This window comes from Mastigoproctus giganteus, chromosome 14, assembly GCF_048544385.1.
Source record: "Mastigoproctus giganteus isolate SK-2022 chromosome 14, ASM4854438v1, whole genome shotgun sequence".
NCBI lineage: Eukaryota > Metazoa > Arthropoda > Arachnida > Uropygi > Thelyphonidae > Mastigoproctus > Mastigoproctus giganteus.
Window position 1 is genome coordinate 94,051,325 of NC_143588.1, and position 68,844 is coordinate 94,120,168.

Consider the following 68,844-nt stretch of genomic DNA (forward strand, 5'->3'; position numbering starts at 1 on the left):
TTATATGACTATTAACTTTTCCTGCAGTCTGAGGCTTTTTAGCCCTAAATCCTACACATATTAAACTACACCCCACTTGCATCTCTCATAAAATGTGAACTTAATTCATACCTGGGTTGGGTTCTCGGCTGCTATACCATAAGGGTACCTATCTACTCACTCTATGAAGGTCCAAATAGCCCTAAAATGGCTATCTGGGTGGTGGTGCCCACTGAGAATAAGTAGCAATAGCTTTCTCTACTATGGAAGTGTTACTTATTTGAGGTGTAATGGGATAGGCAATTTGTGAAAGAATTCACAAAATGAGATGTTATGTAATGATGCTACTGTGCAACTTCAGTTGGCTTACTGTGTACAGAAGTGATGTGATTGCAGTAACTTATATGACGGCAAACTTTGCCTGCAGTCTGAGGCTTTTTATCCCTAAATTCTACATATTGAACAAAAACAAAATATACATTAAGAAGCTTTTGGAGTGATGTGCCCCTTTATCAGCATAAAAGTTAAGTTGATAAAGGGCACAGTGCTCTGAAAGCTTCTTATTGTATATTTTGTTATGTTTTAGTACTTTTTTTTTTTCTTCTCTCTATATATTTTCTTACTATTTTTAATAAGTGTCCATATATTGTATGTTACTTTTACTGTATATTCTTAATCAAGTTTTATTTTATGCATTAGCAAAGGCACATGATGCAAGAAAGCAAGCTTATATAGCATCAGCCAAAAGAAAAAAAAAACCCTTATTTCACCCATCCACTCGCTCCAAATGTTTGTCAAGTTCTGCCTTGAATCTATTTAAGCTATCAACTTCTACAACGCCAGATGGAAATTTGTTCCAGCAATCAACCACCCGCTGGCTAAAGGCAAAAACCTGATTTCTCACACTAGCAAGATTCTTCTTAAAATCATATTGAACAGAATCTCAAGAAAACTTGAAGAAGAAATGCCAGAAGAGCAAGCAGGTTTCAGAAGGAGTAGAGGAACTAGAGTTCAGACCTTAAGCCTATGACTGATTATTGAAAAATGCAAAGAATTCAATGTTCCAGTCATTTTTTGTTTTATAGATTATGCAGAAGCATTTGATTGTGTTCAACATGAGAAACGATGACTATTATGGGTTTCCCAATCCACATAGTTTAGCTGATTAAGCTACTGTACCAGGAACAGGAAGGAACTGTGAGAATGAACATGGGAAACACAGACTTTTTCACAGTAGGTAACGGTGTCAGGCAGGGCTGTATTTTGTCAGCTCACCTTTTTAATCTTTATGCCGAAGATATTATGAGTGAAGCTTTGGAAGATTTAGAGACTGGCATCAAAATTGAAGGACTGAAGATAAACAATCTTCATTATGCAGATGATACTGTGCTAATTTGTAATTCTAAGGATCATCTTAAAGAAACTCTGAGGAGAGTATGTGAAACAAGTAAGAAAAAAGGATTGTTTCTGAATGTGTGTAAAACTAAAATTATAGTGATTGGTGATAATCTCAATTCCAGTAAAGTGAAGGTTAATGGGCAAGATATCAAAGAAGTTGATGAATTTGATTACTTAGGGTCAAGAATAAATAAAAATAATGACTGCTCAAATGATGTAAAGAGACAACAGGCAATTGCTAAAACATTGGTCGCTGATCTGATAAAATTATGGAGAGATCATGATCTGCCCCTAAAGATGAAACTGAGAATCATTAATTTGTTAATTTTTCCAGTTGCCACTTATGGATGTGAAGGATGGAATCTGAAAAGAGTTGACAGGAAGAAAATTGAGGCATTTGAAATGTGGTGTTACAGGAGAATGCTGCGTATTTCTTACTTGGATCAAAGAACAAATTAGTGGGTATTGAATAAAATTGGCAGGCCTAAAATTCTTCATAGCATCAACAAAAGAAAACTCAAGTTTTTTGGTCATATAGTAAGAAGGGAAAACTTTCTGTTGAAGAATATAATGGAAGGAAAAACCGAGGGGAAGAGGTGCAGAGGAAGACCTGCAACTAGGTGGAAGGATGGGATCAGTGAACTTCTGGGCATGACACTGTGTGATGCTGCTTGTGTAACACATGATTGATGCAATTGGAGGAATTAGTTGGTGGCCACAACAGCTCCTTGGGAAACTATGTGACTGGAAGAAGAATTTGCCCTCTTTGAAATTTGGACAGGTCAGAATTTTCTTCATGCACCCTTTTATATCACCAGTCCCTTCTGTTTCTTGCAACAAAAAGAAGAAACAAAAAAAAAAAAAAATCATAAGTGCATGTTCATAAATATGTCATACAGCCATTACAAAAACTTCTACTTTCATTTCAGATGTTTCGATTATTTTGTCCACCTCCTCTAGTTTATATAGCACTGAAAAACCCATGGATTCCCTTGTGATATCTCCATGGGATTCCAAACATGTAGACTCCAGGTTGGGAACTACTATTCTATTATATTAAATGAATTAGATAAATGAATTAAAGAATATATTAAATGAAAAGTGGAGTAGAAAATGATTTTGAATTCAATGGTTTTAAGAAATGCTTAAAAATGAATCATTTCCAGATTTTATGTGAGCCAGTTCTTGAGATTGAAATGTGTTCTTTGCCATCTCCAACATTAAAAACAAGACAAGGTAATTCTACAGCATATAAAAAACTGTGGGCTATGATATCATCACCAAATATAAGAAAAATCTGGCCTTGTATTCAACAGTCAACTATGTTTGATTTCCTGCCTCCTTCATTAGCCAATGCACTTGGAAAACCAAGCAGGATAGTTACTGTAACATCTTTTCTTCTTGAAGACCAAACATTTACAGACAAAATGTATGAAGAAATTGAAACTAATATAAGGTAAGTTTTAAAATTTAATCTGTAATATCAATGCAATTAAGTAATTCAATTCAGCAGATTCTAATCATTTAATGAGGTCAAGAAATTAGTAATCAACACAGTGTTTCTGGTCATGAAAAATAATTTTCTCAACATCTTAATGAAATGAATCCAAAAATTTCATTTTTCCTGAATTAATTACACAAAAACTAGTTCACTGTTAATTAAATGTGTATTTGCAGTGCTTAGGTATTCAAAAAAATAAAATATAAAAATAAATAAATAAGGCTAGGCTTAATATATAATAAAGATATGAGGGTCACCCCATGTATTGTTTAAAAGTCACATGTGATATTAACCTATTAATTAAAGAAGAAAACACAGGTCCTGTGTAATTTAATAATTTTAGTTTTTATTGTGCTCACTAAATAAGTATACATTCCCGCTCACAACCACCCTTAAATTTAACATGCAGCTATGTTTCTGGACTATACACAAAATCTTATCTTCAAGTTGAGGTATGGGATTAGTTCATCTGAAGCAAATACTGCTCCCAACTGCAAAAAACTATGAATTTGTGTTGTATTTTTAGTCAATGGGAGCAGTATTTTCATCAGCTGAATGTAAATAGCATCTTAGCTTGAAAATAGGCTTTGATATGTATGAGAAGTCAGAAAATAAGTCATGAACAAACACAGCTCCAAAAATACTAAGTAAATGATTTTTTTGATATTTTGTAAAAGAATATTACAAAGTGGTATGAAGCACAATACTTTTGCACTATGCAAGTGTAAAATGCAGTTAATAGTTAGTCCAACAAAGAAGGCTGTGTTGTTTGTAGGGAAGGTAATGGTGAATGTTTCCAGGGCTGTCATGGTTTCTTCTTGTGCATTTTAAAAATATACTGTGAAGTATCTTTAAAATTTTTAAAGGAAACTCAGAAAGTATGTTTATTTTAAAAAGATACTGACTAAATTTCAAAAAGAATTTAGGAACTTAATTTTCTTAGAAAATGCCTTGGGCCATTGAGATGTGGAGTACTGTTGTTATATGACAATGCAAGGCTGCATACAGCACATGAAACTCAAGAGACCATTAATGATTTGGAATCGGAACTTCTTGATCATCCTCCCTACAGCCCTGACTTCATCTCTAGCAATTTACATTTATTTAGTATACCTACAAAACTTGGTGGAAGACGGAAGACATTTTTATGCTAATGCAGAGATTATAAATAATGTACAATCAATGGTTATGACAGCAATTGACATCTTTTAATGTATTGGTTATCCAGAATCCAGAATTTAATAAAGTGATGGGACAAGGCATTTATGTTGAAAAATAAATGCTATGTTGGGATCAGTTTCTTGCTTACTTTTTCCCCCCTTACTTTGTGACGCTTATTGACTCCCTCACAAGTACTAAAATTTTAGTTTCTGTGAAACAGGAGTGTATACCTCTTTAGTGGGCACAATAAACTTAAAATTATTAAACTATACGGGTTTCAGTGTCTTCCCTTTCTTTAATAAGATTCCAACTTTTTTTTTTTTTTGGAGCAATATTTTTTGTGACCAAAACTACTGCAGTAACAGTTAGCTAAAAGCTGAAAAAATACATATACAGCCTCCATTATGTTCTATACATATGCAGAAATGTGGAATCAGTGTCATTAAGCTATTGTTAAGGACGGTTTCCACTTATTCATACAGTCAGTAATGACCTTCTATCTTCAGGTTATAATCAGGTTCAAAACAGTTCATCCTTGAGAGGTCTGAAGAAATAAAAAAAAAAAAAAAGCACAAATATTGTATTCACAGATATCAGCTAATGCTAATATCTGTGAATGCAACCTGTGCTTGTATTAAACTTCACATTAATTGCTGGTTGCTGCTCTAAGTCTAGAGAAAATGGGCATAGCTTTCTTATTAACTGTTGACTTAAGTAGCCCCTGTTGGTTGCTGACCCCAATAGTGGCAAATGATGCAAAAAAGCAAGCTTATACAGCAAACTATCTGCTTCTACAACTGATGTAACTTTTTCCAGCAATCAACTACTCATTGGCTAAAGGCAAATTTCTGCATCTCTGTTCCACAACCATCCTTCAGATTGAATTTATGCCCCCATATGCATGGTCTGATCAAGAGGAAGAATTCCCATCAGCACTGAGTTTACTCAAACAATTTAAAGGTTTAAACATCTCAACTGGAGACTAGACACCTTTAAACATAGGTGTCTAGTCTGCAGTCTGCAGAACTGAAGCCTTCCTTAGTAAGAGCATCCCTTTGTTCCTCCTCTCTGTACCCATTCCAGAAGGTCTACACCCTTCCGAAAATGAGGCCTCCAGACCTGTATGCAATATTCAAGATGTGGCCTGACCATTACCTTATACAATCACCTCCTTATCCTTGCTAGCAAGGGTTTATTGACCAAATTATTTTGGTCTCTCCAGAACTAACTTTTGCCAACCCTTTCATTTTTTCTCAATTTAATAACACAGTATGAACTGTGGTTCACATTAAACCTAAGTGTTTAGCGATATTAGCTGTATGCTCACCAATTTCACTGCTTTGAATAATTTTTAATTTACTTTTTACATTTAACACTTTTCTGGATGTCTTCAACTTTGTTTTATCACTGTACTGATCACTTTTCTTCATATGCCCTATATTTATAAAAGGTATTTTCAAAAATACTATAAATCTATTGAAATTATTAAAAAATATAAGAGAATCCACAAAGCACATCCGAACATGTCATGTTGTAGACAAACTGAATTGAACTGACTTGGCACCTGTGCAATAATCTGCATTTAAATTTTTTGTCAGTTGGCAAAAAATTTGGTGTCTGAGGCAGAGGATCTGGAAAATTAATTGGAACCAAGAGTAAAATATCATTAGTTTGAAACCTCATAAATGAAGATCATGTAAATTGAGGCACCACTGTACATTTAAGGGATTTTCCCAACTTACAACCTCTTCATTTATTTGCAGCACCAATGTTTCCAAATAACATCTTGGCATACAACTTCTCTAAGTTTAAAAACAATTATGATATTTTAATGACAAATAATGATCTCTTAATGATAATGACTTAAAGATTCTGTCATCTTATTATGGAGAACTCCACTTTTCATTATGGTCACTTTAAAAGCAAAAATTCAGTACTTAATTTTTGCCGTATGGGTGTTATGTACAGCTGACTTACATTTGGATGGAAATTGCTTGATATAGTAATTCACCAAAATCACCAATGTAATCAACCTCCTTAAGTATAAAGGGCAGGCATTGAAGATAATTGAAAGTTAAAATTGTTCAAGCAGATGCAGTGCTTTGATTTTTTTTATAATTTACACTGCTTTAATTAAAAATATATTTTAAATTTTGTCTTTCATATTTGTTGTATAGTGTAGATTTAGCAACTGGAAGGCATTTATTAGGAACACTGTTAGAAGACATCAACTTTGTTAAATCGGATACTGATGAGGGTGAGCAAAATTCTGGTTTTGTTTTATAAAATTTGCTATGAATTAAGTTAAAATTATTTGAATTCCTTCAGGATCAAAAGTTATACGTTTTCTTAAAAAAACCATCTGGAGTAAATATATGATAATGTTATAATGGATATTGGTGATCAAGATTACCTCTAACTCATACTCAATAGAATCAAGATTTCTAACAACTTAAATTTAACTAACAAAGAACTATTAATCTTCAAAATTTTCATTATCATTATGAATGTTTTTCCACTTCATACGTTAAGATATGTCAGTATTTTAGCTTTAATATACAGTGTTTCAAAAATATGTGCAAAAAAATTCTGGGACATAGTTTAGGATCCAAAATAAGGGAAAAAAAAAATCATATAAATGTGTCCAATTATGAACAATTAAGAAGCTGTGGCTGTTTTGAAATTAAAAAATTCTATGGGATTTTGAATGGTAAAAAACAATAACACAATGAAAAAATAAATAAGAAGAATAAATTTTTTTTTTTTTTTTGTTGTTGGTGCATCAGCTTCTATGGCCATATTGCACCTCCCAAAGTTTTTGCATTTTTACTGTGATCCAAGCCCAAGGCGGGAATCGAACCCGCAACCTTTGGGTTGCCAGGCAGGCATTTTACCTACCTGGCTGGCCCAGTCGGCAGAAGAATAAATAGACACATACGCAGTAAAATGTAAAAGAATAAGCAAATGCATAGCTAGGTGTTTGTATGCTTATTCTTATATATTTTTATACCATTCAAAATGACCATGGTTCCCTAACTGTTCAGAATCAGATATGTTTATATAAACTTTTTTTTTTTTTTTTTTAATTTTTATTTTGGGCTCTAGAATATGGCTTAGAAATTTTTGCAGATACTTTTGAAATATTCTGTATATACTAGTAATGATTTCACTTGAGTAATGATATCCAGGATTTGTGTGTGTGTGTGTGTGTGTGTGTGTTGGGTGGGGTGGGGGGGAACTGTCATTCAAATTTCATTGAATTCAATATCCCCTTAGTAAATTGCTTCATATTTGTAATTTGCTGCATTAATGTTACATACCAGATTAAAAATCAACAGTGCAACCACCATATCAATAAAAATTGAATTCTTTGTCAATTTACCATAACTATCAGATGCAATTCTTATTTTGACAATAAGAAAATAAAACTTCAATTATGTATGTATATTCCTCCATCAAAGTTCCTGTTTTATATTTTAAGATATTTTAAAATTCTATTATGAGGCATATGCCAGCAATTCTCTTGTTAACAAAGAAAAGAAACTGCTCTGGGATTTGAAATTAGAACAGATTCCATTATCATATTGCCATTCCACACAAAACATGCAAGAAGCTTATTCTGATAATTTTTTGCTGCAATTTTGATAATTCTCCAGATATGAGTGGCAATATAGAAGAAGTGAAAATACAAGCGATTACTTTTGAAAAAACACTAAACACCAAAAGTGATTGATAAAAATATACTTCATAATTTATTTAGTTCACCATTATTTTATACATAACAAATAACATTAAAATATATAATAATGTCGTGCTATACTGAGTAAATAAACAGAGAAATATATAGTATGAACAAAATGTAAAACTTTAAAATGTCTGTTTACACATAAAAACATTAACCTTACAGGGCTGTATGCTCCTTTGTCAACTCTATTATGGGATTTAAAAAAAAAAAAAAAAAAGAACAACCCAAAAGTAATTTTGTTTTATTACTTTTTATCAGATGTTTCATTAACTTATGTGTTAACATTTTAGTGTAAATAGACAGTGTAAATGCAGTCAGGTTACCTGACTGCATTTACACTATCTGCTTTCATACCAGATGCAGATTTCTACTCTTCAGGTAAGCTCTTTTGTTAGCAAGACTTTTGCTTTTTCTGTATAATTTTAGCATCCTAATTATACCTGGGTGTTTTTGATGTATTTTTAACCACAATTCCAGCTGATATGGCTAATTCAGTTCCTTTGTTTTAACATTTCATTTTAAGGCAGAAATTTCCCTCATCTTTATTTTATGCCTGAGGACATTGATAGATACCCATTATTAATTGCAGACCTTTGTAATGCATCTTTGTAATAATTATATCTTCATAATTAATGCACTATACTGTTTCTGAATTAACAGGAAGCTAAATGATTTTGTGATAACTGAGAGGAAAGTGGAAGAGAAATTGTTGAGGCTTAACCTTAAAAAAGGTGCCTGGGTGGATGGGATCTATCTTATTATATTAAGGGAGGCAGCAGAGGGTTAAGCAAACCCTTAATCATAATAGTCATAATTATGTGTGCATCTTTGGATTCAGGGGAGGTCTCTATGGACAGGAGATGTGCAAATGTATTTCCAATTCACAAAGGGAGATCAAAAGGCGACATGTGTAATTACAGACCTGTTAGCTTAACTTCTTTTCCAGGGAAAATAATGGAGTTCCTGGTTAAAGAAGTAATGCAGGACCATCTAAACAGGAATTCAATTATACTGTAGTCACAGCATGAAATTGTTAAGGGGCAATCTTGTTTCACCAATCTGATTGGATACCAGGATGCAATAACAAAGAACTGGATACAACAAATAATTTTGATATCATGTACTTGAATTTCAGGAATGCATTTTGATACTGTTGCATATTAAACACTGCAGTACAGATTTGGGCTGCATGGCATTAAGGATAGCTACTGCTCTGGATAAAGGGATGAGTGAGTGGGAAAAGACAGAAAGTGGTTATTAATGTACACTGCACTTTGTGGACTAATGTTATTAGTGAAGTTCCCCAGGGTTCAGTGTTGGGTCTGCTGTTTTCTATATATTTATTAATGATATTGATGAATGTATATCAGGCTTAATGTCTACTAACTTTGCAGATGATATGAAACTAGCAGGGTGGTTAATAACAGTAATCAGGGTAAGCTACTACAACAAGGTCTAGAAAAATTAGGCAGATGGGCTGACAAATAGCAGTTGAAGTTTAACATTTAGAAATGCAAGGTACTGCACATGGGTAGCAGTAATCCCAGGTTAACATACCATCTGTATGGTTCTTTGTTCTTTGGTTTTTAGGAGCATTAGCAACTAAGGCCATATTGCTCCGGGATATGCGGTGGTCATTCCCTGACCTTTCCGCATCCTCTGTATTTGGTGGTGACAGGCTTGAACCTCGGTCTAATCAAGAAGCGTGTGCTAGGCACTGCTGCTCCTTCCCACCTGGCTACGGAGGCCCCTATCTGTATGGTACTATACTCAGTAGTGCAAAATGGAAAATACCTGGGGGTAATTGTGCAGTCAGATATGAAGTTCTCTGAGCAGTGTTGACAGGCTGCCAGAACACCTCATGGGATTTTGTTAATGATTTTGCTAACAGAGATAAGGAGGTGATTATCCCATTGTACAAAGCAGTGGTTAGGCTGCATCTTGAGTACTGCATACAGGTCTGGAGGCCTCGTTTTAGGAAGGATATAGATCTGCTGGAATGGGTGCAGAGAAGAGCAATGATATTGGTGAAAATAACAAAAGAATAGTCTTACCAAGAAAGCCTTCAGTTCTGTAAATTTCAAAGTCTTGAGACTAGGCATCTGTGAGGTGATCTGATTAAAGTGTTTAAGGCTTTGAATGGATTGAGCAAGTTCAATGCCAATGACATTCTTCCTCATGCTCAGACTACACATGAGTGAGCATAAGTTCAAATTAAGAAAGAATGGTTGCAAGGTAGATATGTGGAGGTTTGCCTTTGGCCATCAGGTGGTTGATTGTTGGAACCAACTTTCACCTGTTGTTGTGGAAGTGGGTAGTTTGAATAAATTCCAGGAAAAAGTAGAGAAATTATTGGAGGGAATGGACAGATGATTTTTTTTTTTTTTTTGGCTGATGCTTGATAAGCTTGCTTTCTTGCATCATATGCCACTACTAATAATAAATTCTTTTATGTATCTGACCTAGTAGCCTATGCAGCTATGTTTTGTCTCTGTTGTAAATATTTTTATTCATTATAGCTAGATTATCCTCAAATAGGCCTGATGACTCAATTGAATTTCAAAGCATTGCAATGAAACTCTGTGCAGTGCTTTTTTAAGTACTTGCTGTTATATGTTATGTGTAGTTTCTTTTAACCTTTTCAATAAACCAAGTTAATATTTGTACAAGTTGTAAAATTGTCTTTCTTTGCATTAACATCATTTGCCATTTTATTTTATATTTCTCTGTTCAGTTGGTGTAGCTATAGATTATATTCAAAATATTTATATTTCTTATAACATACGTGATGAGAACATGGAAGGATCATCAAAAAATAAATAACTAAAACAACTAATCAAAATAACTAAAAAGTTATCAAATAATAAGTAGTGGCATGGGGAATATTTATTTATTTATTTTTTTTGATAGTTATTGGCGCATCGGCTTCTGTGACCATAATGCACCTCCCAAGGTTTTTGCAGTACTTTGATCCAAGCCCGAGGTGGGATTTGAACCCACAACCTTTGGGTTGCCAGGTAGGCACTTTGCCCACCTGGCTAGCCCGGTTGGCATGGGGAATATGCCACTGTTTATTATTTGACTGCAATAACTTAAAGTTAAACTGAAAAACCTTTGTTCCTCCTTTCAGGCTACAATGATCTTAATGACTTTGCAAAACAATATCCAAATTTATTGGTTACTTATCCTTCAACATACTATGTAAAACTGATTGTGGGCAAAGCAATATGCACATAAATTGTCACTGACAACATTCACCAATAACCTTGGGCCTCTATACCAAACAGATCAAGCATCTTCAGTTTTCAATGCAGGAAACCAAAATGCTTGGATTCAAAAGAGCAGTCACTGGCAATCATATGGATATGTGATATAAAACACTGTCCTCTTGCATATATAAATAACATATGACATAAATTCAAGTTACGGGGGGAAATGTTTAGATTGGACTGCAGGAAGTTTTATTTTAGCCAGCGAGTTATAAATTACTGGAATAAGTTGCCTTCATGGGTGGTAGAGGCCGACAGTTTGGGGAAATTCAAAGGTTATCTGGATAGTACTTTCGGGTAAGGGAAGCACATAGGATGATAGGATTAATTTCCTTTTTATTTATTTTTAATTTCATTTTATTATTTTTATTTATTTATTTATTTATTTAATTTTTGTTTATATCATTGTTTTGTTCGGATTTTTTTTTTTGGCTGGTGCAGCATAAGCCATAGGCTTTCTTGCACCATACGGCCGTTACTAATACTAATACTAATATCCCATCAAAACTTAAAATAAAAATATGCACTACTTTGACTCAAAAATTGAGTTACTGCAATTTTCTTTTTGCTGGATATCACAAAGGCATCCACATACCTACAGAATTTCAACATTCTGGGTCAAGCAGAAGTATTAACTCAGATATACATTGCTCATCACTGAAATTGCCCCACTTAGAAATATTCAATAAGTTTTCCTGAAAATATGCTTGCTCAACTGTGATACATATGGAAAACAATTATCATGCCAGACTGAACAGTACAGTGGAATGTTCAATAATGTATCTGTTGCTGCTCTGATATAGGAACCTGAAGGTGTTCTAAAAGCATATGTAAATGTTAGCAGGCAAACAAAACGCTGAATGAACAAGTGTATAAGCATGTGCAATGCCTTTAACATGCATAAGGTGGCGTTATGTATTGGTATTGGACTTTAAAAGGAGCAGGATCATTGAATTGTCAGAAGCAGCATGGTCAATGTGGCAAACTGCCATTTGTATGGGCTGTGATGCCTGAATGGTTGGATGTTGTTGTTGGCATTAATGGAAGCAGAAATGTACTTAGATTATTCCTGTCATCAGGGCTCTTATGGCATCAGAAGATGTAGTATCAACAGGTCCAGCAACTAGTGACAGAAAACAGATTTTTCACAATCTACCAGATTTCCAACATCATAATGCCATCCCTATCTGTGTGTACCTGAGTCATGGAGAAATTAACAAATGACTGCAAGAAGTGGGGATTGCATTCTTCTTGTCCATCACCTTGTCTTCTTCTGATGCCATTCTATTGTTATCAGCATTTTCAGTAGTATAGGGAGAGGGCTGTTCGAGGACAAGAATGTGTATCTTGTCATCTTAATGACAAATTACATTTCTGCCTGGGATCCAATGATGGCCATGTGTGCATCTGGAGACAGGTAATCCAGAATGCATCAGAAATGGATCAAGATAAGACATTTTTTTTTGACAATAATTTGAGACCAGTGCTTCTCCCCTTTCTATGTTTAATTCCACATGCTATTTTACAGCAGGTCAGTGACCACCAACATATGGTTCCTATATCCCGATAGTGCCTATGAAAGGAGATTATGCTTCCTTGGCCTGCATGTTCATTGAATCTACTGCTAATCAAACACATATGACAGGATGTTTACTGATCTCCACCTTTCAGCTCCTACTGCTATTGCCCGACTCATTAACAAAAGTACAAGAAGCATTACTCAGTTTTCATCAAGATATCATTCGTCATCTTTAACTCCCTACTGTAACGTTTGGCTGTTCAAAGCATTTTCATAAGTAAATACAGCAGGCCCCCCGTTATAATGCAGTTCGCTATAACGCTGATTTGCTATAACACTTTTCTTATATTATAACCCGTATCTGACTATAACGCTGGCACAGATCACTATAACGCTCTTTTACAGATTGCATTTTTGGCATATTTAACGAAATCGTTAGCTTGAAAATGAATAGCAAAACCGCATTAAAACGTTTCCCACGCTCGGTGAAATTTTCTTGCATGCTAATTTAATTGCAGTACAGTCACTTGTTACATATTCCGAGATCAACATTTTAAAAAATGATCACGTATATTGCTTGTAATATTTGCGTTATATGCATTTATCCAAAGTCACATCACTCAGTACAGTATTAGACATCGTGCATAACGGACAGTTTACTTGAACATTGTATTGTAATTAATGCAACCAACGCAGTTCCATTTTCGAAGAATTAATAATGGCCAATAAGAATGAAAAAGCAACGTCTGAGCGCAGTACGAAGACTATAAATCTAAGAAAAAGACTGAATTTGAAAATTAAATTAGATGTTTTGAAGCGAATCGATTCTGGTCAAAGACAAGCAGATGTGTGCCATAATTTAAGACCTGCAAGTTTAACTGTAAGAACAATTATAAAAAAATAAAGAATTAATTTTAGCAGTGGGAAAGATAGCTGTTCCACTGCAAGCAACTAGGGCTAGGCCGGCTATTAGGATTGAAATAGAAAGATGTTAACTAATTTTATTGAAGATAATATCCAATGCAGAATTCAGTTAAGTTAAATATTATAAAAAAAAAGGAGAGAGAGAGAGAGAGATTAACCAATATGATGATCAAAAGAAAACTCACCTAAAAAAAGAAAAAAAAAAAAAAAAAAAAATGTGGAACCATTTAAAACTGGTAAGGGCTGGTTGAATAGATTTAAAATCTAGACAGAAGCCGCAAGTGCAGATCAAGGAGCCGAAACTTTCAAAAAAGAATTTAAAATTATTGAAGAGGGGTATTATATGTTATATTTCTCAACAAGTTTATAACATAGATGAAGCAGGACTTTTGTGGAAATGAATGCCTAAAAGAAATTTCATATTGAAAGAAGAAAAAACATGCCAGGTTTCAAAGCAGCGAAGGCTCGGGTGACTTTATTGTTGGGTGGTAATGCTGCGGGGAATTTAAAATTAATACCCCTTTTAGTTTACTTAGAAGAGGGCCAAAGTTCAACCCAAAATCGACACATTTTTCATGATTAAATTCATCAATTAAATTAAATCAATTTATATCAATTAAATTCATAATTTTAATTGGAATTTTAAGTTTAATTTTGATACATAAGTAGTTACCACATAATTATATAGATATGTAATGCAGAATATTTTATATGTACAAATATTTGAATATTAAATATTTTGACCGACATTTGTGCATCTTTTCACTACCGTTTATTATTGATTAGGCAATATCCTATGGCACCGACCGCAACTTACAAATACATATGTTACCTTATGGGAATGCGGAGCTCGCTTAGTGCAGATTCACTTAGCGCTCTGTTTTTCCGGAACAAATTATCAGCGTTAAGTGGGGGTCACTTGTACTGTTGAATTAATATACAAACTTAATCAATCTTTTCTACACTGATATTTGTCACTTCACTTATTATACATCTCCTTTTATGTGAAGCAATTTCATTGTTGAGCAACATTTGACCTTAATTGACATTCTAACTTTAGTGGAAAATTATTCCAGTTTTATTTTAATTAGACACCCAGTATCAAATCAGGTTTAATACTTTCATTGCTAAGTATATCATGTAGTGTACCTATGATAATGATACATTTGCAAACATATCAGCATTGTTTGGCTGTTGGAAAGGCTTATTGTGCACTTGAGGCAATATCAGAGAATTAAGAGCAGGGATATATTGAAAAGAAAGGAGTCCCAAGAAAATAAAGTATTTCTTAAATACTTTATTTTCTTGTTTGAAAATGTGACTAAATCTATTGGTATCCTCAGCAAATTCCTGAGAGATCTGTCACAGTACAATTTTGGTTCTTCTACTCACTCCTAATTAGTGGCAAGAAATCAGCAGCTGCCATTTGATGGTGTCAGCAGATCATTAGCAGAGTCATGGTGGAAAGAAACAGTTTCCTGAGAAAATAAAAGCATTTTTATTTGAATCTGAAGTGAGCTTAGTGAGGTGTCAGAGGAGGCCAAGGCACTCTGAGATTTTTCTTAGCACCTTTCTGGTTCCATGCAACTGCAGTTAGCAATAAAGTCAAGTGACTATTTGGTGGGTTTGGAAGTTTCTAAAATGGCGTTCATTGTATTTTAGTCTTCTAACTTCACTATAAAGAATTATAATAAAAAGAGTGAGTTCCATAGATATTATGAAACTTTATGTTATTTATAAATTACTTCATAGGTAATATTACAGTGAGAACTAGTAAAGATTAACACACATATGTGGTTCACTGCTGATTAATTTACCACTGGGCTCCCGATTAAAACCTTAGTATTTTTTTTTTTTAACTATGTAGTGTTTATGTTAATTTGCCAGTTATGATTGAAATTTTAATTTTTTTCTTAACAACCATTTTCTGTGGTATAGCCTTAAAAATCCTAGTAATAATCTAGAAGCTCCAGAAATATAAAATAATTAGCCAATCCCTGGTCAAGATGTTACATATATAAACTCATGTAGCCTGACACTAGCATTGAAAGATGTTTTTAATTTGTATCATTTGAATTTATTGTATAAATTCAAATGATAAAAAAATTATTATTACAGGTGATAAAACAATGGACCATGAGACTAAAAATGTAACATCAGGGTACCCTCATCCAGCTCCAGTAAATTTTTTCTTCCCTCAAGCTCATGGATGCTGGCATAAAGAGATGTTTCCGTATTGTCAACAGTCAACTAGACAAAATTTATCACCATCCTGGTTTCAAACAGATAACAGCTGGGCAGTACCACTGTGTGCCAAGAGCAGTCCTGTAGTTCAGAATTATGTTCCCCATCAACCACCACCACCACCTCCTCCTCCTCCTCCTCCTCCTCTGCCACCAGTGCCTCCTCCACCACTGCCACCATCATCCCTTATGAAGCCATCATCTCAGGGAGCATTTCAACAGGTAACAAATTTTTAAAATCTTAACAACAGTATTTAAGAAACTGCACATTTATTATGAAGAAACAAATTCACATAAAGCAGATTATTCAAATTTTTGTAATAAAAATATATTTTACAGTTCATCAAATGAAAAATACAATTAATTAATCTTGAGGACATTACATGGAAATATGAGGGTTATCCCAAAAGTAATGCACATTGCACACATGCTGCTAACTCCATATGCTTGCTGTGATTGTCATTTATCACGATAACTATTTGAAATTAAACATAACATTAGTGTGTTTGAAAATAGAGTTCCTCTATTGAATGTTTATGTAGAGGCTTTTAAAAATGGATAGCGATGTTGCTTCAGGTCAGATTACAGTTTCAGACCAAAGCTCTTTTATCAATGTTGAAACTCTGTGAAGGAACAGCAACAAAAATTTATGAAATTGTTGTGGGAAATGTTTGGTGAGTCAGCTGTGGACTCAACTTGGGTTTGCTACTTCATCAATCTCATATTTTGGAGGTACTTTGCCACTAGTTGCCTTGGTGTTGCACTAGTCTGAATAAAAAACATTACTTAAATGGAGAAGTATATTGCTTTTTATTAAAAGTGTATATCACTTTATCAGATTGCTTACAACTATGTAAAGAAAAGAGACTATGTTTTACATGTACAATGACTTTTTACAGCTTTCATAGATTGAGATTTTTGTCCTGAACTTAACTATGTCTATTTAACAAGTTAGGTAATGTACACATTATTATTATTATTATTATTATTATTATTATCAGCCATGTGGTGCAGGGAAGCCTGAGGCTTTTGCTGCACCAGCCAAATTTCAAGTACATTTGATTACAAAATAATGTACCTCAAGGGTTTACCAATTTTTACAGTAAACATGATGGATAGCTGTGAGAGATTTTTGTAATGATAGTTCATACGGGAAGATGGGTGCATAAGAGGAAATGGGTTTAACCTATCAAAATTTCATATAGCCATTCCTAATAATATTCAAAATAAGTTCTGAAACTTTGAAAAGAATTAGAGCTACTGTCTCAAACTTACACTGTTTCTGTATGTATGAACCTGGAGAGGGGAAGGGTGAATTCTATGGAATTGAAATTGAGGCAACAAAATTTCCAGAGACCAAAATTTAGTCATGAAAATAGTCATGAAAATTTAGTGTTTTACCTGATTTTTAGTTCTCAAGTAATGTTTGAACAACCAGAAACATACTTTCAACATGTATTTACAGATTTCTGTTTGGGAGAAGGAGGAGTATAGAATCAGAATTAATATCTCTTTATACATTAAAAAAGTTTTCCTCCTAGTGATATTTATTCAAACCAATGGGAGAAGACGGCAGGACAATTATGTCACCACAAATGTGCAGGCAAATAATTACATGGGTCACTTCCTGATTAGATTTCGATCAGTGCATTATAATGTTAGTATCTCTCTCTCTCTCTCTCTCTCTCAGGGTAACTTAGAATATTTTTTTTTTTTTTTTTTTTTTTTTTTTTGGCTAGTGCAGCAAAAGCTTCAAGCTTCCTTGCACCATATGGCTAATAATAATAATAATATCAGTATAATGTTATTATTATACAAATAATAACAAACTATACAAATATTTACAAAAAAACAACTATTTACAATCATACCTCTACTATACCCCAGGGGATCATATCTGGTGAGTATTATATCATATATGGGCTTGGCACACTCAGGGACCTGAGCTGGATATCATCATTCTTCTCTTTCTTGGTGATTCCCTTCTACTCTTTCTCTCTAGATAAACTCAGGATTTTTTTTTTTTCAGCTGGTGCAGCAAAAGCCTCAGGCTTTCTTGCACCATATAGCTAATGATAATAATAATATCTGGACAATGGGTCCCTTTGTCAGCTGATGTTAATATACAAAAAACATTACAAAGGAACATCAAATGATGCCAGGCGTAGTCATGTATTAGACCAGCGTTTCCCAAACTATGTTTTGCGGAACAATAGTGTTCCATGAGATGTGAACAAGTGTTCCATGAAAAACTGTAATTAATAATTAAAAAAATAATAAAATAAAATAAATTTTGCATATTTGTAGCATACACCACTTTTGTATCATTATAATTTTTTAACATTTTTTTTTCAGGTATTAATATACTGGCATACACTAATAATCAAATAGACTATGAAATGCTATTTTGGCAGGCTTTGCATAAAGAAGTATGCATTGCTAGAAAAAAGTAGCAATGTAGTGGTCTAATATGCCATTCATATGTGATTTAGCCTTTGGAGTACACAGGTTGAAGGAGAGGGAGGGAAGCAAACCGATATAACTAAACTCACTTCCTTGTATAAATTTTTTTGATAATTATCAGTATTTCGAAATATTATTATTAAAATAAATGACATGGATTTGTGGTTAAAAAAAGGAACTTTAAAATGAGAGGCAAGTACTTCTAGTATTGCAACTGTGTTCGATGAAAACTAACACAATATTATCACACTTCAAAGTGAGGATGAACAGTCGCAGCCTTTTTTCTCCTAAAAATCCGATTACATCACATCTAATAAAAGGCCAAAACAAAAGTATGATGATAGTTATTTGAATTTCAGCTTTACATGTGTTGGAAATAAAGATGCTCTTGATGCACGGTGCATCGTATATAATAAAATATTAGCAAACAGTTCTTTGGCTCCTGTTAAATTTGTGTTTTGTAAGTGTTCTGAGAGAGAGAGAAGTAGAAGGGAATCATCAAGAAAAACAATGATGATGATATCCAGCTCAGGACCCTGGGTGTGCCAAGCCCATACTCACCAGATATGAGCCCCGGGGGTTGTATAAATGTTCCGCAAATATATTGTGAGATGAAAAGTGTTCCATGGCTAAAAAAGTTTGGGAAATGCTGTATTAGACAGTGAAGCAATTGCACGAGGTTGGCGAATGTTAAATGGAAGGAACACAAATGGATTACTGGGCAGAATCAGACACTGTTGACAATGTAGAGTGCGTATGTGGGGTGCATGCCAACGTTTGTCGCACTGCAAGATATCTACCCTTCATGACATTCACCAACCTCGTGCACATACTTCACTGTCTACGCCCGGCATCATTTGATGTTCCATTGTAACATTTTTTGTATATTAATAAGAATGGACCCATCGTAAAATATTTTTAGTTAAATATTTTAGTCCTGCTCTTTTGGATGCAACAATATTCCTCATGCATTATGGAACCTGAAGCAAAACGCCTTTTCTTAAGTGACCTATGTAAACGCAGGTAAATAATTATATAGTGATATTTATTCAACCTTGAGAATGCCGCATGGTGGGGTAACCAATGGGAGAAGAGGGATGTGGGTCATGTAGTACAAGTGGGCGGGGCAATTACGCCACTACAAACGCATAGGTAAATAATTACATAGGTCATTTCCTGAATAGATATTGATCCATGTGTATTTCAACGTCTGTCTTTTACATAGAAAAGTGAGCACAGGGGTTGGCGAGCAGGTGGCGAAGCCCCCCCTAGTATGAATATTCATATAATATCAATATTATATTTATAAATTTTTCTTCTTAAGTAATGTCCAAATATTTAAAATATACATTCATTTTATATACTGCTTTACCATAAATATCTGGATGCCCCTCCGTTGATAGTTGGTCATGTTCTATCCAAGCACCACATGCCAGACAACTATAAATATGCTTGTAGGATTTGAGGAGACAGTAGTACAATTGTGAATGCAAGATGCACCAATCAATGGAGTTAACAGACTTCCAGAATGGAATGATAATAGAGTGCCACATAAGTTATTCAGCCACATGAGTTATTCAGGAAAGGGAATGCTAGAGGTGAATTAAACTCTGGCAGTGAGCTACATGATTTTGTAATAACTGAGAGGAAAGTGGAGGAGAAAATTTTGAAGATAAACATAAAAAAGGCACCTGGGGTGGATGGGATCTATCCAGTTATATTAAAGGAGGCAGCAAAGGAAGTAAGCAAACCCTTAGCCATAATTATGAGAGCTTCTTTGGACTCAGGGGAGGTACCCATGGACTGGAGATGTGCAAATGTGACCCCAATTCACAAAGGAGGATCAAAGGGCAACAAGTAATTATAGACCTGTTAGTTTAACTTCTGTTCCAGGAAAATTAATGGAGGCACTGGTTAAAGAAGCACTGCAAGATCATCTAGACAAAACTTCAGTTACAGCTCGGACACAGCATGGTTTTGTTAAGGGAAAGTCTTGCCTGACCAATTTGATTGGATACTATGATGTGGTCACAAAGGAACTGCATGCAGGGAATAACTTTGATATCATATATTTGGATCTTAGAAAGGCTTTTGATACTGTTGCACATAGAAGACTGCTGAACAAATTGGAGCAGTGTGGCAGTGGAGGCAAATTGCTGCTATGGATAAAGGGATATCTTTATCCGTAGCAACAATTTGCAATCCTAAATAAATTTAAGTGGGAGAAGACAGAGAGTGGTAATCAATGGTCACTGCTCATCGTGGACTAATGTTATTAGTGGAGTCCCTCAGGGTTCAGTGTTGGGTCCATTGTTGTTTTCTGTATTTATAAATGATATTGATGATGGTATATCAAGGTTAATGTCCAATTTTGCAGACGATACAAAGGTTAGCAGGGTTGTTAAGAGCACTAATGACAGTATGCTGCTGCAACAGGATCTAGGAAAGTTGAGCAGATGGGCTGAGAGGTGGCAAATGAAGTTTAACATTGACAAATGTAAAGTGCTACATATGGGAAGCAATAACCCCAGAGCAACGTATCAACTCTGTGGTACTACACTGAAAGTGGTAGAGAATGAAAAGGACCTAGGGGTAATTTTGCAAGCAGATATGAAGTTTTCTGAGCAGTGCAGACGGTCTGCAAGAGTAGCTCATGGCGTCATGTCAATGATATACAGGAATTTTTCTAGCAGGGATAAGGAGGTGATTATTCCCTTGTATAAAGCAATGGTCAGGCCACACCTTGAGTACTGTATACAGGTCTGGAGGCCTCATTTTAAAAAGGATGTAGAGCTGTTGGAACGAGTACAGAGAAGGGCAAGAAGATTAGTGAATGGAACAAAGGGTTGCTCTTACAAAGAAAGGCTTAAGTTTTACAAATTAGTGTCTGGAGACTAGGCTCCTGTGAGGTGATCTGATTGAGGTGTATAAAGCCTTGAATGGTTTGAGCATGCTCAATGCTGATGGGATTTTTCCTCTTGCTCAGAATAATCACCTGAGAGGGCATAAATTCAAATTGAGGAAAGACAGATGCAGGATAGATATGTGGAAGTTTCCCTTTAGCCAGCGGGTAGTTGGTTGGTCGAACAGACTTCCATCCCTTGTTGTGGAAGTTGATAGCCTAAATAAATTTAAGGCTGAACTGGACAGGTATTTGGAATGAACAGAGGGGTGAAATGGGAGCTTTTTTTTTTTTTTTTTTTTATTTTGGCTGATGCTGCATAGGCTTGCTTTCTTGCATCATATGCCTCTACTAATACTAATGCTAATAAGCATCAGTCTGTACATGTTTCAACAGCACTGAAGATCTCTAGGTCAATGATTGATTATGTGATCTGCAAATGGAAGTGGAATGATGCTAAAACTGTCATGAAACAACTAAAAAACCTCCAAAACTGATGGAATATGACAGCAGAGCCCTGCAAAGAATTGTCAGCTCAGAATGTTGCAGCAGACACACAGTTACATGATCGGGACACATAGCAGTACACAAGCCCTCAGTTAGATGATCGGGACACAGCAGTACCAATACAGTGCACAGGACACTGTACGATGTGGGTTACCATGACTGGGAAGCCATTCATAAACCACTAATCACCCTGACTAATGCCAGATGCTGTCTAGCTTATTGCAAGGTCTGCCATTCTTGGACTGTAGACCAATGGAATGCTGTGCTTTTGAGTGATGAGGCATTATGCATGGTCTACCAATCAAGCATGGAATATATCACTCCATGTCTGGGTGTGGCAGATGCCCAGAGAAAGCTCTCTTGGACTGCATTATTCCAACAATGAAGTTTGGCAGAGGCAGTGTGATGTCTGGGACCAATTAGTTGTTTTGGACAGAACCATGAATGCTGAGGTCTATCTGACCATCTTGAACAATAATGCATTGCCTAAATTGTGGCAACACATTGGGGAAGGCCCATACCTGTATTAATAGGACAATACTCCATACTGTTTGCATTGTGATAGACTGGTTTGAGATATGAGTATCAAAGAGCCTAACCTTAGTCCTGTAGAGAACCTCTGGGATGAATTGGATCATTTGGTGCACGTGAGGAGAGACTGCTTAAAAACCAGAGCTGCACTGGGTGCCACTTTGAAGGCCAAATGGCAGAAAAATATCAGAGGGCATTTACAAAATTACTGGTATTTGCTGGTAGAGTGTTCCATGGAGATTAGAGGCTGCTGTAAAACCCAAAGGTTTTAGCATACATTATTGTTTTCCTGTAAATAAATATTATTTTTAGATATGCAGGTGATGGGATATTAATGGTATGGCAGTGTTATATAAATAACTCAAGAAGGGAAAAAGGAATTTAATTATATGAATGTTTAAGGTATACTCATATATTTTAAATATTTATCTCTAAAGATGCTAATTTCTAAGACTGAATCTTTATTAAAACAATTTCACAAAGTAAACATTTTGATATTTTATCTTCTGCTAAAATTTTTTTTTTATACTAAATTATGTCAAATACAGAACATATTACTTGAATAATTATATTAGTTTTAGAAAAGATAGATTTATAAAGAAATCCAGTTTTTTGGGTGGAATATATCACTCCATTTTTCTTTATATGGCTAAAGACTGAATTATATGACTGCAATGATAAGAATGATGATGATAAGAATAATTTCCCTTCAAAAAATATTTTTCACTTTAATTTCTTCCTTCTCTAGATAAATTCATTTATATTACTGATTTTTTAAATATGCAATATCATATTTACTGTAGAACTCTTTATAGGTTTGTCCAGTTGTACCTCCAATTGATCAGCTTCCCTTTTTTGTTCGATTTCCACCTCCGCCACTACCACCTGAATTTGTAAAGCAACAACAGCAGAACCAACAACTAGGAGGCCCACTACATTTACCAGTATCTGCAATGCAACCTAATGTTCCAAATGTGACAAATAGCAGCTTATGGACTACAGGCACTCATCATCAGTCAGAACAAAGGACAGTGTTTCCAAAAACATTCTTATATCAACAGCCACAAGAGGAATTAGAATTTTTACAGACACATCAAGGTCACATCAATAAAAATACAGAATTTGTAAAATACAGTGAAAACCAACAGCCAAATGATAATATAAAACTGGATGAAATTCTCCCTAATCAAGATCAGCCGACACCATCTTACATTAGTATAGCACCAGCAGAACCTCAAGCCATTCAGAAACCTCAAAAGAAAGAACAGGAAAAAATCAAACTTACTCCAATAAATAATTCTGCTGAATGGCCCAGTTTACCTCCAGTAACTGATTCACCTATTTTCCATGGCATTACTTCTCTTTCAATGCAACAACAGATTCAACCTAACTCAAACAGAGACTCTTTCAACAGCCCAGAAAAGAGAATTCAAGTTATAGTGCATAACAGAAAGAAAAAGAAACACTACAGAGAATTTGTAAGTAACAGGTTTCTTACAGGAGTACCAAGGATCAGAGCTGAACATATACAAAACAGAAATCAACCAGACAGCAAAAAATTTAAATATCAGACAGAAAAAAATGGAAAATTCAGAGGTAGGGGCACCAACTAGAATGCAAAAATTAAAGCTGATTTCAGTATTTTGAAGCTTCTGACCAAAAGATTTAACAGATTATAAATATTGATGCCTTTGAATTTATAAAATTGTATGCTGCTAAGAGAAGACAACACAGTAATTATTTACTAGACAACTAATATTTACTTTTTTGTCAATAGTTTTAAATAATCTTTCAAAAAGTTAAAATTAAGTTTCAATTAAATTAATTTGTTATATCCAGTCAAGTTTTAACAAAGCTAATTTAGGTAGTTCTGCCAATATTTTCATTACACAATTCCAAATGTTTCTAATAGTTGTATAATTTTTAAATATGTATCCAATGATACAGAATACTTTCAAAATATTCCAGAATTTTTACATTTTGTATGCAGTGTATTACAAAAAAAATTGCATAGCGAAATTTTCATTTCACATTAAGTACAATTTAAGGGATTTGCTTTTACTGTCATGAATGGAGTGTGCACCAGGTGGCAGCTTAAAAACAAATTTCAGAAACTAAATTAATGTTACATAATTAAGGAAAGAATGAAAAAGAGGTACAAACATGCAGACAAATATACTATCTAAAAAAAAAAAAAAAAAAAAGGAAAATGCTATGCACTGTAATAATACTGTGTCTGTGTGATACAACCAGAGACTATTTTTCCACTTATATAACTACAAACTTTCTTTTATTTCTGTAAAAGAAATAATTTTACACCATGTATGTCTGAAAGTCTTCATGTCGGCATTAATAACTATTGAAAAGTCACTCAAGTTGACATACAAATAAATTTATTATAGAAATTACTAAATTCCATGCCATTATCATAATTTCTTTCACTATACCTTGTATTCAACAATAGAAATCCTTTGTAATGATGAATAGCATAACACTGTATAAATAAGATAAAGTATATATTACTTGTTAAGGCACATCACTAAATCTGGAAATATATATAAAAAAAACCCCTAAAAATGAAATATTTTAATTCCAGAGAGAACATATTCACTAATATAACTAAGAGTCTAAGGATAAAGAGAAGCAGAAATAACTAACTGCTGGTGTAACACTACTCTGTGTGAAACAGATGTTGAAAAATTTTGAAAGCACCTATGAAATGAAACACAGTACACCTGTCGGGACTGTTTCACCTCTTCTGTCAGCTTATGTATTCACAATGTGCAAATTTTATGAAAAACATATTTGTCTTGTGCTTTCAATTTCTTTCATGAAATTTTCATATTTTGAGGATACATAAACTGACAGAAGAGGCAAGATAGTCTCAAACCTTGCTTTTTAAAATCATCCTATCGTAGATGATTTTAAAATTCCTCAATATTTGTTTTTCAAGTGGTGTTATACCAACAATCAGAGCATTAAAATGAGCCAGCCAATCAATTATTAGCTGATAAGCAAGTTGATCAGTGTACTTCAACCACAGTTTAAAGCTTTCAAATTATATGTATTATTTTAATTTCTAGTCTAATCTAACAAGTGCTTACACTACTAAAAGACGATAATGAGATTGAGACATAAAATTTAAAACAAAAGAGATTAGTTATTAAGTAGATTTATTTATTAGATTAATCCTTAATTAGTTAATACATTTAGGCTCAAATTAAGCTATAAGTTGGTGTTACTGCAAAGTTATGCAGCATAGGTTAAAAATATATGAAACAACCTTGAATCAAGCTCTAGAATTCCCCTCCCCCATACCATTATAATTTTCTGTTCAAAATAATTTACTCTATGCAGCTAAAATTCTCACAGAAATTGTCTACTTATGAAGTAAAATTTTTATTTTCCTAAAAAAGTCTTATACCTTTAACCGTAAGGTTCCCCAGACTGCTTTATTAATAAGACCATTGGTGTTATACTATTAAATGAGAATATTAAAGATGTGATAATTATTTTGATTTATCCAAAGCACACTCTTAAAAATTTATGAAGTAACTTAAAAAAACTGTCAAGTGTTCTAACAAATTTTTAAACCCACTAAGCTATGGTCCAGAAACAAGTATTGTGTACTGTGATAATTTTGTCAGTGGTATATGGATATTTGGACATAGTTGATATTCCTTCATAAGAAATTTTTTTAACTTTTGTAAATCAAAAGGCTATGCTTTTATAATATTGAAAAAAAACTCATTTATAAAAACTTTTAAAAAATAAAGACCAAAAACTTTAAATATTATAACTAAAAACTAATGGATTGATAAAATAAATTAAGAAAGTCCCCATTTAGATAATAAAGACCTCTCTACATTCTATTTTTCTGTCTTGAGGATGCTCTGTTCCCTCAAGTGACACTGATAGGCTTATATCTACACTCACTTTAGAAGGTGTATTGTCATCCATGAGTTGACCTAAAATTACTAATAATCATTTAACCAAATAAAATCACAAAAAGAGAGGCAAATCTGTTATTCATTAAAAACTTGCTCCTTTATTTTGCTGCTTTGGACAAATGTAGCCCAGTAAATGGGTTATATTCATACAACTTGTGTTATGTGTTTAACTAGAAGTTTTTCTTTCACATGCCACTTAAGACACAGTACATTTTTCACCACTGTTCGACACAAAGCTGCTAATTGAGGTCATGTGCTTTGTGATGAGAGTCCCGAAAGACTAAATATCCTGTCAGAGTTGGTGCCTTTGAGCTTTTAATGAATAACAAATTTGCTTATTTTGGTGACGTTATTCAATTAAAAATGATATTATTAATTTTAAATCAACTTGTGGACAATGTCGTTTATAAAATGACCATATATCCAATCCTGTTGTTGTCATTTGATGGAATACAAAGCCTCCAAGACAGTAAAATAAAATGCAGAGAAGCATTTATTATCTAATTATTTCAATGGCATATTGTTTTGAAATAAACCCACTCCTCTATTGAATAAAGAAAGTTCAATTATTTATAACCAAACCAGAAAAATCATAAAAATCAGCAATAATCAAGTATTTGAAATAAACATTTTCTATCTTTTTCAAAAAGGATGCACATAATTCCCAATAACTTTGCTTATACTTTTAAATGGCCATATCGCTTTAATGGGGAAATTTCAGGGTTTGACAATATTTGTTCAGAGGTGGTGTTTAAGCCTCTCTCCGTGGAATCAATGAGAAGAACACTGTCAATAATAGCTGTCATGGTTTTTCTGACAGACAGAACATTTCTAAACTTTTTGTGTGGTGGGGATCCAAAATGTTTCCACATCATCACTCTTGACAGTTCTGTCTAGAATCTTATTACCATTTTCACTGTAGAGAGAGAATGGTACCAGGCATAAAAATATAATGGCTATAGTAGTGGTTTTCTCAGTGAGAAGATATCCAGGTTTGCCAAGAACAGCATATAAATTTTCTTCTAAGGCACAAAAAAAAAAAAAAAAATCAAATAGATTCTAAAGCATGCATGACCCTGTGCCACTTGAGGCCAGAGACACTGTTTATGAATTGTTGTGCTAATGTAATAAAGTTTACATCAGTTAGTTTTACAGCAATTTCATGGTGAGAATCAAAGACTATGCTAAATACACCAAGGTAAGTAACCTTGAGGCCAACAATCTTATTTCATTTTATCTCATAAAAACATTATTTTGACCTACATCACCAAAAATTATATCAGGAATACATAACAAAATGAGATGAGTTTGACTGCAGCATATATAGATGAGCCAAAACATTATACACATACCTAATATGATGTTGGTCCTCCACGTGCAGCCAAAACAGCTTGTACCTGGCAAGGCATGGGCGCTATAAGATTTCTAAACATATCTTGTGGTATCTGGTACCAACGCTTAACCAGCAGATCCTTTAACTCCTGTAAGGTCCGTGATTGAGATGCCACAGATCGGAGTTGCTGTTTCAACATAAACCACAGATGCTCGATGGGATTGATGTTTGGAGAATTTGGAGGCCAGGGCAATACCTGGAAGTCTTCCTCATGTTCTGCGAACCAGTCTTGAACAATCCGGGCAGTGTGGCATAGCGCATTATTCTGCTGAAAGCTGGCACCGCCAGAGGGGGAAACCACTGCCACGAAAGGGTGTACCTGGTCAGCAATGATATTTAGGTAGGTGGTAAATGTCAGAGTGCCCGGCACATGGATGACTGGACCCAGGCTATCCCAGCAGAACATTGCCCAAAGGATGACACCTCTGCCGGCTTGTTTTTGTCCCACGGTGCATCCAGGCACCATCACTTCCCCAGGTAAACAATGCACACGTACCTGGCTGTCCACATGGGGCAACAGGAAACATGATTCATCGGACCAGACGACTTTCTTCCAATCACTCAAGGTCCAGTTTCGATGCTCGCGCACACATTGTAGGCGCTGTCGCCGGTGAACCATGGTTAGCATGGGCACTCGGAGCGGCCTACGGCTATGCAGCCCCATTTTCAGCAGGGTTCGATGTGTGTTGTGGCACATTACTCCCGTCACCAGCATTCCAATTACCAGCGAGTTGTGCTACAGTCACCCTTCTGTTCCCACGTATCATCCAGGAGAGCCTTCGTTCACTTCAAGCATCGATGAGCCGTGGTCATCCAACACCTCACCGGCGGTTCGTGGGTTCTTCTCCTGGGACCACTTTTGGTAGGTACTAACCACAGCTGACCATGAGCACCCCACCAGCTGTGCCGTTTCGGATATGCTCTGACCCAGTTGTCTGGCCATTAACATTTGGCCTTTGTCAAACTCGCTTAAATCCGCTGCCTTTCCTATCTGAAGAACAAGAGTAACACTGATTAACGGAGTTCAGTATATTTTTTATACCATATCCTGACCTGCGCACGTGCTGTAGTTCACCTGCAGTTGCTTTGATTTGCATAATGACTCGCTGGTCATAATGTTTTGGCTCATCGGTGTATATGATACAGTTAAAGCTGAATCTCTACATCAACAGGAATAGAGAAAGGCATCATTCCTACGTGGTTACCACTGTTTTCCCAATCTGCTGAATAAGCAGTTTAATGCATGTCCTGTCCTTCCTGCTCAACCTCCTCTAGCCATTAACCATTTTCTCTCCAAATGTTTTAGCTGTGCATGTAAATAACAAATGACATTTAAGATCAACAAGAACAGTACCTAGCCAGAACAACATCTTCCAATTCCAATTGAAATGAATTTTGTATTTTATAATTTCGTAATTTTGTATTTTATAGCACATATATTTTAGTGAAATATGCATCACTAATCATTTAATTTCTTAGTAGACCACCGATAAAGACTCAAAATGGGTATAATTGTATAGATAAATTAATTAATCAGTAAAATTAATTTTATTTTTAATCAGTTGATTGCAGTAAAGGGTAAATTTTATTGTGATTAAAATTAATACAGGTTGGCTTCATGGATAAATTTCTGATGGTTCGCAGCTTTTGTAAGAAGGCAACACCTCAAGGCCTCTATATATCCTCGTCATGGACTAAAGCAGAGCTTTCCAAAGTGGGTGATGCTTGTATTGCAAATTTTGATATCTTATCGGGTTTTCACTTTGATTTTCTTTCATTGCATATATTGATGTAACTGACTTATTAAAAGGCAGTTATTAATTTAATACATTAAAAATTTGTGACATTTATTATTTCACAAGCTTCATGCTTGGCAGCTAGTGAGCTATGGACATTGTTTCTATATGAAAAGGATGTTTCTGTATGAAAGATAATAACTGACGTAGTCAATTTCAGATGACCTTGATTAACTTGCACTTAATACATATATTACACATCTCTACTCCCTCTCTTATCTTGTTCTTCATGTTTTTGGCTTGAAACAAAGAAAATTGCATACTGTCATGTTTGACATCAAATTAAAGAAAAGGAACGGAAAGGGGATGGGTGATATTATATATATTGCTTGTACACAGTGTCATAAAACTTGTTTGGAACTTAAAGAAAACTACTACTTTAAGATTACTACTTAAAGAAATTAAAGACTGATTATAACTAAATTACAAGAGCACAATAAACTCTATTTGGGCTATACTAATGCAGGGCAGTGCTCAACTGCACAGCTAGAGGTTGATACAAACAATTTTTCATCAAATGTTTGAATCGGCAAAGCCATTCTAAAGGATTGTGCCTTGCACAATCCCCAGATCCTAATTCTCTGGATTACCAACTGTGCGGTTGCTCAAAGTCAGAGATGCATCTTTAACTCTTCTTAGTCTGAAAGGCAGCAAACATGCTGACGACACTGGATGTGCCAGGGTACATATCAAACTTTGAATGATTATTCTACAAGAAGTCCACTTTAGTTCTTTTGAACTGGCATCTTTGTTATTTATCAGGTTAATAAGGTAATACTAAAGTTAGTACCTTGAGCTTTATAATTCTTTTCCTTACATCACTATTTTACCCCCCGTATGTGCGCTTTGGAAACTCAAAATGCAATTCGATGGTTATAAATCCTGCCAATGGGACATTATTATAGTGCTAGTTTGATATATTACTTATTGTGCTATAAGTCTCTCCATTCAGGAGATGTGGTCATTAAAGGATTCAAATAACTTTTTTGGCCACCCAGTATAATAGGATGGATAATTCCAGTAGAGTTAAAGAATCTAACCAGTCTTGATCTGAATTTTGAATTATTTTTCATTTTGGATAAGTCCAAAAATGATGATATATGTAATATTTGTGGAGACACTATGTATATTAAAATAACATGGCTTAGCATATCCTCTGATAATTATAATGTTACACAGTGGTCTTCTCACTTGTTCATATTTAACTGAATTAAATTCTTAATAATTATGCTTTGTTAATTATTAGATTATCAAATTATTTTTCAAGACAAATAAAATATGTTTTGTTGTGAATGTTTACCACTTAAATTGTCTTTTTTATGAGATAATGAAATCTGTATTTTTTTTTTTTTTTTACAATTTTCTACAATTTTGTTTATAAGGATTACTTTTCTTTCTTAGCAACCAGAGATTCTTGATAAATACCAAATGGTGCTGTTTGAGATAATGAAATTATATATACCTGGATATATATTATATATATATGTAATGTATTTTACTGGCCAGGAACAGTAAATTAAAAGAGCTTTATTTCAGAATCAAAGTCAAAATTCAAAAATTCTAGCAATGTTAAGGTGCTCAAAGTAGCGTACTGCTAATTTATCACAAATTGGCAGATTACTGGTAAATTTAGTAAAATTGATTTTTTTATCATGGTTCTTAAGTTAAAAATTAACCCATTATTCAAAAATGTTTGTATTTCAATATAATAAGACCAATAAATTGTTACTCATTTTTTCAGAATAATATTCATTGTATCAATGGATTTTTGTTTTTGTAGAGTTTAAAAAAAATTCCACTTGAAATGTGAAAATGTAAAATAAATAACTGAATTTAATAAAAAGTGGTAATTTTTGTATAATTACCAACATAATCAAAACATAAGCTGCAGGCCACCATCTACTGTCAGAATCTGGAAGTAAATAAATAAGCATTACAAGAATGCCAACATTCAATCTAAACATATTTGCCTTGTTCAATATTATTATAAATTAAATAAATTCAATATTATTATAAATTAAATAAATTCAATATTATTATAAATTAAATAAATTCAATATTGTTATAAACTTCATTTTTGAAATGTGACGTACCATAAATTTATTAGTTAGCTAAATTTATGATGAAAATACCACTTTCTTGGATATACACCATCATTAGTATCAAAACATTATGACAACGTAATGTTTTGATACTAAAGATGTTGGTCCTCCACGTGCAGCCAAAACAGCTTATACCAAGTGAGGCATAGACGCTACAAGATTTCTAAATGTGTCTTCTGGTATCTGGTACCAACACATAACCAGCAGATCCTTTAACTCCTGTAAGGTCCGTGGTTGAGAAGCTGTAGATTGGAGTTGCTGTTCCAACACAAACCACAGATGCTCTATGGCAGGAGTGGCCAACTTAATTTGTGATGCGATCCACTTTTTTTCTTCAAAATGTGCTGCGATCTACCATCTTAAAAATTTCATGGCACAAGGTGCACAAATTGAGGGATGACTGTATATTTAAAATTTGTCATGATCGACCAAAATTAAATCTGCAATCAACCCGTTGGCCACCCCTGCTCTATGGGATTGATGTCTGGGAAATTTGGAGGCCAGGACAATACCTGGAATTCTGCAAACCAGTCTCAAACAATCCGGACAGTGTGGCATGGTTCATTATCCTGCTGAAAGACAGCACTGCCAGAGGGGAAGACCGTTGCCACGAAAGGATGTACCTGGTCAGCAATGATGTTAGGTAGGTGGGAAACATCAGAGTGTCTGACACATGGATGACTGGACCCAGGGTATTCCAGTAGGACATTGTCCAAAGCAAGACACTGCTGTCACCGGCTTGTTTTCGTCCCACGGTGCCTGGATGCACTGTGGGATGCGGTGCATCCAGGCGCCATCACTTCCCCAAGTAAACAATGCACACATACCCGGCCGTCCAAGTGGGGCAACAGGAAACGTGATTCATCGGACCAGACGACCATCTTCCAATCACTCAAGGTCCAGTTTTGATGCTTGCATGCCCATTGCAGGTGCTGTCACTGGTGAACCGTAGCTAGCATGAGCACTTGGAGTGGCCTGCAGCTACACAGCCCCATTTTCAGCAGGGTTTGACGTACTGTGTTGTGACACATTACTCCTGTCACCAGCATTCCAATTACCGGCAAGTTGCGCCACAGTAGCCTTTCTGTTGCCACGTACCATCAGGGAGAGCTTTCACTCACCTCGAACATCGATGAGCTATGATCATCCAACACCTTGCCGGCGGTTCATGGGTTTTCCCTCCTTGGATCACTTTCGGTAGGTACTAACCATGGTTGACTGTGAGCATCCCACCAGCCGTGCCGTTTCGGATATGCTCTGACCCAGTTGTCTGGCCATTACAATTCGGCCTTTGTCAAACTCGCTTAAGTCCGCTGCCTTTCCCATCTGAAGATGCACATGTACCATAGTTCACCTGCAGTTGCTTCAATTTGCATAACAACTCGGTCCATAGTTCATCGGTGTATGATGAACTATGGACCATTCTCACAAGAGACCACTCAAATGCATGCCTCATCATATAGTATAATATGCTGAACTTAAAAAAAGTAGCACATTTGAAGTATCACCTATTTAATTACAAATTTTCAGTGATACATCTCTCGGCACTTAACAACGCACACCAATGTATTGATCATTGCTCCAGTGTATGCTTTAGTATGCTATAAGCTATAAAATCTATTAGTGTGCAAATAAATTGCATAAAGACTAAAAATAAAGAAAAGCTGAATTTATTACATTACAGTACAAAGCTAAATTAATTTAAATATTTTCTGTACCCACATTTTGCATCTGTTAAAATTTAATGTGATTAGGTATAAAAAGTTTTGAACATGTGCATCTTTTAACTGAATTGTCTTTATACCAGATTTTATATATTCAATAAGTTTAATTTTCTTTTGCAGTTTTTGCTTCACATCTGTTGATTACAATAATAATACTGTGAGCAATAATCAAGTTTTCTCTTGATTACTCTTCAAATTTTTTGCATAGTCAGGTGAATTTCTATGCCTCTACAATCCTTTCAAAATTTTTGACATGCATATTCCTTTACTACTTTATGCAATGTCACATTAGAATATTCCATCTCCAGCAGAGAAGTGCAGTCAATTCTGAAATAACACATCTTTCTAATATTTCTAAATATAATTTAATGTTCATTACATCTTCTATTTGGACCAAAGGATTATGGCAATGGTATGAAACATCCCCAAAATATTTTATTCAATAAACACGTACATAACGTTGGCTTGGACTTTTTCACTTGGGCTCATCGTAGCCACATCATGACACTGTAACCATATTATAACTGAAAATGTTATTTTTAAAGAAAGGTTAATTCATTTTTAAAGAATAGTAACATATTTCTTCAATTTTTTATAGTCTAGTAAGCAAGACAAGCAAGTCACTTTGCTTTCATTGCTGGTGTCAACACTGGTTTCTTTATTGGCTTTTTTACACAACTCCAATGTTCACAAAGACTTTTTCTTATTAGACTTACATTGTTATGCAGAAGAACACAGTGCTGCTCCAAAATCTCTTCTTAAATCACAACTAGGTTTTCTTGGGTTTTTAAAGCTTACTCTAAGCAGAAAACAGTTAAACAGTTGTCATTCAATGTTGTACATCTCTTTCTATGATAATTTTGTTTCTGCATCAAGAGAGCCATTAAGAGTATAATGCTTCTTGATTCAAGACACTGCAGATTGGTTAATTCAGAATTTTTTTTTGGTTCCCTTTGCATTAGTCAGTTTCTAAAAAGACCTAATATGTAGACACATTTACTCAGAGTCACATCCACAATTTGAAGAAATATATCAAAATTATAAATAAGAAGATATAGCCTCATTATAAACTGAGTAAACCGACTAGAGTTAACAAAAAATTAAGAGTTTACCAAGGGGATACAAACCCAAAGTCAACAAATAGACTTATGTGAAGTCAACAAGGTTGTTTTATCCAGACTTCTATAATATTGAAGGTATACTTACAAATATTTCCTAAGTTGTAGACAAACACCTGTATAACACTATTTATACATTAAATATATACTGCCAGAGAAAAGTTTAATGTCAAAAAATATGTGGCTACCATGGCAGTGTGTTAAATCAAGAAAAAACAGTATTTTAAGTAATCCTTCAAAAATTACAAATTTGTCCAACAGAAAACTTTAAGACCATTTATGATTGAAATACTGTAACAAAACTTAAACAATAACTATAGCAACTATAGTTAAGCATCTGTAGGAAAATCATTACACAATCTCAAAATGCAATTTTTTTTTAATGTAATTAATTTGCACATTACTGTATATCTCACAAATATCTGAAATTTTCATGTATCCAGCAATCCTAAAGTTTGGTAAAAGTGTATGGTATTTTTACTACAATTAAAAAATTTCTTGTATTACAAATATTTATACATTCACATCTTCCTGTCACTGCATTGAAAGTTCATCTTTTTCTGGACTAAGAAGTGAGATTTATTGCTGTAAAAAAGGGTTTTTAGCCTGTTACGATATTACACTAAATGCTCTTTTTTTTTTTTTTTTTTTTTTTTCTGTCCTCATTGGCACAGTTGAAAGGTTTATTGTGTTAGCACCAAAAGGCTATGGAGGGGTCAAATCTTGCTGTGATGATGAATGTTAGTGGAGGTCTCTCCTAACAAGCTAATAACTAGAATTTACAAAAGTTAGATTTAAAAAAAGTTCATGCATAATTATTATGCACTTGCAAGTACCATTTTAAAACATTATTTGATGTTTTTAATTCATAAGAGCATACCTCTCCAGTAATATATGAAGCTGTGGAAAGAAACCATATGGCTTCTGCAATTTCGTCTGGAGTGCCTATTCTTTTCAATGGAATCGACTCCTGAATATTTTCTGCATCTAAGTTTGCTATCATATCTGTTTGCACAAAACCTATTAACAAATGTAAGATGGATCTTAATTATTATGACACAAAACTAAATCTTTAGTAAATTTATTTTATTTTTTATTATATTTATAAAATTAAATTACAACTGAAAAAAATGTATAAAATTATATCAACATAGAGAAATACTCTCAAAAAAGTGATTGTTGAAAATTTACCTGGCACCACTAAGTTAACTTTAATATTCTTCGAGGCAACTTCTTTGGCTAAAGATTTTGTAAATCCCATAAGGCCTGCTTTGGCAGTGCTATATATAGATTGTCCAATATTGCCTTTTATTCCTACAATGCTACCTAAATGAAAATATATGAGGGTACAGATGAGACTTTATTTAAATAGAGAGAGAGAGAGAGAGAGAGAGAGAGAGAGAGAGAGAGAGAGAGAGAGAGAGAGAGAGAGAGAGAGAGAGCGAGAGAGAATGATTTAAAAAAAAAAAGTTCCAGCATGAGGGCATTCTACAAAAATGTACAACAAAAAAAGTCTAAAGAAATTTTTAATTTTAATGCACCTTTATTGAATTTCAACCTCAATTCATGATATTTCTATTATGAAACATTATCATTTTGACAATGAATACAACATAATCACTATCATTAACTATATTTAGCAGTCCGTGTGAACTTGAAATGTGGTAAATGTATGCTACTGCACCAATGCACTTGGCCACTCAATTACATTAAGCTTAAAAGGATTAATCAAACTCCATGTAGTGACAGTACATAAATTTAAACACATTTTCTGTTTATACTCTGCGAGTTTCCGAGGTAGAGAGAATACAAGGACATCGGCATATTTAGCAGTGAATATCCTTAATGTGGAATATCCTTGTGAAATATTTACCTCCATTTCTTAATTGCATATGTAGGCTATGCAGTTCTGTAAATTAATTTATGCCATACCATTCATTTAATTTCTACTATAAAGATAGGTTTTATTTAACTTATTCACAAGTATGCATTCATATACTATCATATGTGCATCCAAAGGATTATGAATGCATTGATAATTAATCTTCAAAATGAAGGTTGTTTCAATGCAGTATCGACAAATTACATCTGAGTTGATTGACAGGGGCATGCTGCTAAATAATGCTCTGTTAATTGTTTAAAAGTAATATTAGCCATTTTTATATTTAGATATTTTCAAAAACTGACATAGGAGGATGCAATCTCACAACAAGATTTGAGATAATCTGAGAAACTGAAGAGATTCTCTAGAATTCAGATTCAGAAACGATAAAACTGAATCAACCAACAATGTATATATAAATGCAGAGGATATTACTGCATAAACAAAGTTGTAATGAGTTTTTATTTTTACTTTATTTTTTTTTTTACAATTTCTTTTACTTTTTTAAACACATTTCTGAATTTATTTGACAATAATCTTGTTCTATTGTTCAGCTACACAGTAGGGCCCCACTTTTCGGCATTCTGCTTCTCGATGTTCCGCTAATACGGCAGTTTTCAATTATATCCACGTTCATTATGTTTAGCGCTTTTTCTGCTTTTTCGGCATGATGTGCTCAGCAACTGAGTCCGAGAAGGCTGTTGGGTGCCATTTTATTGTTTGTTAATCAATCTGTTTACAGCATACAATAGTGTAAACATGTATTACTCCAATTGTCCATTCTCAAAGGCAATCGCAAATGAAAAAAAAAGGCCAAGTTTCACTTTTCAGCAATTTTTCCTTTTTGGCAGTGGTGTGGAACCTAACCCACCGTATGAGTGGGGCCCTACTGTATAGTCAAAACAGAAAAAAAATCAATACTGAATAGCATTATGTACGTAGTTTTTCAATTTTTACAAAAGTCCAAATCCCTAAAGAAAATTTGTTGTAGATGCTTACTGTCCAAAATCTCATTTGCCAATGGAATATCTCTACTATGGTTTATATATTAATTTCATCACTACTATGAAGATCAGCTACTTACTTTCCAATTTTAAAAATAAATAAATATGGGCACGTGAAAAAATATCAAATGGATACTGCAAATAAATGTAAAAAGGAAAAAGTTCATTGAAATACCTATTACCTCAACAGTGCTTTATTTTACATTTTGTTTATATCAGTGTTCTAAAATAAAAAGAACATCCTAGAGCAGCGTTTCCCAAACTGTGTTCTGTGAGATGTGATCAATTGTTCCGTGAAAAATCATAATTAATAATTTAAAACAAAAAAAATTTTAAATAAATTTTGAATATTTGTAGCGTACACCACTTTTGTATCATTATAATTTTTAACTTTTTTTTTTTTGGTCATTAATATGCTGGCATAGACTAATAATCAAATAGACTGCAGAACACTTTATTTTGGCAGCTTTTGCATAGAGGTAATGACATTCTTATGCGATTTAGCCTGGAGTACATGGGTTGTGAAGGAGAAGGGGAAGCAACCCAATATCATAGTTAAACTCACTTCTTGTATAAATTTTTTTTGATAATTATCAGTATTTCAAAATATTATTATTAAATAAATGATTATGGATTTGTGGCTGAAAAAAGGAACTTTAAAGCAAGAAGTAAGTACTTCTAGTATTGCAACTGTGGTCGATGAAAACGAATACAATATTGTCACACTTCAAAGTGAGGATGAACAATCGCAGCCTTTTGTTTCCTAAAATTTGGAAGTGAAAAAACAGGAACCAACTAATAAAAGACCAAAACGAAAGTATGATGACAGTTATTTGAATTTCGGCTTTACATGTGTTGGAAATAAAGATGCTCCTGATGTACAGTGCGTTCTACGTAATAAAATATTAGCAAACAGTTCTTTGGCTCCCACTAAATTTGTGTTTTGCAAGTGTTCTGTAAATATATTATGAGATGAAAAGTATTCCATGACTAAAAAAAGTTTTGGAAATGCTGCTCTAGGGCAGCATTTTCCAAACTTTTTTTTTTATCCTTTCTACATGTTTTCTGGAACAACATTCCTCCACATGCATTTTCTGAAAATTATAACCTACAGAAATTCAAGTTATTAGACTTGAATTTTGGCAGTTAACAAGCATCTTCTGTCTTCTCAGCTTTCAACCCAAACATGGTACTAAGTACTATAGGTTCTAATACTTTTTGTGTTTGGAGTTTTCATTAAAAATAAATAAATTATTCAAATTTCTGCTTTAGGTATTGGACATAGTAAAAGAAATTCATCTCCTCAATAAAAAAAGATAAATGTTGTAAACAAATAAGACAAAGCTATAATAATGAGTATGTAAATGAAATTTCTTTTCAAGGTACGATAAAAATAAAGTATTTCTCTAGATATCAGATGTAAATAATAAGACACAAACATCAATTATTAAAAAAACAGAATATAAATAATTTTTTTTTGATGGAAGATAAAAAAAAAAAAAAAACCAGAAATCTGATAATTCTTTAAAATACAGAAATAAAATAAAATATCCAGATTTCTGATGTTATTTAAAACTGTACGCATGTAAAAAGCATCTGTACATCTATAAAAAATTTTAAGTCAATGAACAGCAAGAAAATAAAAACAAATTAATTCACAATATTCTGCTAACTAGAAGTATAAGAAAGAACAACAGAAATTGAAATACAGGCATACCTCGAATAACGAATAGGATGCGTTCCACGAAATTACTTCGTTAAGCGAAACTTTGTTTTCAGAGGTAAAAATACTATGGCCAGAATAGGGATACGTTCCTACGTAAAGAAAATGAAAAGCTTTTTTTTCGAACAAAGAGAAGTTTTATTAAATAAACAGTCAACTTACATACAAAGTGAAATCACATTTTAAAATATGAGTCTAAAGTTGATTGTTTATGCTCTTTTTCTCTTTCATTTAACAATTGCCTATACGGAGTTATTGCATTTAACACTGATCGCTTAACAATAACACTTCTTCCTAAATCAGGATCATTTTCACTAAAAAAAATTTTAAACGTTTTCAATGTCTTTTAAGCACCTTTTTAAATCTTTGGTTGTTAACACTTTTTCGGCAGGAACTTCTTTAATTTCGTTTTCATTATCTTTGTCTTCGTTGCTAACAAGGTTTTCTAAATCTTCCACTGAAAAACCATCATCTTCTGCATTCAATAAATTTCTAACATCCTCTTCATCGACATTTTCGAAACCTATTGATTGAGCCATCTGGATAACTTCATTTCTAATTTCTTGGATGTTATTTTCTTCTTCTAGTACAACTTCTGGCCATATTTTGCGCCAAACTCCATTTAAGCATTTCTTAGTGACTTCTTTCCAAGAACTATCAATGTTTTCAATTGCGTTTTTAATGGTGTAGTTTTTCTAAAAGGTTTTAACTGTCATTTCCTCTTTGTCCTCTAGTTCAGTTAAACTGTTTAATGTTCGACGCAGATAATAAGCTTTAAATGATGCTATTACTCCCTGATCCAATGGTTGAATCAGGGAAGTTGTGTTTGCTGGAAGAAACACAACTTTGACAGGAATGCATGTGTCCAACGTGTTAAGATCAGTAGGATGTCCCGGAGCATTGTCTAACAACAAAAGAGCTTTTTCTTCAAAGTTGTTTTTTTTGACAATACCGTTTTACTTCAGGACAAAAGTGGTTAACAAACCAATCAGTAAATAACTCCCTGGTAACCCACGCTTTTCTATTTGCTTTCCATATCACAGGTAAATTCATTTTTATGTTACCTTTTAACGCCCTCGGATTTTCTGAATGGTAAACTAATAACAATTTTAATTTATAATCGCCAGAGGCATTTGATCCAAAGAGTAACGTTAAACGGTCTTTGGCTGCTTTGAACCCAGCAGCTGATTTTTCTTCAATAGAAATGAAGCTTTTTGTTGGTAGCCGTTTCCAGAACAAACCGCTTTCGTCAACATTGAACACCAAATTTGGAAAATTTTCACGTTCAATTATTTCCTTTAGTTTTACTGGAAACTTATTTGCAGCTTCTCCTGTTAATTTTACACTATGAATCCTGGCCCGTTTTTTAAATTTCTCGAACCAACCACGAGAAGCCCCAAAGGTTTCCGTAATTTCTTCAGTTTGTTTAGATTTCAGGTGATTAAACTGGAATATTTTTTTTTATGTTAAATGGGGCTTGAAATTGCCGACTTCGTTATATCGAAGCTTCGTTATCAGAGGTAACGTTAACCGAGGTATGCCTGTAGTAATAGTTATCCACACAGCAAATGATATTTAATAATTTATCAATTACTACTTTTAAACAAATTTTGTATTTACCAATATTAACAATGCTTCCACAGTTCCTCCTTAGCATAAATTGAAGTGCTGCTTTTGAGGTGACTATAGATCCCAGAAGATTTGTTTGAAGAAGTGAAAGAATTCTGTCATGATGAATTTTAATTAAGAGATGGTCATAGTTGATTGCTAGAAGATATCACTAAAATATATTTAATTATATAGATATTGAAATATAATTGAATTATATAAATACTGAAATGTTGAAATTCTTTAGTAAGCAGTACTTAACCATTAAGCATCTGTGGATTTCCAATTCATCAAAAAGAAAAAAAAAAAAAAAAGGATATATATATATATATATATATATATATATATATTATTTGAAATAGAGGAAAAGCTTTAATCATTTGATTCTGAAAGCACAAACACAATATTCACAATTATAAATATTAATGTAAATAAATATGTTATTTGACTGAGAGAAGTTTAAAAATGTTTGTTTTGATACTATTACAACACAGCAGATGGAATGTGATGTGTTTCATATTTTCAGTTGCTTGAACTATTTAAGTAAAATGATTTTGCACATTATAAAATAAACTTTCTGTAGGAATTGACGAATTGTCTAAACAATCCAAATGGTGACCATGGATGAAACTTGTATTCATTACCATGATCTACAGACAAAGCAGCATTCCATGGAGCGACATTACAAAGGATTGCCTTGCCACCAGAAATTTCAAGACACTACTTGATAGTTGAGATTTAATACTGGAAAATGCAACTTGCATCTACGAAGCAGTAATCTTAGAGTGACGTACCACGCAGATGCCACAAAACTCAAGATTGTAGATAATGAAAAGGACATGGGAGTGACTATACAAAGTGACATGAAGTTTTCTGAACAGTGTAGACAGGCTGCTAGGACAGCTCACAGTGTTTTGTTAATGACACATAGGAACTTTGCCAGTAGAGAAAAAGAAGTGATTATTTTATTATATGCCTAACCATTGCTTTATATATGTTACACTCAGATTGGGAAATTGACTAGTTCATGAAATGGGCAAAATTTTGATTGTGTCCTGCTCATTTTGTGAACTGGCCATTTAATATCAAATAATATGAATAAATATGTCTTAGAGTATGTAACCTGTTTGCCTAAACAGCCATAAAGTTTAGTTATTATAAAATACTAAACTCTTAAAATGGAATGGCTTTAACTATTCTTAAAGAGAAAACTCCAAGGACACTGACATTGATGTAACGATGTTATAATGGTTAACAGAAGTTATAGTATAGTTGCTTAGTTATAAAATATTAAATAAAATAAAATTTTGAATCGTATGTGTTAATCTTTAGCATACAGTATCTGTTTAGGTTAGTGTGCAAGTCTATTAAAAAGAAAGTTTGGTTAGTTTATACGATTATTCAGGAGGGATTCAAGCAAAAAAAAAAAAAAACCCACACAATTCAAAATGAAAGTATAGTAAAAAAAAAAGGTTACTTTGGTTTATACGACTATTTGAGAGGTTTATAGACTTCCAGGTTAATCTAAGTAAAAAAAGGAATAATTGCAACCAATCACTATCAATGGTAGGAGGAGCTATGCTTGCAAATCACTGCTCTTGTCATGGCTCAGCACAACTGATGTAACTGCATACCATTGAGGTTACTATTAATCCCAACCTGCTATAAGACTAAGGGAAGTCCTTTAGCAACCCACCAGTTCACTATCATTCCCAACATGCTATAAGACTAAGGTAAGTTTTTTAGCAACTTACCAGTTCATGAATTGATCAGAATATAAACCAGCCAGTTTGTCAACTGGGTGAGTTTTTGTCTGGGTCATGATATGGGCAATAGGAGAGGCCAATTCAAGGAATGGACAAAAATTTGCCCACTTCATAAACTGGTCAATTTCACAATCTGGGTGTAACATATATAAAGCGATGGTAGGCCACATCTTGAATACTATATACAAATGTACAGGCTCAGAGACCCTTTTAGAAAAGATGAGGGCCTGTTGGAAGAGGTACAGAGGAGAATGATGAGATTGATTAAAGGCACAAAGGGCTATTCTCATCAAGAGAAACTTCAGTTTCGTAACATACAGTGTTTGGAAATCAGGTTTTTGCAGAGCAACATGATTCAGATATTTAAGATCTTGAAAGGTATGAGTAAACTAAATGCTGAGGAAGTTGTTATGCTTGGTTATGTGACACTTACAAGGATTTGTTGATATGGAGGTTTGATGGCGCATAGGCTACTTTGGCCATAATGCGCCTATTCATTTATTATAAAAAGAGATGAAAAAGTTTCATAAATTCAGAACTGATTAAAAAGTCCTGTTTGCTTTATGAAGTTGAAAAATTCGGAAATATCTGCATCATCTCCAAGGAGATTCTCTAAAGTTATTGGTCTACGAAGATTAACCAGTGATAGCAGGGTTGAAGTTCTGTCTTGTTCATAGTAAGGGCACTCAATGAGAATGTGTTTAATACTCAGATTTGTATTACAATGTGGACACTGTGGCGGGACATTCCCTGTGAGTAAATAAAGGTGGGTCAGATAAGTATGGCCTATTCTTACCCTTGAAAGGACTACCTCTCTCGTCTTGATGTGCGGACACTGGAGCGCCAAATTTTTGGATCATGTTTAAATTGAAAGAGTTTATTATTAATTTGAGAGTGCCATATTGCTGTCCATTTTGACAGGCATGCAGCCTGAATGATTAATGCATAGTCTGATGGCGGAACAGGGATATCAGTTAAGTCGAAGCTAGTTAGATTTTTTGCGGCTTTATCAGCCAGTTCGTTGCCCAAAATGCCAGAATGAGCTGGAATCCAGCAGAAGGTGACCAGTTGATTGCTTTCTTCAATTTGTAGTAATATGCTTTTTATTTCATCTAGAACATGGTGTACTTTATCTAAGGGGTTACATAAAGCCAAAATTGAGCTGAGGGAATCAGTGTAAATAACAGATTTTAAAGCACAGTCAGAAGAGAGATTCTGTAAAGCTAGTTTGATTGCATATAATTCAGCTGAGAAGATACTGAATTCAGATGGCAGGGATGCTGAAATAACGGTATTTGGAAACACTGCAGCCGCTCCGACATTTGAATTAGATTTAGAGCCGTCTGTATAAATTGGAAAAAAGTCAAAGTATCTTTGAGTGTGAGCTTCGTGAAGTTGTTTGATATTTGATGCTTGTAAAATGTTCTTTCCCCATAGAGAGAGGTAAGTGTCACAGGTCGGTATAGGAGGTGGAACCCATGGTGGTTGAGTACAAGTTGTTACCTCTTGTACGGAAAGGATGGAAACATTCCAAATTTGCATCAGTTCAAGAAGGCGAAGACCAGCTGGCTTTACTATGCCTGGTTTATTTCTGAAAAGGTTTTCTAATGGTGGATTGAACAGGTATGACTGAGTCGGATGCATGGCACAGCTTTGTATCTTGACAGCATACTTCAATAACAGTGTCTTCCTACGTAGAGTTAGTGGGGGTTCATGGGCATCAATGTAGAGACTATGTGCTGGTGATGTTCTGAAAGCACCGAGTGAAAGTCTCAAGGCACTGTGTTGAATTGGATCAAGCCAGCGTAATGCACTCAATCTGGCTGAATCATAGATGGGAGCTCCGTAATCAAGGCGGGATCTGATTAATGCCCGATATAGCCGAAGCAGAGATGTACGATCTGCGCCCCATGTTTGGGCGGATAAAGCTCTGAGTATATTTAACTTTTTTAGACAGGAAGTACGTACATTTTTTATGTGGTCTATAAAATTTAACTTATTATCAAGTGTTAATCCTAGAAATCTGATGCTATTAGTGACCGGGATGGAGACATTATAAATTTGAAGTTCAGGATCCGGATGAAGTTTGCGCTGTCTACAAAAATGGATGGCAACTGTTTTCTGCTGCGAAAGTCGATAGCCATTGAGGCTGGCCCACTGTTGTATTTTATTAAGTGATATCTGGAGCTGTCGTTCAATAGACCTCATGTTTTGGGAATGGCAGGAGATGGAAAGATCATCTGCATAAAGGTAGGTCTCAACTGTATTTGGAAGCTGATTGGTGATGGAATCTATTCTAAGAGCAAACAAAGTGGCACTCAGTACTGATCCCTGTGGTACTCCTTCTTCCTGTATAAATGTTTTAGAGAGGGCATGTTGGTACTGAACTTGAAACGATCTAGTACATAGGAAGTTCTGGACAAATATAGGAAGGTTGCCTCGCAGACCAAGAGAGTAAAGATCACTGAGTATGCCATGCCGCCAGGTAGTGTCAAAAGCCTTCTCGATATCTATTGAAACCATTACAAGATGTTCACGTTTAACAAAGGCATTTCGAATGGCGAATTCAGCCTTGACCATAAGATCTAAGCATGACCTATTTTTATGAAAGCCATATTGGCTATGGCTCATTAGATGTTGTGACTCAATGATCCATACGAGTCTTCTGTGGACAATTTTTTCAAGGATTTTGCTCAGACAGCTTGAGAGAGAGATCGGTCTATAGCTATAGGGGTTAGTTGGATCTTTTCCAGGTTTTAGGAATGCCAAAACAGTAGAGTGATGCCAAGAAGTTGGAAGAACATTTTCTAAAAATATACGATTGTAAAAAATCAGAAGCAGGCTTAAAGCTTTGTCATTGAGATGTTGAAGCATGTCTTAATAAATCCCATCTGGCCCGGCAGCACCATTGTGGGCTGTTCTAATGGCATGCAGAAGTTCAGAGTGTTGCAGAGGTTTGTTATATGGAAGAGTACGTGCGGTTTGAAATTTTATGGCATGCTTTTCTCTAGTTTTTTTAATTCGTTGGAATGACGAAGAATATGCTGATGCCGCTGATATTTCAGCAAAGGTATTGCCCAAAGCATTAGCAATATCTAAGGAACTAGATAGATCTTGCCCTTTCCAGGAGAGGATTGGAGAAGGTATAGTAGGAAACTTACCAGATAACTGTCTAATTTTTTTCCATATAGTTTTCGGATCAGTGTTTCTGTTAAAGGTCGATGCAAAACGGGTCCAGGATTCTTTCTTGGCTTGCCTTTGTACAAATCGTGCTTTTGCTCTTAGCTTCTTATAGTTAATGAGATTGTTTGTGGTTGGACATTGCCGAAATAAATTCCAGGCTTTGATTTTTGCTTTCTTTGCTTTTGTGCATTCGTCATTCCACCAGTAATTATAATGCTTGCGACCAGGGGGATTTGATAATGGTATTGTGTCCTTGGCCACTTTTAGGAGATGTGATGTGATGTAATCTGTTACACTGTCAATATTCTGGAGCTGGATTTTTTCCTCGTCAAGAGAGATTGATGATCGAAATTTTGCCCAGTTTGCACGAACAAATTTCCATTTCCTGCAGAGTTTGTTTGAAGGAGACTGTGATATTAAAAAATTGCATATGATTGGAAGGTGGTCACTGCCCATAGGATCATTTAAAACATACCACTCTATGGTTGGGAGGAGTATTGGAGAACAAATTGAGAGATCTATTGCTGAGGTGTGTCCAGTTGGGAGTTGTATGTGAGTGTGCGCACCAGTATTGAATAAGGTGAGGTTTTGTGACTCTAGAAAGCTTTCAACGAGTCGACCACGTGTGTCTAGTTTAGGACCGCTCCATAAAGGGTGGTGTCCATTAAAATCCCCTAATATACAGAGAGGTGGAGGTATCTGTATGAGTAGATCTTCAAGATCTTTTAAACAGTAAGTATGGTTTGGTGGTAGGTATATTGAGACCAGTGTTATTGAAATATGGAGAGTTATATGAACAGCAACAGCTTCTATGTCAGTTTGAAGTGGAATATGTTTAGTTGGGATCTTTGAATTTATTAAGATTGCTACACCACCATGGGCAGCATTTGCTGTATTACGATCTCTTCGATAAAGACAATAGTTTTTTATTGAAGGAGAAATTTGCGAGGTTAGGTAGGTTTCCTGAAGACAAAGGGCAACTGGAGAATATCGGTTAATTAGATCACAGATATCATCTGTGTTGCAACGAAAGCCTCTGCAGTTCCATTGTAAAATACAAGGCATTATTTGTGTTTAATTGTTGGAGATGTATCTGACTGCTTTTTGAAAGTTACTGGCTTATGACGTTCTAATTTAGATTTATCTTTTTTGGAGAAAACTGGCCGACCTGTGTCCATTTCTTCTTCTGCATGGAGTTCTAGAAGGGGATCTTCCTGTATGGGTGTGCCATCTGTGTCCATGGTTGTATCTTGAAAATTTTTTACTACATTTGTGTTTAAACTATGAGATATGGTATCTATGACTGGAGCAGGAGATGCCACTGGTATTGTCAGAGGAGTATTATTTGCCTGGTCAGAGAACTTGGATTGTTGCTTAGAAAGAACATTTCTAGCCCAGTCAGAAATTGATTTGTTAGTGGGAACTGTTACATCAGTTTGAGTAGAGACTGTCTGAAATTTTTTTACAGCATTGGCATAGGTCATATTTTTGGTTATAGTAGGAGCGACTAACTTTCTCGCTTCTGGGTAACTTACTTTGTTCTCAACCTTGTACTTTACTATTTTTTTCTCCGTTTTCCACTTTTCACATGTCTTTGAATATGCAGGATGGTCACCTTTGCAATTTGGGCAGGTCATTTTTGTAGCTGTACAGTTACTTTGTATGTGATCTGAGGATCCACAATTAGGGCAGACAGGAACTCCTCTGCATACAGTTTGTGAGTGGCCATACTTTTGGCATTTGTAACACCTTAAAGGGTTTGGAATGTAAGGTCGGATGCAGCAAAGTAAATAACCTGCTTTTACAGATGAGGGTAAGTTGGGTGTATTGAAGGTGAGAATAATATTTCTTGTAGGTGTCAGTTGATTATCTTTTTTAGTCATTATTCTTTTTGCTTCAATTACATTCTGTCCCTGCAGTTCTTGAGTTATTTCTTCATCGGTGACATTCAGTAAGTCCCAACTGGATATCACACCCTTAGATGAATTTAGGGTTGTGTGTGGAGATATTTTAACTGGAATGCCAGCAAAGCTTGTGAGTTGTAACAGCTTCTCGGAATGTCTGTGGTTGGTGGTTTCTACTAGTAGGTCTCCTGATTGCAGTCTCTTCACCGTCTTGGGAGATCCTGCAATACCCTCCAGATGTTTTTGTATGAGAAACAGAGACAATTTATTCATGGGCTGACTAGTAAGGGAGTGGATGATTAAGAACGACGGGCAAGGTTGCTCCATCCGATCAGTCTTTTGTCTCTTTGGATTATCGTTCTCAATATCCTTATGGTCTGTGTTATCCATGATTGCTCCTTTTAGCCCTTGGCAAGTGGACTTACTTGCCAAGATTTCTGGCCCCGCCACGGGGAGGCAGGAGCAGTGCCACTAGGAGGCCAAGCGGTTAAAGTGTTAGTTGATTAGTGACTTAGAAAAATGAATAAAAAGAAAGGTGGCTTTTCTTTCTCTGTTATAACTTGTGGCTTTTCAAGTGTAGAACGGTTTTAAAAAAATAAGGCTTTAGATAAATGTATAAACTTAAAAATAACTTTAATCGCCTTTGAAGAGCACTTTATAATCTCACAGATATCGCTTGGCCTCGAAATACGCTTGGCACCCGGGGCCCACATACAAGGAGACATAAATTTAAATTGAGATGGGATAACTGCAGACTGGATGTCCAAAAATTTTCACTTAGTCAAATGAAAGGTTAGAAAGTGATATTTGTCACTTTATTTTAAATTTAATTAAACTTTTATTTATTTTTTGGCTGATGCTATGTAACCTTGTTTCCTTGCATAATTTTTACAAACAGATACCAACATTCATTGAATACCTTCAAATGGGTAAATCCATTACGGGTGAACATTATTCTTTTTTGCTCCTGAGATTTCATGAGCAATTGATGGCATGTAAAAAGTTTTTTCAGGCATTGTAGGGAACACACCAGAGGAATCTCTTCCTGTATGATAATGGCTTAAGTCAGAGGTGGGTCAACTCACCACACAATACTAATATCAAATAATCATAAACTGAAAGAGCAAAAAAAAAAAAAAAAAAAGGTGGCGCCTTTTTTATAAAAAAAATTTAATATAAAAATAATGTACAGGCTTAGACAGGTACTCCAATTGTCCATTCTCATAAACTTCTCTCATACAGTAATTGTTCTTAATGAAGCAACAACAACAGTCTTTTCAGGCTTATAATTTTTTCAATGTTTGACTCCTTTGAAAAAGCCAGTGGCATTTGATTTTTAAGGCAATCATCAGTCAGTTTCAACTGAAACTGAATATTTATTATATTCATAACTGAAAATGCTTATTTACAAACGTATGTTGACCAAAATTTGCAAGAATACTGGAGTGCCAGATTTTATGAGTTTGAAAAATCACTGTTAGGAAGAATTTTCTAAAATGACGAAGCTTCTTGAATGGTACGAGTGCTAATTATTTCCTAATACTTGCTCTGCAGTGCAGAATAATTCTGAAAGCCCAGAATTTTGTCCTATATTTCTGCTGGATAATAGTTGAGATCAACAGTGTAGGTTATGAAAGGGTTTGTGAAAAGGTCAGTGTTTCATTTGTTTACCTGTAAATTTGGATATGTCACCTCAAAAGAATTTATTAATTCACGCAGACAACTTAATATATTTTTCAAAATTTGCACCTTCACCTCCACTTTCATTTTCCATTTGTGCCATGAAATGAAACAGAAGTGACTAGTTAAGCGACAGAAGTGAAACTAGTTAAATCATTTTCAGAAAAAGTGTAAATTTGCTTTTAAAGGTCAATACAGGACCAAACATTTGGGAAAAGAAAACATTTTTTCCTTGCAAATGTAAATTTAGATTGTTTAAATATAACATAATATCTGTGAGAAAAGCTATATATTTCAAAGCCATTTATTATTTTTCAAAAGTCTGCAATCTTCTGGAAGTTGACCTTTTCTTATATAAATTTAAAAAAAATTTTTTAGGTTCCAGAATCTCTCAAGTGCCTTTCATTTTGACAACCAATGGACATTTCAATGAATGAGTAATTCATTACCATCTGAATCTGAATTTACAAGAAACAGATTAAGAAATTTGCAATGGTATAGTGCTTGAGCTTGAATTTTGTTTGTGTAGCATATGAGTATATCAAGCATATACAAGCAAGCACATAAAAAAAATTAAAGTCCTTGATGCAAAAAAAAGCCACTTTGTGGATAATGTGATATATACAAAGTGTGGCTACACATGCAGCCACTACACATCAATTGCCACATGTGAAATAAAGGCACAGCAGTTGACCATGAACCATCTCCTAGTTGTCTGCCAAGTCATGTTCCAACATGTACATTCACTTTTCAGTGAAACAGGTTTTCATTACCTTATGTTTTTGCAGTTTGCCAGAAAAATGACAGACAAAAGAATTGAACAATGAATCAACCTCAAGTTTTTAACAAAACTAAAGAAAACACTAACTGAAAGTTATGAGTTGTTATATCAAGTTTATGAAGAAAGTACTATGTCAAGAGCTCACATGTTTGAATGGCATAAAAGATTTTTAGAAGGAAGACAATGAACGATCAGGCCATCCAGTATCCAATAACTGATGAAAATATGGACCAGCTAAGGACATTGATTAGAAGTGATCGTCGTTTAAGCATTAGAGAATGGTTGCATCACAACTCGATATGGACAAAGAACAGTCAGACAAATTTTAACTTAAAATTTAAAAATAAGAAAAGCGTGTGCCAAGATGGTGTCAAAAATTTTGAATAACGATCAAAGAATGAGAAGACTCCAAGTTTGTGAAGATGTTTTGAAAAAAAACTGAAGATCCAAACTTTCTGAGTACTGTTATTACTTGCAATGAAAGTTGGCTGTTCCAGTATGACCCAGAAACTAAAAGGCAGCCAATGGAATGGAAGACAAAACAATCCCCCAGACCAAAAAAAGCAAGAATGTCAAAATCAAAAATGAAAACCATGCACCTTGTTTTCTTTGATACATATTAAAGGAATTATTATGGCTGAATACATCCCATGAAATCAGACTGTCAATCAAACATACTACATTGAAGTTCTGACAAGGCAGCATGAAAAAATTTGAAGGAAGAGACTTGAATTGTGGAAGGATGGTTGGATGCTCCATCAAGACAATGCTTCAGCACACAATGCACTCTGTGTGTGCCAATTTTTGGCCAAAAATCAAATCCCTGTGTATGAAGACGTACCCCACTTGCCAAGACCTAGCCTCTTGTGGCTTTTTTCTCTTCTCTAAACTAAAATGTAAACTTAAGGGCACTCGTTTTCTGTCCATTGAAGACATTACGAGAAAAAAAAAAACCAGTGTTAAAAGGGCTTACAGAAGATTACTTCTAGAAATGTTTCTGTGCTTGGAAGAAATGCATGGTACTATGTGTGCAAGCCCAAGGTAATAATTTTTAAGGGAATAACTTGTAAGGTATGAAATATTTTACTATATTTATTTTATTGCAACAGTCTCCTTATTCAATAGCCACACCCTGTATTTACTTATATTGTAGTTCAACAGTCTCCTTATTCAATAGCCACACCTTGTATTTACTTATATTGCAGTTCAAATACTCTTCAAGCAAATTATGAAACTGTTTCAGTTTTCTAACACTGAAGGGACTCTGTCAGTATAAATGCTATCTAATTTTTCCCACTCGATCTTTTATTTTTTCATAAAAATTTCAATTTCCTTAAAAATATCCACCTTTAGAAGTTAGTTGACACAAATTGAAGAGTTCCTCAATTACGTCAAAACTTTCATTAATGCTATGTATAAAAATACACAGCTGAATAATATTGGCTTTATTATAATTTATGTTGAAAGTCAGTGAAAAATATATTGATATATATATATATATATATATATATTTATTATAGCTTAAGTAAAAGAGGTACGTGCTATTTAATAGTATATTATGTTAGATATGATGGTGGTGGTGGCTGAAAATATAAGACCGATTCTATATAAATATAAGAACATGTATTTTAACAACCTGCCCAAAAATATACCTGTAGATCAAAACACCAAGTAACTCTACAATAGCCGATACTGGCCCCCGGGGTCAAACCTAGTAAAAAATAATCATTAGTAAAACAAAGTAATAATAATATAATACCAAATGTTAATAATAGGTGATAGGATACAATTAACATTTGGCATTATATTATTATTATTAATCCCCAAAAGAGATATATCATTTTGCCTAGAAATCAGAGTGTCACCAAAGATAAGCATAGGAGCAGAAGAATCCTTTTTGCAAGATATAAGACAAGACTGAGTTTTAGAAGGATTGAAATCAACTAAGTTGTTTTTGCCCCACTGGAGAATTACCTGGAGATCGGTATTTAAGGAATTGGTAGCAGATTTTCGAGAAGTTGAAGCTGATTGAGCAGGAAGAAATTTTGAGAACAAGGTTTCTCAAAATGAAAGAACTGAACCTTGGGGGGACACCAGCATTAGTGGAGAAGTTAAAAGACAGAGAGCCATCTACCATCACTCTCAGTGAGCGATTAGTCAGAAAACTGGATAACCAATTACAAAAAACAGTTGGCAAACCATAAGATGGAAGCTTGTTTAGAAGAACTTTATGCCAAACATGATCGAAAGCCTTTGATATGTCAAGAGCAACTGCTTGTGTTTCACCGAACTTTTCCATTGAATTAGTCCATAAATGGGTAACATTGGATTGACAGTGGAACGACACTGACGGAATCCATACTGGCGATCGCTGATCAGATGGAAGGTTTCTAGGTAGTTTAAGAGTTGGCGGTTAATTGTTTTTTCCATTACTTTAGAAAGAGTAGAAGTAATTGCAATGGGACGCTAATTGGATGGGAGGGATTTGTAACCCTTTTTAGGAACTGGCTGGATATGAGCAAATCTCCAAGCAGAAGGAAAAATACCTTTGGAATAAGAATGTGAAAAAAGGCGGCAAAGAACAGGAGTAAGTTCAGGAGCACAGGTTTTGAGAACAAGTGGAGAAATACCATCGGGACCTGGAGCTTTCTTAGCATCAAGATTCGTCAAAATCCTTCTGACATCCTTTTGACAGAAGACCACAGGAGGCATTGAATGGAGCATGTTGGGAATGGTGGGAAGTGTTTTACCAAGATCATTAATACGTGAGTTGGAAGAAAAATGGGATGCTAGCAGGTCAGCTTTATCCTTGGCTGAAGTGACAACAGAACCATCTGGTTTGGACAGAGGTGGGAGCAGAGATGGGCAAAAGTTGCGGCCAATAGCTTTGGCAAGAGACCAGAATGCTCAGCTACCATTAGGGCAAGAAGCAAATTTTCTACTCTTAGCCTGTTCAAACTCTAGTTTGGACTGATTCATAACTGCTTTACAATTGTTGTGAGCTTTGGTGTAAGCAGAAAATGAAACTGAACAATTGGAAACAAGCCAATTACAATATGCAACATTCTTCTCTTGAACACCTTAGCACATTTTTTGGAAAACCAAGGTTTAGATAAAGGATTAGATTTTAAAGTGGAGTGTGGGATAAAGGATTCCACTCCTGCAAGAATAATTTCACTGACACGATCTGAGCAAACGTTGACATCAGAAGTTTTGAAACAGTAATCCGACCAAGGAAAAGAAGAAAAGAAATCTTGCAGATCATCCCATTTTGCATTCTTGTAATTCCAAACAATATGAGGTTGAGAATAGCCATGAGATAAAGGCTCCATTGGAGAAGAGACAATCACCAAGTTGTGATCTGAGGTACCTAAAGAACCTCTCACTTCGACAGTGAGGTTGTTTGTGAGGAAAAAGATAAAGTGTGTTGGCTGTATGGTTAGGACTGTCCGGTATTCTTGTAGGTAAATGAACAAGCCGTGCAAGGTCATTAGTAATTGTAAAAGGCACAGCATCTCGATCAGCTGGGTCGGTGTGACTAGAAAACGGAACCAGCCAGAGTTGTGAACATAAAATCACCAAGAAAAATTACCTCACTGTTAGGAAAGTTGGACTGGAGAAAGTCAAGTTGCAAAGAGAGGAAGTCAAAGAGCTCCAAGTGATTAGTGGAGTTGGGAGAACGGTAGAGACAAGAGAGGATGATGTTTTTTTTTTGGTTTTTAGGAGCATTAGCAACTAATGCCATATTGCTCCGGGATATGCAGTGGTCATTCCCTGACCTTTCCGCATCTTCCGTATTTGGTGGTGACGGACAAGAGATGAATTTGACACAATGAAGTAGAGAGATTTTAAGCCAGAGAAGGTCGAAAAGAGGAGATTTCAAATTACCAAGTCATATATATATATAATATATATTTATATCTTAGATATATATATATATATATATATATTTTTTTTTTTTGTATAGTTTAAGTACAATTAGTAAAATAGGTAAGATATATTTCATATAGGATAAGCTGGTAGCTACTTAACCCTATAATAGCCATAACTGGTCCACGAGGCCAAACCTAGTAAAGGATGATCATTAGTCAGAGTAAAAGTAAAAATAAAATTTAATTGACTTTAGTTGTTTAGTTAACTTTACATAAGTTATTTATTAATTTTCTATATTTTATTTATATATATATATCTTATATAGTAACGAATAATGGTATTAAGAAGATCATGTCAGAAAGAAGCAAGAACATTGCTGTCTTTTCCATAATTTTGGTGGATGACCTCTGATGATGACACTGAAATTGTGAAGGACGCTGCAAAGTTATTTCATTTTGGTCGCTTTTTCACTTCTTATCTTTATTTTAATTTCCAGTCGATTTCTTCCTCTTTTTCATTCCATATATCGCTCCCAGTGTATACCATATTTTCATTAGACTTAAACCAATAAAATCTCCTTCACTCGTTCTACTTACAATATTATATATATATCTTATATATATGTATTCCAATATATATATATATAAAACATAAATTAAAAGATTGAAAGAAAAAAGAATAATTACAACAGTTTGTTTTGATCAACTGTGATATAAAAAATAAATCTATCAGTGCACTACTAAAATGTTTTTTGTAACAATTTTTTTTGTCATACATAAAATTTATTCAATAACCTTTTTATTATTTAAAAATATAAAATGATTTAAATTTATTCCCATTTATAGTTTTACCTGCTGTGTTAATTACGACATCTATTGGTCCAATTGTTTCCTCGACATGTTTCATTGCCGTCTTTACATCTGATTCATAATTCACAGTACACTTTAAGCCTGAGACTGTACCTTTCTGGTAAAAAAAAAAAAAAAAAAGAACATTTCAATGAATAAAAATAAATATAAAAGACAAATTAACTTAAAACACTGTATAAGCTCAGTAATTAATCACAGGCTGGGCAGGTGTGACAAATTAACTGGCATGACAAATTAAAAGGAGAGGAAAGTTGCACTGTATAAACCAATGGAAGGTTAGGACAAAAAAAATGACAAAATAAGTGGCATAATAATTACTACAGTTATACTATATAATCCCATAATCCAATCATTACAGTAACAAGAAATTCAAATGAAAACCACTAATGGTAAAAAACAAAATTTTTATATATTATTCAATAATTAGTTCCTATGATGATATCAGAATATTTAATGATAGAATAAAGAATATATTTTTTCTCACAAATAACTATAAGCAGTTAAATTCATCCAATACATTATTATCTCTTACACTGAAGTTTCCACTATCTTTTAAATGTTCATACACATTGGAACTATTCCAATGATCTAATCTGATTTGTGCAGAAAATTTTCTGTGTTAGCTGAAAACTTTATGGAAAAAAGCTAACTAAATTTTAGGGGTGAGACATGCCAAAAAATTACTAACAACATCTTGTAAAGTTGAAAGAAACATGTTTTAAAGTTTATGTAATAAAATATTTATTTATTGCAAATATAATTTAAATTGCTGAAAAATGACAAAAAAAAGCTGTCCATACTTTTTTTTTAATTCATTGCAAAATTCCAAGAGACGGATCAAAGTGTTTTGGATAAGTGATAAGAAAACTAAGGCCTTTGTATATCATTTCTGAAAATTGTGTATTTCTATGATAAGTGATAAGAAAACTAAAGGCCTTTGTATGTCATTTCTGAAAATTGTGTATTTCTATGATCTGCTTGCCTTGCAGAAAGCGAAAATCCCAGCTCTCTGCTTGAAGCTAAATAAATCAATCAGGTTGGGGGAAACTGCTGTCATTTGCACACATCTATAAACTTGAATGCTATAGCAGGGTTCTTAACCTTTTGCCATTAAGGACCTCTTTTATTATTTTTCTCATGGAGTCCCCGTTAATATTATTTATCTAGATAACAATAAGAGGTATCCCCAAAGACCCCATGACTCTTTAAAGATATTGTTCCACCTATTTAACTGTTTTCATTAACTAATAATTAACTTTCATAATAATTAATTAATAATCTTCATATTTCAACATAAAATATAATAAAATAAAAATAAATAAAACGAAGTACAAACTGGAAGGGTGAGAGAGAAAGAAATCTTAATGCATTTTATAGACAAAATACTGTTTCATAAGCCTTCAACTATTTCAAGTGATGAAATTTAAAATCATTAGTATTAGCATTAATAGTGGAAAATAATGGAAGTGGAAGAAAGCAAGCTTATATGGCATCATATAAAAAAAATAAAAAATCCCATTTCACCTATTCATCCCTTCCAATAGTTTGTCTAGTTCTTCCTTAAATTTATTCAAACTGTTCTGCAACCATCCTTCAGCAATTTGAATTTATGCCCCCTCATGTGCATAATCTGAGCAAGGGGAAGAATCCCATCAGCATCGAGGTTGCTCAATCCATTCAAATCTTTAAACACCTCAATCAAATTATCTCACAGGTGCCTAGTCCCCAGACACTGTAATTTGCAGACCTGAAGCTTTTTTGGTAAGAGCACTCCCTTTGTTCCTCTCACCAATCTCTTTGCCCTTCTCTGTACCTGTTCCAGCAGCTCTACATCCTTCCTAAAATGAAGCCTCCAGATCTGTATGCAGTGCTCAAAATGTGGCCTGATTATTGCTTTATACAATGGGCTAATACACCTGCGGATACTGATAGATGGGATATCCCTGATAAGTACTAATTAGGCCTGCTAGAACTGATTATCTGTACATTATCATGTACAAATAATCAGGAGATTACAGTACAGAAAATGGCTTGTGGTCCCCCAACACTAAATTCACAATCTTCCAAGAATTTGTGGCCTACTTGGTTGTGAACCATTGTGCTAAAGCGAAGATCGCAGTGCACTATATTTTTATGCTAGTTATGAAGTGGAAAATATTTGCAACATCTTAAAAGCTCACTTTTGAAAGATTCAAACAGCTGTATAAATTATAAGTGGCTTGTTATTATTATTATTATTATTATTATTAGCCATATGGTGCAAGGAAGTCTGGGGCTTTTGCTGCACCAGCCAAAAAAAAAATCTGAGTTACCCTGAGAGACAGAGAGAGAGAAGGGAATCATCAAGAAAGAGAATGATGGTATCCAGCTCAGGACCCTGGGTGTGCCAAGCCCATACTCACCAGATATGAGCCCCTGGAGTTCTGAATGCCTTTAAAAAAAATTCATTCATGCCTAATGTTGTGTTAGTCGTAGTAGTAGTTGTAGTATTAGTGGAAAATGATGCAAGAAAGGGCTCACATCTGGTGAGTATGGGCTTGGCACACCCAGGGTCCTCAGCTGGATATCATCATTCTTCTCTTTCTTGGTGATTTCCTTCTACTTCTCTCTCTCTCTCTCTCTCTCTCTTTCTCTCTCTCTCTCTCTCTCTCTCACACACACACACACACAGAGTAACTCAATTTTTTTTTTTTTTGGCTGGTGCAGCATAAGCCTCAGGCTTCCTTGCACCATGTGGCTAATAATAATAATAATAATAAAGCATCTAGTTTTAGTTCTCTCCCATTCTGACAGTATAGTGGTACCATCACTTATCTGTAGAGGTCCAGATTCTTCGAATCCCATTAGAGGAAATTTTAAAGGCCTCTTCAAAAAAGGCTGTTATTCTGGATTTTTCAGAATGCACACCATACACATCTGAATGAAAACTTACACAGACCACAAATATATCATTATTTTATTTTTAAAAATAAAAAAAATTCAAAATGGCTAGGGATAACTTTATTTCCTTGGTGGGTCGATTTCTGTAGTTATTCCAATGCTGAATATGCCTTTATTTTTCTATGAAATTACAGGACTTCAGCTGCACAATAAATAATTTTATTAGAAGTGTAAAATGGATTCCAAATGCTACATGCACTTTGTCTCATTGGACTGCCCTCAAATTTACTTCGCTGATCAACTGACCTCAAATTTACTTCGTAGTTCATCAACTGTTTCTTCAACTCTCACCAAATCTCTCGATAAAACAACGACATTATATTTATTAGCCAAAAATTTCACGGCCGTCGCCTTTCCAATTCCTTTTGTTCCACCAAATATCATAGCTACTTTCGACATGACGAAATTTAACTAAAAATTATCAGCCGGCTGAAGTTATGTTCCAAACAACCATAACATTCAAACACGCTTGCAAACTGTCCACACTGGTTGAATAAAATTTTCAAAAGGAATAGCTAGCTTAAACGAGTCTCAAAGTACTGTACAGGCATACCTCGGTTAACGTTACCTCTGATAACGAAGCCTCGATATAACGAAGTCCGCAATTTCAAGCCCCATTTAACATAAAAAAATATTCCATTTTTGTTTAAATCACCTGAAATCTAAACAAACTGAAGAAATTACGGAAACCTCTGGGGCTTCTCGTGGTTGGTTCGAGAAATTTAAAAAACGGGCCAGGATTCATAGTGTAAAATTAACAGGAGAAGCTGCAAGTGCAGATGTTGAAGCTGCAAATAAGTTTCCAGAAAAACTAAAGGAAATAATTAAACGTGAAAATTTTCCACCAAATTTGGTGTTCAATGTTGACGAAAGCGGTTTGTTCTGGAAACGGCTACCAACAAAAAGCTTCATTTCTATTGAAGAAAAATCAGCTGCTGGGTTCAAAGCAGCCAAAGACCGTTTAACGTTACTCTTTGGATCAAATGCCTCTGGCGATTATAAATTAAAATTGTTATTAGTTTACCATTCAGAAAATCCGAGGGCGTTAAAAGGTAACATAAAAATGAATTTACCTGTAATATGGAAAGCAAATAGAAAAGCGTGGGTTACCAAGGAGTTATTTACTGATTGGTTTTTTAACCACTTTTGTCCTGGAGTAAAACGGTATTGTCAAAAAAACAAATTTGAAGAAAAAGCTCTTTTGTTGTTAGACAATGCTCCGGGACATCCTACTGATGGACACATGCATTCCTGTCAAAGTTGTGTTTCTTCCAGCAAACACAACTTCCCTGATTCAACCATTGGATCAGGGAGTAATAGCATCATTTAAAGCTTATTATCTGCGTCGAACTTTAAGCAATTTAACTGAACTAGAGGATAAAGAGGAAATGACAGTTAAAACTTTTTGGAAAAACTACACCATTAAAAACGCAATAGAAAGCATTGATAGTTCTTGGAAAGAAGTCACTAAGAAATGCTTAAATGGAGTTTGGCGCAAAATATGGCCAGAAGTTGTACTAGAAGAAGAAAATAACATCCAAGAATTAGAAATGAAGTTATCCAGATGGCTCAATCAAATAGGTTTCGAAAATGTCGATGAAGAGGATGTTAGAAATTTATTGAATGCAGAAGATGATGGTTTTTCAGTGGAAGATTTAGAAAGCTTTGTTAGCAACGAAGACAAAGATAGTGAAGGCGAAGTTAAAGAAGTACCTGCCGAAAAAGTGTTAACAACCAAAGATTTAAAAAGGTGCTTAAATGATATTGAAAACGTTTTAAATTTTTTTAGTGAAAATGATCCTGACTTAGGAAGAAGTGTTATAGTTAAGCGATCAGTGTTAAATGCAATAACTCCGTATAGGCAATTGTTAAATGAAAGAGGAAAAAAGCATAAACAATCAACTTTAACCTCATATTTTAAAATGTGATTTCACTTTGTATGTAAGTTGACTGTTTATTTAATAAAACTTTTCTTTGTTCGAAAAAAAGCTTTTCATTTTCTTTACGTAGGAACGTATCCCTATTCTGGCCATAGTATTTTTACCTCTGAAAACGAAGTTTCGCTTAACGAAGTAATTTCGTGGAACACATCCTATTCGTTAATCGAGGTATGCCTGTATTTAAAATATAAAGAATTACACTATTCAATCAACACCGACGAACGCTGAAGAAACACTCATTTAAAAAAATAATGCTTTATAAATCATGTTAGGAAAAACATGCACTTTTGTAGACGTATGAAACCGAATAGTCAAAACCTCACCGGGTTGGCTCTTGACTGCCTCTTTCCTCTGAGACGCAAGGAAAGAAATCTCACGCTCGTGTTAAGAAACCGCACTTTTCTTTTTTTAAAATCGAAAGCAGATTTTCAAGTGTTATTTTGCTTATAGACATCAGAGACGGATTTAGGCTGTTAGGAATCCGAGACGCAGCGCAAAACCAACAGGCTGTTGTTGTAGTGGGATTTTAGGAGCTTCAGCAACCAAGGCCATATTGCTCCGTGTATACTGTTTGCAAATTGCGTGTGTTCTGTGGTCGATTTTCTGTTTGCTGGACAAAAAACCCGAGTTTTCGGTAGAAAAAACAATGCTATCCTCGCCTGAAACCGACTAACTCAGCCACGTGGTGAAAAAGGCCCATTAAAATTCCTCGCGTCATCGATGGGACTCGAACTCAGGCCTTTTCTACCTGGTGTGGGGAGGACGGCGATTCTACCAATTGTGCTACCCACGAGGGCATCATCCTAAAGGAGCTCTCTGAAAGGTTTCCCGCCATTTCGTGCCATTAACAACCCTGCAGACCTTCGTATCGTCTGCAAACTTGAACATTAAGCCTCATATACCATCATCAATATCATTAATGAAAACAGAAAACAACTATGGACCGAACACTGAACCCTGGGGGACTCCACTAATAACATTAGTCCACGAAGAGCAGTCTTTGTCTTCTCCCACTCAACCATCTCTTTGTCTTCTCCCACTCAATCATCTCTATGTCTTCTCCCACTCAACCATCCCTTTATCATAGCAGCAATTTTCCTCCAATGCTATACTGCTCCAATTTGTGCAGCAGTCTTTCATGTGCAACAGTATCAAAAGCCTTTCTAAGATCCAAATATATGATATCAAAGTTATTCCCTGTATCCAGTTCCTTTGTGACCACATCATAGTATCCAATCAAATTGGTCAGACATGACTTCCCCTTAACAAACGCATGCTGTGTGCGAGCTATAACTGAAGTCTTGTCTAGATGAGCCTGCAGTGCTTCTCTAAACAGTGCCTCCATTAATTTTCCTGGAATAGAAGTTAAACTAACAGGTCTATAATTACTTGTATCGCCCTTTGATCCTTTTTTGTGGATAGAGGTCACATTTGCACATCTCCAGTCCATGAATACCTCCCCTGAGTCCAAGGAAACTCTCATAATTATGGCTAAGGGTTTGCTTACTTCCTTTTCTGCCTCCTTTAATATAACTCGATAGATTCCATGTACCCGAGACGCCTTTCTTATGTTTAACTTCAACAATTTCTCCTCCTCTTTGCTCTCAGTTATTACAAAATCATGTAGCTCACTGCCAGAGTTTAACTCACCTCTGGCATTATGCTCACTGAATAATTCCACATGTATGAATGTAGATGGAAAATACTCATTTAGTTTGTTATCTGCCTGAGCAGGATAATCAACATTTCAACCATTAATATCAAATGGACCAATCTGATTAATCTCCTTCATTGTAGAGTTTACATAAGTAAAGAACTCTTTGCTGTTTTACAGACATATTATATTGAAATCTATGTATTTACACTGATGACACTTCAGCGTAGATACATAGATAGCTCATAAAAGGAAAAAAAAAACTACAATCGTACATACGGCAGAATATGGCCTAAGTTGATGGTGCGCCTCAAACCCTACAACAGGGGTTGGAAACTTTTTTTCAGTGAAGAGTCATTTTTGATTTTATTTTAAATTAGCGAGAATCCGAAGAGCCGCACCTCAGCTCAAACTGGGGGGGAGGGGGGATTTTTAAAGAAATAGAAAGGAGTGTGAAAGTGTTTCATTAAAAAAAGATATATTTTGAAATATTATTTCAAAATAATTATTAAAACTGAAAAAATGTAAGAAACATACAATTAGGTACGATTAATGTGACTTTTGTTGCTGAACTTCTTGAGAGAGTCTCACAATATCAGGCGAGCATGCCGTAATTTTCATCTTTAAATGTGCTGAGAGACTCGCATTGTTCAGACGGTTTCTTGTTTATTTTTAAGGTAGTTCATGTTCGAAAATATTTGCCCGCAGAAATACATCGACCGAAAAACTGAGGGAAGTCCAAACGCAAATACCGTATTTTCAAATTTATATAAGGTCCGGTAAGTTACTCCAGGCACCAAACACAATTTGGTCGTGCTTTTCAACTCATCTATCGCCGTCCATTTGTGTAGAATTACAAGGGCGGTCTTTTGTCTTTCCCAATCTGCAATTTCAGTTTTAAGGCATTTAAGTCTTGCACTCCACATGGCTTTGATTTTCAAGTCCTCTAACTCCATTTCAAATTGTGGGCTTCATGTGGGCTAAAAGTTAAAGAGCGGCAGGTTGCCGACCCATGCCTTACAAAAACAGCCAGCCAGTTTTTTTTTTTTTTTTTTTTCGAATTAGAAAATAGGTGAAAGTCCGATGTTCGCCTGTGTCTGTTTTGCCTTTCTGAAGTTAATCCACTAGGAACACTCGATCAGCATCCCGAAAAACCGCTGCCATCACTTTCCCAGCAGAGGAATCAAGTTGGCTTTCTTTAGAGGAACAGAGAACCGTTTTTCCACTATTTGGATTACTCCTTTGTCTTTGACAGAAAGTGATGGACTAGAGTTTCATCCATGGTCTCATAGCGAGAACCTCTGTTATTATATGATATGCACATTCGGATGAATACCCAAGATGCTAGCAATGTTCCGAACTGTCACTCATCAATCACTCTTCACAAGGTCATGTACACTGTCAAAAACTTCTAGAGTGATGGACATTGCCAGGTCCTCCACAGAGTGGGTCATCTTCCAGGCCTCCCTCGTTTAAATTCTGCTGCCCACTTAATAACCATAGAACAGGAAGGGACATCCTCCCCCACTGTTCAGCACATTCTCATGAATTTTCTTTGGCGCAATTAGTTTTTCCGAATATCGGTGACTGGTTTCGTCCATCTTACCTCTTTCACCCAAAACTCTTGTTGACTTTAGGAGCTGTAATGGTCTGCGCTGGTAGCACAGTGGTAACGTCACCGTCCTTCCCACACCGGGTGGAAAAGGCCCGGTTTCGAATCCCGTCGATGAGGCGAGAAACTTTAATCAGCTCTTTTCGCTCCATGGTTGAATTATTCGGTCTCCGGCGCAGAGAGAAAGGTTTCTCTCCCCAGAAACTGGATTTTTTTCGTCCAAAAAACAAGCAAATCTTCCAGAGAACACATGCAATTTACAGACAAATAAATATAAGGGTAGATGTAATCATTTAGAGGGGACCCTAATATCATAATTTGGGTTTTTATTAGGAGCTGTAATTAAAATAAAGACTTTATTGAAACTACACGAAAATGCAATTTTAATAACGTGTTGATGGGTTACTATTATAAATTTCGGTGGGTTACTAATGAAAGTGTTATGCATTAAATACAGACATTTTTAACATACCACTACCCTTTCATACTCAGGCCGGTCACGAACTTTTCAAACGCACCTAGTGTCCTTACATAATAAAACGAAATGTTGTAGGATTTTAGGCCGCATCAGCAACTTCAGCCATGTTGCGCCGTTTGTAATATGTCTCTAAATTGCTTGTGTTCTGTGTTTAATTTGCTGTTTGCTGAAAAAAAAAAAAAAAAAAGTTTCTGAAAGGAAAAAAACCACCTTGCGTGAGACCGACTAATTCAGCCACGTTTTAAAAAATACTCATAAAAATTCCTAGAGTCACTTACAAGATTTAAACTCAGGTCTTTACCACGCGGTGTAAGGAGGACGGTGTTTATACCAACTATGCTACCCAAGAAGGAGATAAAACGAAATGTAATACTGTTTTATGGTATGCAGGCAAAGCCAAGTAAGTTTTGCTGTTTTGAAATTTTATGTTCCCGGTGTAAGGAGGACGGTGTTTATACCAACTATGCTACCCAAGAAGGAGATAAAACGAAATGTAATACTGTTTTATGGTATGCAGGCAAAGCCAAGTAAGTTTTGCTGTTTTGAAATTTTATGTTCGTTTGACTCAATTGGTTCTTAGTTAATATAAAACTTTAGCAATGATTATTTAGCTCTCCAAGCAAAAGCCTGTCCCGAAGTCCCTCAACTCCGTTTTTCTGTGCCTCTGCTGAACCTATCTAAGTAATGAATATTTATTATATTTTTGTGCACAGTAGACAGAAAGAATGAAATACGATTCTGTTTATAGTGCAGAATTACGAAAACTTAAAACAGAGCTCAATGCCATACGTTATACTGCGTAATCTATTCTGCTTGTTTTTTTTGTTTTTTTTTTGTTTTTTTTAACTAAGTATGCATTACTCTTGTCATCACTTCGGATATTTTGGTCTTCAATTTAAGTAAAATTCATCTAAGTACTGTGTGGGTAGAACTGGGCCAGTTACATAAACATTTCAACTCTAGCATTTGTTGAATAAAGCAAGAAGAGAAACATGCATACTATGGCGTCTGCGTTTTATTACAAGCAAGGAACAGGTCATTCATATATCAAAGTTCTTTAGTATTTCACGTTTATAATATGACTTCAAGAAATATAAGTTACACATGGTCCCTACACTTACATTTGGATAAGTGACTTATTTATTAGCTCTCAGAAAACATTTTTAATCTGAAAAAAAAAAGAGTACAATTTTCTTTAAAGTTAAATGCACTATAGCTGCCCCAAAAGAATTTAAATACTGTATTAAAAATTTAAAAAAAAAAAAAAAAAATATATGTATATACAAAGGGTACTAGGAAAGTTTTGCAATATGATGCAACAATGAATCACAGGAAGCTGTTTGTTGCTGCATGTTGAGACATGTTCATACGTGTATAGTAGCCGCCGCGCCAAGTCGATGGGCTCAGTTATTCATTAGTAGTGAGAGTGTAAAGTGCTTGCGATGGCATCGCGGTCACGAAATGAGATAAGGACAGTTTTACGGTATAATTTCGTGCGTGGTTTAACCATAGACCAGTGCTTAGAAGAAATGACTCTTGCACTAGATGATGATTGTCCACATCGTACAACGATATTCAGGTGGTATAGAGAATTCCAAAGGGGAAATTTCACTCTGGAGGATTCTGAGAGGCCGGGAAGGCCACAAACGTCAGTTACGGAGGAAAACGTTACTGCTGTGAGGAAAATGCTTGACGAAAACAGGCGAGTGACCTACCAACAGATAGAGGATACTTTGGGCCTAAATGCACCAGCAATTCGTTCGATTCTGCAAGATCATTTGCACGTGAAGAAACTTTGTTCTCTCTGGGTGCCGCATCAACTGACTGAAGAGCAGATGACACGACGTGTGACTTGGTGCCGGGAGATGTTAAAAAAGTTTGATAAGGGACAATCTCGGTATGTGAACAACATCGTGACAGGTGACGAGACTTGGCTGTACTATTACGATCTGCCGACCAAGGCTCAAAACAAAGTTTGGGTCTTTGATGATGACGACACACCCGTAATTGTCAGAAAATCCCGATCTGTAAAGAAGAAAATGATAGCTGTATTTTTCAAATCGAGTGGAATTGTGGAACGTGTCGTTTTGGACACGCAGAAGACAGTCACAGCTAAGTGGTATACTGAACAATGCCTGCCTAAAGTCATTGGATCTATGAAGAACTTGCGGCCAAAGTCAAGAATGGACACCTGGTACCTCCATCACGAAAATGCTCCAGCTCACCGCGCCAAAGCCTGCACCGAATATTTGACCACGACAGGACTGAAACTTCTCGAGCACCCTCCCTACAGGCCAGACCTTGCTCCCTGCGACTTTGCACTGTTCCCGCATGTGAAAATGAAGCTAAAAGGGAGGCGGTTTTCCAGTGATGAGGACCTTCTACGGGCTTGGGACAACGAGTGTGCTTTACTCCCTAGTGAAACTTGACAGAACTGGTTTAAAGATTGGTTTCGGAGGATGGAGAGGTGTATTGAATGTAGAGGAAATTACTTTGAAAAAATTAAATAAACAAAGCTGTATTGCAAAACTTTCCTAGTACCCTTTGTATATACAGTATACTGTATATATGTATTAACATCTAATTATAAAAATTAATTAAAATTGGTGTTTCTCAAAATTTTTTATTGCTCTCCACCAGGTTTGCTATACTTTCAAATGTTGAAAATATTTTTGAACCTTCAAATCTTGTGATGCCATGTGCCCCAGGGGCTCACATCTGGTGAGTATGGACTTGGCAGACGTAAAATCGATGTTTCGTTCGAATATTGCAGCCATTGTTTTTGTATAGAGTGGTAGGAAATTTAAAATTTTAATTAAGGCAGCTAGGTAGCTCTAACGTAATATTATATAGCGTAATACACATCACGGCATTTAGGATTCTATTAAACAGTGTAGTATTGACAATTAGCTAATTAAATTTATTGATCTTATTAATTTAAAATATCATGCCCAAGACTAGAGCAGCAAAGCAAAGGGGACAATGTGGCAGAATGCTTGAGTCGGGGAGGCGATTCTCCAAAACTTCACAGCCTAAAAAAATGTGCAACTTGTGAAATGTTTGCCGAACTCTCTGGAACAGAACATGATCTATCCAATGAGGATGTCTTTGTGTGCCAGGTGCAGAGAGTGTCTAGAAATTAGGCGTCAACTCAGCGTTCTAATGGGCATCTATGAGAGCTTGAGGTGTAGGTGTTTTATTATGACCTTGAAGAAATTAATATTAGGGGGCCGTCAACCTCTCAGCTGCCCAAATCAACGCCAGAGCTCACTCCTAGGCATTAGGCAACACAGCAGCAATCTGCAAGGCAGAATGCGCTACTCTCACTGGAGTTAGTTATTGTTGTTGACTCTATTGTCAGAGAGATGGGAAATATATTATGTAAAAAGTTAGTTGTACCTCTGCATATATCATCAGTTAAAGCATATATCATCTTTTAAGGGCACAAAAGGTGATATTGTTGTACACGTTGGCACCAATGACATTAAGAGTAGGAGATCTGCAGATTTACTTAACAAGTACAGGTCAATGTTGCAACAAAAAAAAAAAAAAAAAAAAAGTCGTGAGTTAGGGGTAAATTTGAAAGTGTCTGCAATTCTACCGAGACACGATAGGAGGGAGTACATAATGAGAGCTTTGTCAATCAATTCGGCCCTGGAGGGAATGTGCAAGGCTCAAGGGGTAGAATTTTTTTTCAGCGTGGTCTGTGCTTGTTAACAGGAGAGAAGGCTTCTACAGGGATGGGATACACTTAAACAGAAAGGGTGCAAGAATATTTGCTGATGCTATGGAGGCAGTGTTAGATGGGTCGGAAAACTGTTAGCTTGGGGGAATTCACAGATTAAAGGGTTAAAAGTAGCTGCAGGCAGAGGTGAAGGTGATTCTTGCACTACTTCTATAGAATAAGCAGTGGCCTGAAGCGAGGGGGTGCTGGGGGTGCTGGGGGTTTCAGGGACTTATGGCTGTCATCGTGAAAAAGGTGGGTATATGGGATGTGATATAGTAACTAATAATAACGATAGGTGCATGTATACCAATGCTATAAGGATAGTAAACAAATTTGAAGAGTTGGTCAAGACATGAAAGGCGGATATTGTTGGGATATCAGTGACATAGTGTCACACATATATTAGGAATGCAGAATTGGAATTTGGGGACTACAATGTGTACAGAAAGAATAGGAAGGGAGGAGTTGTTATGCTGTTAATTAAGAAAAACATGAAATCAAACGAACTGCATCCAATTGATATAGATCAACAGTGCACTGATGAGTTAGTTTGGTGTGACATAAGCACTGCAAAAGCAAAAATAGGAGTAGGAGTGTGTTACAGGCCTAATGACTCGAATGAGTACAATGAGCAATTGTACAGAGAAATAGAGTGGACTAGTTAATCAGAATGTCTGATAATGGGGGATTTTAACTTTCCAGATATTGACTGGAACTTGTGGGTTGGTCACTCGCACACTAGTAAGACTTTGGTGAATTTATCGGATGACTGTTTTCTGCAGCAGCATGTTTGAGAGGCAACCATAGTGGGTAAAACTCTTGATCTGGTTATCAGCAGGGATCATTCGTGTATTAAGAATTTGCAGATAAAAGAACCACTAGGTGGCAGTGATCACAGTGTGCTGATGTGGGATTTACTTAAAGATATAATTACCATCAGGATTAAAGGAAATGGTTTTTGCTTCCGTAAAGGTGAGTACAGTGGTCTCAGACAGTTTTTAAATTCTGTACAATGGGATCAACTGGTGATGTTACCAACAACAAATTCTAAGTGGGAAGCATTCATGGAATTAATCGTGGATGCTACTAAAATTTTCATACCTATTAAAAAATATTATTCAAGGTTTGGGCCTAATGGTTATGAAATGAACTAATGAGTCAAATGAACTAATGGTTATCAAACGAACTAATGGTTATCAAATGAACTAATGAACTAATGGTTATCAAACGAACTAATGGTTGAACTAATTAGGCAGGTGAAGGCAGATTACGAAAAATCTTTGGTAAAGGATGCTAAGAAAAACAGCAAGGAGTTCTTTACTCGTATAAACTCTAAAAGGAAGGGGATGAGTCTGATTGGTCCACTTGATATCGATGGTTGGACTGTTGATGATCCTTATCGGATTGCAAACAAATTGAATGAGTATTTTGCATTTACATTCACACATGAGGAGTTTTTAAGGTTTTAAAATGCCAGAAGGTTATCAAATTGTAGCAGGGTGCTTAATGATTTTGTAATAACTGAAAGCAAAGTGGAGGAGAAATTGTTGAAGTTAAACATAAGAAAGGCACATGGGATGGATGGGATCTATCCAGTTATATTAAAGGAGGCGGCAAAGGAAGTAAGCAAACCCTTAGCCATAATTATGATATCATCCTTGGACTCAGGGGAGGTCCCCACGGACTGGAGAATGTACCCCAATTCACAAAGGGGGATCGAAGGGTGACACGAGTAATTACAGACCAGTTAGTTTAACTTCTGTTTCGGGTAAAATAATGGAGTTACGGGTTAAAGATGCATTGCAGGATCATCTAGACAAGACTGCAGCAATAATTCAGACACAGCATGGGTTTGTTAAGTGAAAGTCTTGTCTGCCAAATTTGATCGGTTATTATGATGTGGTTACAAAGGAACTGGATGCAAAAAATAATTTTGATATCATATACTTGGATTTCAGGAAAGCTTTTGACACTGTTGTGCATTGAAGACTACTG

General features: G+C 35.0%; 1 protein-coding gene across 3 annotated transcripts; it reads right to left on the bottom strand.

The window, feature by feature from the left end:
- Positions 1-16,433: 16,433 nt before the first annotated feature.
- Positions 16,434-57,932, bottom strand: LOC150075389 (carbonyl reductase family member 4-like). 3 transcript variants are annotated; one of them, XM_090388777.1, is made up of 7 exons: positions 57,685-57,932; positions 54,481-54,595; positions 40,455-40,601; positions 35,417-35,551; positions 35,106-35,245; positions 31,147-31,193; positions 16,434-16,507 (listed from the first exon to the last, which is right to left on the bottom strand). In XM_090388777.1, exons 1-6 carry the CDS (start codon positions 57,835-57,837, stop codon positions 31,155-31,157), a joined length of 729 nt encoding a protein of 242 aa, XP_090244903.1. In that variant the 5' UTR covers positions 57,838-57,932; the 3' UTR covers positions 16,434-16,507; positions 31,147-31,154. The 3 variants fall into 3 exon arrangements, with proteins under 3 accessions (XP_090244903.1, XP_090244902.1, XP_090244901.1); XM_090388776.1 differs by lacking the exon at positions 16,434-16,507 and adding an exon at positions 24,612-24,636; XM_090388775.1 differs by lacking the exon at positions 16,434-16,507 and having other exon boundaries at positions 31,097-31,193.
- Positions 57,933-68,844: the final 10,912 nt, after the last annotated feature.

Excerpts from the sequence above, each read along its gene's own strand:
- LOC150075389 (XM_090388777.1), bottom strand. The coding sequence starts at position 57,837 with ATGTCGAAAGTAGCTATGATATTTGGTGGAACAAAAGGAATTGGAAAG. Across the intron at positions 40,602-54,480 it reads TGTCGTAATTAACACAGCAG|CAATCAACTATGACCATCTC; the intron begins GTAAAACTATAA and ends GATATCTTCTAG. Across the intron at positions 31,194-35,105 it reads CTTCATATATTACTGGAGAG|ATTCTGACAGTAGATGGTGG; the intron begins GTATGCTCTTAT and ends ATTTACTTCCAG.